Source organism: Theobroma cacao, chromosome 6 (assembly GCF_053813885.1).
Source record: "Theobroma cacao isolate CCN51 chromosome 6, ASM5381388v1, whole genome shotgun sequence".
In the NCBI taxonomy this organism is placed as follows: domain Eukaryota; kingdom Viridiplantae; phylum Streptophyta; class Magnoliopsida; order Malvales; family Malvaceae; genus Theobroma; species Theobroma cacao.
In genome coordinates, this window is record NC_142644.1 from 10,071,131 (window position 1) to 10,143,219 (window position 72,089).

Below are 72,089 nucleotides of genomic sequence, written 5' to 3' on the forward strand. Positions count from 1 at the left end.
TTTTGTTGAAATTTGGGAGTTTACATGTGTTACATGTTGCTATTGTTATTTTAGCAGGATGACTTGTTTTAAGGGAAAAAGGAGACTTTTTCCTTGATGTTCTGGTTCTCGCTGCAGCGAGAATGAAGTTCGCTACAGCGAGAAACTTTCTGTCCATTTTGCTAACTTGTGGGTTTTTGCCATATTTCCCATTTCTTTGGTACCATAGTTGAGCATGGATTTTTGTAAATTGATTTACTCATGTGGGGTTTACATGAGGGGTTTAAAAGAGCTAAAACAATTGCATGGTTTTGAGAAAACAAATGCATCATGATTTCGATAAACATTCCTTATGGTATGCTTGTTCCCTTCTTGTTCACTCATTGAGTATTGTACTCACGTTTTATAAAAATTCATGTTTTCAGATCAGGTAACTGTTGGACCCTAGATCGAGGAGTCTCCGTAGTACATCTGCTGGGTATGTGTCTGGCATTCGATAGTAATCCCTTTTATTGTAAATGTCTCCGCTGGAAGTCATGGGTCCTTTTGTATTGTGAATACAATCTAACAATGTGAATATGTGTATGCAATGTAAATTGCTAAATACATGACTGGTATAGTGCATGTATATTATTATCGATAATGCCATTGTGTTTTGGCTATGTTCACACCCGAGAAAAGGTGTGTGTGTATGCATGATATGATAAATTTGTTAAGCAAAGGTAAATAGATAGGCTTGCTTGGGCTTAGTGAGCTATGCTCATTGAGCTCATGCGCCGGTCATGGCCTAGGAAATTGGGTCGTGACACTTATATGATTTTTCTTTATGCTTGACCCTAAGGTTTGAAATCTAAAACTTGACATGAGCTATGCATTTGAATATGAATTTAATTGTCAAGTTTGATCATGGCATATATTGTGAGTTGACATAGTTGAAATTTATTTTGAATGTGCATTTAAATGTTAACTATCTTTTCATTGAGACTTAACGTTTACATGATCTAAAGATTTTGTGTGAATCCAATTTTAGCTTATAGGTCACCATAAACAACTTGACATGTGAAATAAAATATGGCTTATAGCTTTAGTTAGCAATGAATGCCTAATGTGCTTTGATTAAATATCTCTTTCTTGAATCTTGATAATTGGTATTCATTGATGATTGGATGCTCACTTTGAATATATTCATGAGTTGAGTGCTTTACTTTCAATATTCTATAATAATTGATATCACCCATGAATCATGAATTATTGAGATATTGCATGTACCTTGAACTTCAATGGTTGCATATTTTTTTTTCAAGGGGTATATGTCTATATTGAACTCATGCTTGCACTTTGATGAACAAAATTGGAATCATGATTAAGGAAGATTCCATGTTATTTCTTGTAACCATGTTTGTGCTTATTTGATGATAACTCTCATACATGATTGCAATAAATGAAAAATGCCTTAGTCATGCTTCATTAATAATGATATGCCTGTTTTTTTGAAAGTTCTCCTTGCATTGACAATTTCATATATAATTTGGAGAATACATCTTGCAATGCTTGCTTTAAAATGACTTGGATGAATGAACACTTGAAAATAATTTGGAAGAATACTCCCTAAAAATGCTTAATGATGATATTTTTTTTCTCCTTGAGTTGCTATTTTCATATATGAATTAGGGAATTTCTTGGAAATGCTTAAGTGATACTTCTTGGCTGATTGATATTGAGAATAAATAATGAATGTTTGATGATGATTGATAATACTTGATGATAATTGAGAATGATACTTGAAGACTAATGATACCTTAGAAATGCCTAGGAACTACTTTGCAAATACTTCTTGAAAATATGAGTATTTGATGCATATGTTGAACATCCATTCAAATGCTCATACTTTATAGTTCCATGAATGCTTGAGTATTAAGGAAATATTTGAATATCTATTTGAATACTTATTTATTCTAGGCTCATGATTTCTCTCCTAATATTTGATATATTGAGTATCTCTAACATTTTGTGTTGAGCTTATGATTTCTTAAAGGGGAGTCAATCATTGTCATTGATATCATAACGAATTAAGATCTTCAACAACAAGGTTTGGTGAGAATTCAACATTTGGTGTTCTTCGCTACCGGTAACATCTTTCTAAACACCAAAATAGATATTGTGCCTTATATTGCCTATCACTTAAACTTGAATGTTGAAATGCATAATTGGTATCAAGCCTTAAGTTTTCTCAAAAATCGTCTAGCTTTAAAATTAGCATCAAGGTTTATAATTGTCTCTTCTCTCTTGAGCTTTAAAATGATCCTATCTTTATTAAATGTTTTGAGCCTTGAAGTTGATATGCTTCAAATGCTTAGTGATATGGGAAGTCTTTACTAGTGCTTTACCGATTGATATAATGAGCTTTAAAATGATTCCATCTCTCACAATTGATGTTGTGCTTTTACAAAGGAGGAGATTTTACTTACATCTATCAATTGGTTTATTGAGCTTTAACACTTGGTATTGGAGTTGAAATATTGCTTATGTGCTTATTGAACATCTTTATGCTTATCTTTCTTTAACTTCATAAATGTTATTTTTCTTAGTGACATGGTTGAGGATATTAAGTGCATATATTGATGACTTGGTGACTTTGTGGTTACATATCCATGGTCTTAACTGTCAAGCACGGCTCTACAATATGTATATTATGCCATTCTTACATAGAATGCATGTTTGCTTACTTGGGTACCTCAGAAATCGTTAAAGGACGGCAATGTACCAAATGGTACAATTAAGTTGAATTAAGCCTCAAACTAGTCCAAATAGAGATTTAAGATGAAATTGAGAATTTTAAAACCCTAAAATGACTTAAAATGGTGATTCGGAGTTCGAGGACCGATTTGGAGTCAAATTGGAATTTTCATGACCTAGGGGTAAAATGGTCATTTTGCCACTCGAGGTTAAGATGTGAGTGTTGGATGAAATTTTTAAATAAGATTGATCATTTGGAGTATAATTTGAGTTTGAGAGGTGAAAAATTTTAATTCCGGCATTTTTTCGAGCATAAGGAGAAAAATAGTCATTTTGCCACCGAGGGGTAAAATTGGAATTTTTCACCACCCAACACTTGTCCAGCACATGAATTTCACCCATTATTATTATGGATAATTGAGGAATTTTAAATGGTGGAGAGAGATTGCTTAATGGGTAAGTATGACACATGGGCCAATGGAATGGTGACATGTGTCAAACTTTCATCCATTTATAATTGGCTTTAGAAATCAGCACATAAGCCCTCCCAGCTCAGTTCTCTTGGTCGGCCAAAGGAAGAAAAGGGAAGAAAAGAAGAAGAACAAAACCCTAGCTAAGAAATTCAAGAGAAATTCAACAAATTTCAAGGAATCAAGCCATTAAAGGTAAAATTTCTTAATTCTAGCTTGTGATCTACCTTTCCTATGCATTATTTTACATTTTTCATGGTTGAATCACAAGATATCATGAAGGATAGTGTGCTGATCAAACCTTAAGAGAGAGAATTTGATGATGAATTTAGTTAGAAAACATGTTATTCTAGTGTTTTTAGTTGTTTGGTGATGTGTAGTATGAAAAGCAAGCAAGAAATATTTATGTTCTTACATCACCTTCATTGGCCGAATATTCCATGTGGAATATTGATGATGAATTTGATTGAATTTCAAGTGATTTGATTAGGAATGAATAATTTATGGTGTGAGAATCAAGTATAAAAAATTATATTGTTAGTGCACTCACCATGGCCGAATTTTTCAAGAGAAAATGTGAGGATGATTTTGCCACATTTCAAGTTATTTAAATTGTGTTTAATGATTTGGAGTATTGGGAGAGAAATGGAATTGTTTGGAGTTGAATTGGATGTATTGGCCAATTAATCGGGTGATAGATCGAATTAGGCCAATACCATTTTATTTAGGTACATAATTGAATTTATATTGAACACCGTATTTAGATAGTTACCCAAGTATTTCACATCCCATTTCATGCATTAGTATAGAGCCTGAATTGGCTTTACAACGGTTTAGCATAAATGTAGCAAATTGCTTATTGTGCATTATGTCTAGGTGGTGAGCATTTTGGCAAGAGTAAAGACGTAGTATCCGAGGATCAAGAATTAGAGTATCCCGAATTCGATTCCCATTACAGTGAGTAACCTTATTATCATCTTAATTATCTAAAGTATGTTTTTATCCGATTTTGTAATTTTATGAAAAATGTGTTTAAATGAAATGATTTTATAAATCATTTTGAAATTTAATGATGACTTGAAAATGGAGTAATTGGAGACTACTTGTTGTATTGTAAATTATGTTTTGAATTGAATGGCTTATGATAATGTGGGCATGATTGGCTGGGTGGGTATTTGTGTTGAAAATGTATAAACTGCTGTTTGCCTTGATAGGCTGGATAATGATAAAAATGCCATGTCATGCTGTTGAATTTTTATTGAATTGGTGGGTTATAGATTAGTCACTGCAGTGGCGGGTTTCTGTGGACCAACCTATTAGAGGGGCACGGTAAACCCCGTTATATTTTACCTCAATACGGGAGGTACGTAGGGTAACTCCTAAGGTAAAACTTTAGAGCTCACTTCACGCTAAACCACCACGTGAGGGTGAACTCAGCCAACGCCAAGGAACTGCTATGTTTTCAAAATAAAAACATGATTTACGCGTACATGACTTTTTAACAGCCTTGGCGGACTCGGTTGGGATAGCCCCAAGCCAAGGTATCCCTAACAACCAAATATGAGAATGATTTTGGCACGAGCCAAGCTTTTCAGGAAATCATAAGCCTCGTTGTTTATTTAGGTGAAATGAATCTATTTTATCTTATTAAAATGAGTTCGAAATGTTGTGAATCATTTTATACTAATCTATTTTATCTGTCTCCATTTACTCAGCTTTAGATATTTTAAATGATATTTGTTTACTCACTGAGATTATATAATCTCACCACCCTCCTTTCCACCCATTTCAGGGTCAAGATAGTTTGTAGATAGCTGATATTGTCAAAGGCTACAGTTGGCTTTACTTCCTCAAAAATCGTAGGTTCACAGCCTTCGTTCACTTTTGTCATTTGAGGGCCCACGTGTCATTGTAAATTAAATTACATGCCTTGACTATCTGCATTACAGTATGTATGAATTTATTTCACTTTTACGCTACAAAAATTTCTTATAGATAACTCTATAAAAATTGTTTTATAAGAAAATGAAATATTTTATTGAATATTTTTATTATATTCAAATAGTCATAATTTCACCTTAAATGAATGTTTTAGACATCTAAACTTATTTTTTATTATGAAATATTTGTTTTGCACTTGCATACTACATTATTAGCTGGTTTCGAAATTTTCGGAGAAAAATGATCAAAATACCCTCGAGAGACGAAAATCATTTTTTTACTGTTTTGGTTTGGAAATAACTTATAATCTTTTAAAATATGATATTAGCAACTGTTGCTCGCAAGGGAGATGAGAAAATTGATATTAAAGCCTTGCGAGATTTCGGTTGGCATTTCGGGTAATGAATGTCTATCGAGACATCGCGACGGTTGTCACGGGCTCGAGGAGAGTACCGGGTCGTGACATTAACGCTTATATTCTTGATGGATTTTGCTAACCATTATTTCTTAAGCTTAAATGTTTAATGCTCACTCTTCTTAACCTTTTTGATATAATAAAAAGGGGGAGAAGGTTTATGAGCAAATTTAACTTTATTCATATGTTGAGAGGGAGATTTTAAAATCATTTCAAATGCAAATTATGCTCATAGTTTTGTCATATAAAAAAGGGGGAGATTGTTAGCTTTAAAATTATTATAGTTTTGATTATGACAAAATGATGAAATTTGCTTGAATATTATTTGAGTAATCTTTGACAAATTCTTGAAATGATTTAACTCTCATACATTTGTTCTTACACAGACACAAGCTTGACTCTTGAAGTTATTGAACTATATCTATAAGCTTGTATGACTTAGGTGTATGAGTGCTTATGATTCTCATTCATTAAAGTTTGATTTAAAGATGAAAGGAAAATCTTGATGCACTCATTAAGGGGGAGTTTTGAATAACTTGTTTAATGATGACAAAGAAAAAGGAGAGAAGGAAGACTAAATCAAATAAAGTTAAATAAATCTTCACGTTTAATTTATGTGTGTGATGCTTAGTTAGGATTTTATTGAATATTATGTGCTAGTTATTATAGATATTCAATATATCTTGCTTCGCTACTGTGGGCATTATATATCTTGTTTAGCTGTTATGGATATGATAAATAGTTTACTACAAATCTTTAAAGAAAACTAGATGCATTGATTAAGGGAGAGCAACTCATTATGCATAAAGATTTAAAGCATTCATATTGAACATAGGCATTGCACTTTTAATTTAGGAATGTTTTGTCATCATCAAAAATAAGAAAAAGAGAATGTTGACTCTATATGTTTTTTATGATAGCAAAATATTCCCATTCATTTGTGTCTAATACCTTTACTTGAGTTTGCAAGAAATTAATATATGAAATTAATTTATTAACTCTTCAAAAAGTATTTTTGAAAGAAAAAGAAGGATAAAATCAACAAGATGTAACTGTCTAACAAAGAGAAAGCTTATTGGTGAAACAAGGAAAAATGTTGGTTGATCAAAGTTTCAAATTGGAGAAATGGCGGGCTGAAGAGTTTGAGAAACAGAATCAACTTAATCAATCAAGACAGTCGACTAAGTGCTCTCTGCCAAGATCTGCAAACCATAAACAAAATCAACTTAGTCGACCAAGTCAATCGACTAAAAGCTCTCTTCCTGTAATTTGAACCAGAGCACTACAAGACAAATTAACGGCTAGAACTCATCCTTAACTATTTTCAACAGTCATAAACTGTCAAATTGCCATCAGAGTTGTTTTTCCAAGTATAAAAGGGTCTTCCAATGGTTAGAAATAAGTTTTTGAGAGAATTGAAGGCTTCCAAATGATATAGAGCTGAAAAACTAAAAAATCTTCTCTGCACCTTACTGCACTTAAACGCTCATTTTTTGTAATTGTAGCACTTCATCTTGTACCATCTAGATCAAGTAAGTGATCATAGGTACTTCTTTATTTCTTCTTTTCTTGTACACTTAGAGTGAGCGAGTCATTTTAAAGGATTTATTCAAGCTTGGATTGCTTGATTGAGTGTAAAGGTTCCAACTTAGCCTAGAAAAGTTGGTTGTTGGGTTTTGGTTGATCCTGGTAAAAACCATTGTTGTAGGTTATGGTTGAGCCTTTGAAAAACCACTTGGGTTTTGGTTGAGCCCGTGAAAAACCATTGTGAAAGGTTGTGGTTGAGCCTTTGAAAAACCACTTTGGGTTTTAGTTTAGCTCGTGAAAAACTAGTGTAAAAGGTTTTGGCTGAGCCTTGTAAAAGCCATTGTAAAGCTTGGTGAAAGGTTGTGAATTTCACCGGTTATTAGTGGAATTGTTGGAAAAATCCTTGGTTGGATAATCAAGGTAGTGGATGTAGGTCTTGGACCGAACCACTATAAATTATTATGCATTGTCTACTCTTTTTTTATTTTCTTTTTTGCTGGAAATTAGTTCCTCATTTTGTCAAGAGCCGATTTATGCTATCCACCCCCCTCTAACACATATTATTGGGACCAACAAAAGGAAAGGAAAGAAAGAAGAAAAGAGAAAGGCAAGGAAAGAAAGAAAAAAAGAAAAAGAGAGAAATGAATGAAGGTTCGGTTGGAAAAGCTAGAGAAAAATCGAGAGGTTTTTCCTCCCACCCACACGCCATTGTTGAGATTTAAGGAGAGCTTGGTGGTTTGGCTTAAAGATTTCAAGGTAAGGTAGAAATTGTTAGTTTGGTTGAATGCATGCTTTTGAACTGATTATAATGTGTGAAAATGTTTGTGGCAGCAAAAGAATACCATATGGGTGCTAAGAAAACCATGCATGTTGGTGAATCACGAGGAATGTGAGATTTTTGCTACCAAAGAGCTTGAGATTTCTTGGTTTTAGCTCAAGTTGAATTATCGAGGAAGGGTAAGACAAATTGTGGCCTAATCCTTGATTGTTTATGCTATATGATTATGGGTTAGGAAGAATGTTTATAATGGTTGTGAGATTTGATGTTGTGACGATGTAATGTTGAAGAAAATAAAGGATAAGAATTATACATGCAAAGATTTAAGATTTCCTTAGTAAAGTTGTTGCCATGTATGATTTTGTAAACATGAGATTAACTACGAAATTTGGTTGAGAATTTATTAGTTGATTTGCTGCCATGCATGATACAATAAGTGAATTGGGTTTGAATGGTTGCTAGGAAGCATGCAAATGGAGGAAGTGTGCTGTGGTGGCATGCCAGACAAGATAAAGGGTGACTGGCAAGTAGGGTTAGTTATATACGCATATGACTTAATAACGACATAGCATCCCGCTATTGTGAGGTGAATAGGGGGTGTCCATTTTAAAATTACCATAATTATATATATATATATATATATATATATATATATATATATATATACGTGATGATTTATTTTAAATGCAAATTTATAGAAAGCATAAGCTGGTAGAAATCCTAGGTATTTTGTGGATGCTTAAATGTTTGAAATTGTTTTGATTATATATATATATATAAGCTATATATGTAAAGGATTTTTAAACTAGGAAACAAGCGTTTTAATACGATTCCTATCCAAATGTGCCATATAGTTTGTGTGGTGTGCATTCATGAATGAATTTCGTATTCACTATGCTAATTTGACACCCAAACCTCATGTAAAAGGTTTTACGTTGCAAAGTTTTACGAAAAAGGGTTTTAGTACGCTACTTGGTCGGTATTTTGAAATGATTTGAAATGATCATTTGAAAATGCAATTTGGCTTTTAAATGGTTTTATCAAACCGGGAGATTCGAGAGTAGGTCGGATGTCACATCGAAAAAGTGTGACCCTTGTGTACAAGTGAGCTCTAACTAGAAAACTTTTGGGTCACCAACGAGCTGTTAGACATGGTTGAGGCCATGGTCTGTGATATACGTGGCAAGGCCACGGTTTGTTATATGTGGCTAAGCCATAAGTGATATTCGCGGTTGCGATCACTTGATTTCTCCGATGCTGGCCAACATCGTCGAGACTACCATGGCATGTGGGAATCCGGTGGAAGCGATGCTCCCGGATTGTTATTACGTGGAAGTGGGTCCACATGTTGATATTACGCTTTCCTACTCAAGAGTGGCATCTCTTTGGGTTTTTAAACTTGTACGCTTTCGCATGGTGAAAACTATAAGATTTTTTGCAACTCTCTTTTTTATACTAAGATGTTGGATTTAACTCTTTGCGTATGAGGTGATTTACGAAATTGACTTATGAGCTTGTGTAAAAGCGTTGATAATGTTTGATTTTTACGAGAGCGTGCATGCTTACGTTGAATTGCCTTGAGCAAGTTGTTAAACGATTTCGATGATAGCAATCTCTTACTCACACTGGTTTCGACACAATGATGGTTAAATGATTTCTTGCATAGAAATCCTTGGTTTTATATGTAAGGCACAATGTCCCATTTTCTTTTAAATAGTTTACATGTTCTTATGTTTTATATATTCAAATCTTGTACATTTAGCTTGTTTCCCATCTACGCCCTACTCACGAAGTTGATGATCACTAAGTCTGTGAGACTCACCACCCTTATTTCCTTTTGCAGATAAGTAATCAATTCAAGTGCATCGCTCAGCGCATTGAGACTTGATGCAACATAGATAAAGGCATCTCATAGCATTCTATTCGGAGTCGCTCCACTGTTAAAGGTCAGGTCATTTATAGTATATTTTGTTTCGAAAGTAAACAATGGTGTACACTGTAAACTTATGTTTATATGATGATGAAATACAATGCATAGAGAACATTTGCTATTAATAAGATTGTGATGATTATGAGATTTTCTAATAAATGTGTGATAGTTTGATAAATGACAATTGTGTAGGCTTGTTTGGGATTCGGAGGGTTCTCCTGTAAATCTCAGAAGCCGGTAGCGATCGAGGAGCAGTCGTTACATAAGAGATATTACCTACTCCATGTTAGGAATATATTTAATTCTTCTCTCTTAGTGAATTGTACTAAATTCACCACCACATCAATGATTAGAATTCTCAACCAATTTGGATTACCATTTATTCTTCAAGAATCTTTCAATCTCGAACCTAGAGTGGGCTAGGTGTGGAATACTTTTCAAGATGGTAATTAATTATTTTCTCTCATTTTCTTCTATAGCAAATTTTCTTTTGTGTGAGGCTTCTAGAAATTGCTAATGGGAGCAAAAAGAAGACTAGAGAGATGGAGGAATGAAAGGTTCAGCTATGGCTTCTTTTTTCTTGATGGTGGCTAGGGTTTGCCAAATTACATATATTGATATATGTAATTTTTGGCCTTTATTTAATTTTTAAGGGAGAGAGTTATTTCACTCTTAAAACTACCTTTTCTTAATTTAATTAATTAAACTTAAATTAATATTTTCCATTTATAATTATAATTAATAAAAAAATTATTTAATTATAATTGCTAGTCAATGTCAAATTAGGATTATTCCATTCTATTTTTGTCCATCTTTAATTAAAAAAATTAATAATAAAATAATGAAATCCTAATCACACTTGGAGTAATATAATTATCTCATAATTATAATTAATTATAAATAAAGAATTAACAATTTTAATTCTTATATTTATAATTAAATTTCCACCGATAATATTTTTAATTATAAGTAAATAATTTTCTTGATAAATATTTTCTATTTAAGACAACTCTTGTCTTAAAAAATATTTCTATATTAAGACAATTTTGACTTACCAAAAATAATGTAATTAAGACAACTCTTGTCTCAACCAACTCACATATATACATGTCTATAATTAAGACATTATATGCACCTTGTCTAAATTAAGACAACTCTTATCTTAACTAAGACAACACTTAGTTATCAAATTTGAACATTGATTTGCATAAATAATCAAACACGCATTCCATCTGAAATGAGTTGAATTCCACAAAGTTAAGTGGGAAATCTTATTGGATGTAGATATTTCAAGCTCCCATAAATATAGAATTATCTCTTAATCTCATTAAAATAATTCTAGTATATTAACCATGGAATAACTCCACCATAGATTCATGGTTGCACTCTTGAATTATCTATAATTATGATCAATATCCAATATGTAAAATTTAATATTGGTTTGTCCAATTGAAAACCTTATGTTGTGAACCCTCATAAACATCCAATGACAAAAAGTGAATTTACTATTTTATCCTTTATGTCAATTTTATCCCATAGTCTTAGATTTTATCCAATTGGGGATCCAATACTCAAGATATAATCTTTTGAGTATTAAGATGTGATGAGCAGCTAATTCATCAATCTATTAGGACTAGATTAATCATCAATCTTCTTGAAATCACTAGAAGTGATGTTAATGTTATGAACTCCACTTTTTACATATTTGTTCTTGTATGCTCACCTCAATTATAATCCCAGTATACAAAGTCTAGATTAAGGGATTAAGATGATAATGCTAATAGTATATTAAAGATTATAAGGAGATAAATCATGAGTCCACTATCTATCAGGATTTCAATTCTACCATAAGTGAATGTACAGGTGCAAGAAGATTTAAGGAAATGACCTAACTTAAACTTAAGTTTCAAGCGATTCCATTTCACTTTATAGTGCCATTACTCGAAATCAACTACTTCAATGATTTGAGACTCATCATTCCCTTGAATTAAATCACATTCCTTACATTGGAAGTAATCTGAACACTATAGTCTTAACGTAATAAAGTAACCAACTTTATTATTCAACTACTATGAAACCCTACCTTAATGTGGGATTTGCTAAGTTAGAAATACTTAGATGAGCAAGTTAAATTGTGTTTTGAAAACTTGAAATTTAGTTTTATGAATGGAAAATTTCATGGTGTAATGTTTTGAGATGATTTTTGTGTTTGGAATGTTCAAAAGTAAGTTTTGATCTCAGTAAAATTGATGTTTTGATCCATTAAGATGATTTACAAAGTTTGGTGCTAAAAGGAGTTCAATTGGACATGTTTCTAAGGTTTATTTTTGCTTTTTGGACCAATCTATTGATAAATGTTCTTCATCTATTGATAGATACAATCTAGAAAGGGTTTATCAAAGCTGCCATGAAGAAAATCTATGGATAGGTGAGCAAATCTATCCATATATAGCCAGATCTATCGATGGATGGCTCCCATCTATTGATAAATGGCAATCAAAAAGCTTTCAAAAAGGGTTATAAAGCTCATCTATCGATAAATAGCCTCGATCTATCTATAAATGATTCCGTTTTCACAAAAATAAAAAAGGATAAAAGCATATTTTCACTTCCCAAACTATAAATATGACACAATAACTAAGAGTTTCTCAACCTTTAGTCATTTTTTGAAAGGTAAAACCTCTCTAAAACCTTTTCAACCCATTTTTAATGAAAAGTAATTGTTTTTGATGATTTTATCTTAGTTTTGAAGTTTAAAGCTAAATATGACATTTTTATGCTATCAAGCCTCTAAAGCTCATACTTTTAACACTATAAATTTATTATTTTTGCCCAGAAATTTCAATTGAGGATTAATGCTAAGGTTTATGTGATTTCCTTCAACATCTAACCTCATCTAAGGTAAGTTTAAAGGATTTATGCATATCTAGCTTAGTCTAGATAGAGAAAGTAGCTATAATTAAAAGTGAATAGATTTCGAAAGTTGTTAGATTAATTATTCCAAGATTATTAGTTTAAAAATTGGTTGTTATGAATATTGTGAGATAGGAAAGCTTGAAAACACATTGGATTTCATGGAATCGGAGTTGTAATCGAGCTTCCTATAATGTGAGTGGATACACGACTTTCAAAACTATTTTGATATGTAAAGTTGAAGCATGATTTGAGGATTATTGGTAAATATGATTTTTTGCAAATATTTATGAACTGAAAGTTTATTTATGAATGAGCAAATATTTTAAAATCCATTTACAACCTACTATGTATGTAAATATGATATTATGTATTAGTTTTCAACATTGGGGGATAAGCACCTTGTGCTTGAGTCCACTTGATTACTTTGGAAGGAGGCTATGGAGTTATTAGCTCAAAAGATACTAGATCAGAGCAGACAGAAAGAGGGTTACCCTACTGTATAGGCCTTCCCCAGAGTACAGAGTAATGAGGACCATCAAGAGTTTGGGATGGCTAGGGTTGCATCTAAAGTTCCACTATCAGAGTTTATGAGGTTGAGACCTCCATGATTTTCGAGATCTAATACGATTAAGGATGCTCAGGAGTTCTTAGATGAAATATCAGTGATATGTAATTGTGAGACCTTGACCTCTATAGACTCGTAGTTAGAAGTAGATGTGATATCACTGATCAGGAGTAATTTCGTCATTTCCTTAGTGAGCCTTTAAAGGTAAGTTTTTAAACAATATTATGGCCTAAGTAGGCCTAAGGCATAAATGAATGATGAAATACGGGTAAAATGGGGAAGAAAATAAAAATAATAATGATTCTCGAGGTAGGGGCAAAATGGTCATTTTTCATCTCGGGTCAAAATTTTTAAGTTTCATGGACTCAAGTACTTCTAGACTATTATGGACCTTGTCTTGGTATTAAAAGAGTAAATTGATTACACCAAGGATTAAAGGAGAACAAGTTAACTATCTAAGGGCATTTTCGTAAATCCAAGTGGAATAGATAAGTTTGAGCTATAAATATCTTTTTCTTCCAGCAGCTTCTTCTCCTTCTTCTTCCTTCCATCTCACGTTACTTTCATCCTTCATAGAAGCTTGATATGAAGCCTCCATGACTCTCTCTCTCTCTCTCTCTCTCTCTAGCTCCAATTTTCATGCTTTTGTCCACCCTTTCATTGAACCTGTGTGCTCTTTCACTCTCTCACTTTAAAACCTTTGAAAAATCCTACTTCCATACTTTCTCTCACTAGCTAGGTGTTTAGAGAGAGAAAGAGAGAACTCTCTTAATAGCTTGGAAAATATTTGGAAAGAATTTCAAAGTTACAAAGCTATCAAGGTAAGTAGTAAATTGGAGTTGAGTTTGAAGTGTTGAGAATGTCTAGCAATCAGATTTGTGAGAGTTTATTTGTTGGGATTGTTATTCATTTAAGTGTGATTAGAGTATTACAAACAATAGCCATTTAATGGCAGTTGGAAACTAGTTAAGAATGACTAGTAGAACCCAATTTAGAAAATAGCTTTGGAATAGTATTAATGCCAAGTTGGGTAGATGGTGATGTTGTTGTGCATGATAGGTCCCAACGAAGTCCCACAACCTCAATTAGACCATTAGGGAAGTTAAAGTCGGCTAAAGGCTTAACAAAATACCGGTGAGTGAACGTGCATCTCAAAACTGTTTTGAGAATGTGAATCTATTTGCACAAAACATTGATTGATTTTATCCAACTTTTCTTAAAAACATGTGCCTTGGGAACAAGCCTTTGATAAAATATTTTAAGGTTGTGAAAATGTGAAATGTGTAAAAAGGACGGACCTATGTGCTTCTATACTATGTTGATATATATATATATACGAATAATGTTGTGTAATGATATTGACCCGGCTATGTGCTAGTGGGAGTGCTCATAAGCCGATGTTGACCTAGCTATGTGCGAGTGGGAGTGCGCATAAGCCGATGCTGACCAGGCTATGTGCGAGTAGGAGTGCGCATAAGCCGATGTTGACCTAGCCATGTGCTAGCGGGGAGTGCATATGAGCTGATGACGATGGGAGGGTGTGCATGGTGATGGATATATATATATATATATATATATATATATATATACATATATACATATATAGATATGTGTATTATAGAAAGTTCATGAGTATGGTATATGGTTTTGCACATGTGAATCTTGCATGTTGAACTTTGGGAATTTTTATGCGTTTCATGTTGATTTTTGTCATTTTAGCAGGATGGCTTTTTTCTTGAAAGAAAGGAAACTTTTTTTCTTACTGCTCTATTTCTCGCTGCAGCGAGATTCAAGAAACTCTTGGATTTGGAGGGGTAATGTTGGCCGAAATCTCACTGCAGTGAAAAAGCTACTGTAGCTTCTCGCTGAAGCGAGATTCATTCTCGCTGTAGCGAGAAACTTTCTGTTTTATGGCAAAAATTTCGCTGCAGTGAGAATAGATTCTCACTGCAGCAAAAAACTTTATGTTTTGTTCCTTATTTTGTTCGATTGCTGTCCTATTTTCCACTTCTTTGGTACCATAGTTGAGCATGGACTTCTAACATTAAGGAATTAATTAGTTAAGTTTAAAATGAGGAGGTTTGGTGAGAAACCCTCGTTCGGCTAATAACTTGAATCCAAACTTCGCTGCAGTGAGGACCCGTCATTTACTTGACTTAATTTGCATAAAGGCTATTAAGGTTTTCACTCTTCAAATCATTTGTTGAGCATGGACCCTTTTATCAAGTGATTTACTCATTTGGGGTTTACATGAGGGGTTTTGATAAGAGCTAAACTAAATGGCATTGTTTTAAAGATAAATGCATCATGATTTCTTTAAATTTTCCTTGTTGTGGCTTGTTCCCTTCTTTGTTCCCTCACTGGGTTTATACTCATCGTTTTCAACTTCATGTTTTCAGATCAAGAGGCAGCTGGTAACTAGGTCGAGGTGTCTTCGTAGATTCGACTCTTAGTAGGTGTTTCAGCATTTAGTAGCTGTACTTTCGTCTGTGTCTCTCTGCTGGAAGTCGAGTACTCTTTTGTTGTGTATAGACAAACCCCATGTAAATTATTAAGATGTATGTTTAGACAATACATGTATCTTTGATTGGTAATGCCACTACGAGTTGGCAATGCTTAGTATTATTTTGATTCGAAGTTATGAAATGTGATTTAGCAACTTTGATGGAATGATGAACAGGTCATATTGATAAGCTTGCTTGGGCTTAGTGGACTATGTCCATTGGGCCCATGCACTTGTCTTGGCCCGAAATTTGGGTCGTGACAGTAATGCTCTTAGTTGCATTAGCACCAGATCAGTTTGGTTTGCTATTTTCAAGTTAAGGAAGGTAGCCCGATAGTGGTATGAGATGAGACGTAGTAATAGAGTTGTTGATGCTACTTTGATGACTTTGGAGGAGTTCAGCATAGCATTCTTAAAGCATTTTCTACTAGATAGCATGCGAGAGGCTAAAGCACGCGAGTTTGAGACTTTAGTGCAAACACTAGGCATGTCAGTGGAGAAGTACAGTGTGAGATTCACTGAGTTGGCTAGGTATGCCCCATACTTGACCGTTACGAAGAAGATGCGGACCTAGAGGCTCATGAATGGATTATTACACCCACTATAGAGAGTTGTAGCATCATATGAGTTCACTAGTTATTCTAAAGTAGTGAATTGTGCTCAAAGGTTGGAACTTAAAGATGTGGAGGGTCGATCAGATGAACCTAAGCACAAGAGGGCCAAGATAAGAAGTCGCTAGGGCCATAGAGATTCTTTAGGCTGACAGGGCCAGCATGGAAGTTCATAGGGATCCCATCAGGGAAGAGATACTAAGAGAGATAGAAAGATCATAGAGTGACTTCACCTCAAGGTCAGTTGGGTGCTAGGTAGAGTCATCCTCCTCTTTCTCCATGTTCCACTTGCGGTAAAAAGCATAGAGGACTATGCATGCAAGGTTCCACTTCATGTTATACTTGTGGACAATTGGGGCATTTTGCCAAAGAGTGCCCTGCTAGTTATTCCTCTCAGGGAGATACACAAGGGCATACATAAACAGCTTGACTACCCCTACATGTTGCTGCACAACTTATCAAAGGCATTAAAAGAGGTAGAGGCAGAGGCATTAATACAACTACTCAAGGTGGCGCTTTAGGATTTGGATCTAGAGCATAGGGTGCTACTAGTCATGGATAGATTAGAGTTTATGCTTTGATTCAGCAAGATACACAAGCATTCAATGCAGTGTTTACAAGTATATTACCCGTTTGCTGTATTGATGCACATGTATGGTATGACCACATTTTTTTGTATCTCCATACTTTGTATATAGATTTGGTATTGAATGTTTTAAGAGGGAGCAAGACTTGGTAGTTTCCACCCCCTTGAGAAAGGTGTTTATGGCAAAACATAAGTATAACGATTGCATGGTTTGAGGTAAGGAGAAGGACACCCAGGCAAATCTAGTGCTGATGGACATGATGGAGTTTGATGTTATTCTTAGGATGGATTGGTTATCTCCCAACTACGCTAGTGTGGATTGTCAACACAAAAGGGTTAGGTTCAACTATCTTGGAGAGACATCTTTTTATATACAAGGAGATTGCAGCATGGCCTCAAGTAGCATGATATTGACTATGACTGCTAGTTACTTGATGAGACATGGATGTCGAGAATTCTTGGCTATGGTGATAGATACCCAAGTGGAGGAAGTTAATGTGGCAGATATGCCTATTGTAATGGAGTTCTTAAATGTATTTCCAAAAGAATAACTCAAATTATTACTAGAGCGGAAGACAAAATTTTGCATAAACTTGGCGCAAAACACGAGTTTGATTTCTATACCACCATACCAGATGGCACTGACTGAGCTTAAGGAGCTCAAGGATCAGTTAGAGGACTTATTGGACAAGGGCTTCATTAGCCCTAGTGTCACACCTTGGGATGCACTAATATTGTTTATAAAAAAGAAAGATGGTTTAATGAGGCTTTATATCGATTACAGGCAGTTAAATAAAATGACCATCAAGAACAAGTATCCCCTCCCACATATTGATGATTTGTTTGATCCATTGCAAGGGGTCAAGTGTTTTTCTAAGATTGACTTGAGATCAGGGTACCATCAGTTAAGGATTAGAAGTGGTGGCATACCCAAGATTGTTTTTCACACGAGGTATGATCACTATGAGTTTTTGGTTATGTCATTTGGATTGCCTAATGCTCCTGTAGCTTTTATGGATATAATGAATAAGGTATTTAGACCATACTTGGATAAGTTTATGGTCATGTTCATTGATGACATTTTAGTGAATTTGAGGAGTCAGGAGGAACATGAGCAACCTTTAAGGATTGTACTACATACTTTAAGCGAACACCATTTATATGCCAAGTTCTTCTAGTGTGAGTTTTAGCTTGACAGTGTTAGCTTCTTGGACCACATAATGTCTAAAGATGGAGTGATGGTGGATTCAAAGAAGAGCGAGGCAGTAGCGAAATGGCCAAGGCCTACTTCAGTGATTGAGATACAAAGTTTTTTAGGATTAGTCAAATATTATAAAAGATTTGTTAAGGATTTCTCCAAGATTGTTGCTCTTATGACTAAGTTGACACAAAATGACATCAAGTTTTTATAGACAGATGCATGTGAGGAAAGCTTTGAGAAGCTCAAGACTTTACTTACCACAACTCTAGTGTTAAGTGTACCATGTGGTTTAGGGGGTTAGGCAGTCTATTGTGACGCATCACTTATGGACTTGGATGTGTGTTGATACAACACGGTAAGGTGATAGCATATGCATCTAGACAGCTCGAGAGACACGAGCAAAATTACCCCACACATGATTTAGAGATGGCTGCCATAATCTTTGCCTTAAAAATTTGGAGGCATTATCTGTATAGTGAGACTTGTGAGGTTTATACAAGTCATAAGAGTCTCAAGTATATTTTTTAGCAAAAAGATCTCAACCTTAGGCAACATCAATGGATGGAGTTGCTTAAGAATTATGATTGCTCGACATTGTATCATCTAGGTAAAGCCAACATGGTGGCAAATGCCTTAAGCGGGAAATCTATGGGGAGTCTAACCCACATCTCAGTCAAGAGAAGATCATTGGTGCAATGTATGCATAAGTTAAGGGATATGGGCATTTGATTTGAGGTTAATGATATTAAGGCATTATTAGCCCATTTTTGAGTTAAACTGATGTTGATGGATCGAATCAAGAAAGCTCAAGATAAGCATGATTTTGTAGCTAGAGTTTTAGATGATCTTTAAAGGAAGAAAAGGCGGATGTTTACCAAAGGCACCGATAGACTACTCAGATATGGGTTTAATGTGAATGTGCTAGATATTGATGATTTAAGACAAGAGATTCTAGAAGAGGCACACATGGCTACATATGTTGTTTATCCAGGAACCACTAAGATGTACCATGACTTGAGGGAGATGTACTCGTGGGAAGGCCTTAAGAAATATGTGGCTAAATTTGTAGCTAAATGTCTTGTGCACCAATAGGTTAAGGCAGAGCATCAGAGACCTATCGAATTGTTACAACCTTTGCTTATTCTTGAGTGAAAGTGGGAGTATATTTCTGTGGACTTTATGGCTGGACTACCCCATACAAGTAATGGGTATGATTTTATTTGGGTGATTATGGATAGATGAACTAAGTCTGCTTATTTCCTACTGTTGAGGACCACTTATGGAGTTGCACAGTATGTGAGGCTATATATGGATGAGGTAGTGCAATTGCACGGAGTTCAATCACTCTAGTATTGGATAGAGGCACACAGTTCACTAGTCCATTTTAGGGAAAAGTGTAAGGGGATTTGGGGATAAAATTGAATTTTAGCACTACTATTCACCCACAGACAAATGGACAGTATAAGAGGACCATTCAGACACTAGAGGATATGTTGAGGGCATGTGTCATAGATTTTGGAGTCGTTTAGGACTGACACTTGCCATAGATTGAATTTACTTATAATAATAATTTTCAGGCTAGCATTGAGATGGCACCTTATGAAGCTTTATACTGGCGGAGATGTAGGTCATTTATATGTTGGATTGAGGTTAGTGAGAGAAAGTTACTTGGACCAAAATTAGTTTAAGAAACCACTAATAAGATACAGTTGATTAGGGAGAGGATGTTGGCAACATAAAGTCGTCAAAAGTCATATGTTGACCATAGACGTCGAGAGTTGGAGTTTGAGGTTGGTGACCATGTGTTCTTATGAGTCTCTCCAACCAAAGGCATTATAAGGTTTAGTAAGAAGGGCAAGTTGAGTTTGAGGTTTATTGGACCATTTGAGATTTTGGAGATGGTTAGCGTAGTAGTATATCGGTTAGCACTGCTATTGGATTTTGCTAATGTTCATCCAATGTTTCATGTTTTGGTACTACAAAAGTACCAACAAAATCCTTATTACATGATTCAACATGAGTCATTGCAAATAGAGGATGATTTAAGCTATGAGTAGGTGCCAATAACCATTTCGGATAGGCAAGTGAAGAAGTTACGCTCCAAGAAGGTAGCCTTAGTTAAGGTGCAATGGCGCAATCATGCAAGCGAATACGTCACTTGGGGAGCCAAGCATGACATGCGAGTTTGATACTCGTCATTGACTTCGGGGATGAATTTTCAGTAAGAGAGGGGGGGAAGAATGTAAGATTTGCTGAGTTAAAAATTCTTAGATGAGCAAGTTAAATTATGTTTTGAAAACTTGAAATTTAGTTTTGTGAATGGAAGATTTCATGGTGTAATGTTTTGAGATGATTTTTGTGTTTGGAATGTTTGAAAGTAAGTTTTGATCTTGGAAAAATTTATGATTTGATGCATTAAGATAATTTTCAAAGTTTGGTGTTAAAAGGAGTTCAATTGAACATGTTTCTAAGGCTTATTTTTGCTTTTTGGACCCAATATATCGATAGATACAATTCAAAAAGGGTTTATCAAAGCTGCCATGAAGAACATCTATGGATAGATGAGCAGATCTATTCATAGGTAGCCAAATCTATTGATAGATGGCTCCCATCTATCCCTCTATCGATAGATGGCAATCAGAAAGCTTCCAAAAAGGGTTCTGAAGCTCATCTTTCTATAGATAGACTCGATTTATCGATAAATGACGTTGTTTTTATAGAAATAAAAAGGGCAAAAGCATATTTTCACTTCTTAAACTATAAATATGACACAATAATCGAGAGTTTCTCAACCCTTAGCCATTTTTTGAAAGGCAAAACCTCTCTAAAACCCTTTCAACCCATTTTTAATGAAAAATCATTGCTTTTGATGATTTTGATCTTTGTTTTGAAGTTTAAAGCTAAAAATGACATTTTTATGCTATAAAACCTTTAAAGCTCACACTTTTAATCGATAAATTTATTATTTGTGCCTAGATATTTCTATTGAGGATTAAAGCTAAGGTTTTTGTGATTTCCTCAACATCTAAGCTCATCTAAAATAAGTTTAGAGGATTTATGCATTTTTAGTTTAGTCTAGATAGAGAAAGTAGTTATAGTCAAAAGCGAATAGACTTTGAAAGTTGCAAGATTAATTATTTCAAGATTATTAGTTTAAAAATTGGTTGTTATCAATATTGTGAGATAAGAACGCTTGAAAACACACTGGATTTCACGAAATCGAGGTTGTAATCAAGCCTCCTATATGGTGAGTGGATACACTACTTTGAAAAACTATTTTGATATGCAAAGTTGAAGCATGTTTTGAGGATTATTGGCAAATACAATTTTCTGCAAATATTTATGAACTAAAAGTTTATTTGTGGATGAGAAAATATTTTAAAATCCGTTTTCAACCTATTATGTATGTAAATATGATATGTATTAGATTTCAACAAGGGGGGACAAGCACCTTATGTTTGAGTCCACATGATTACTCCGATCTTCGAACTAGTGTGGATACGAGATATGATTTGCGATTAATGCATGAATGTCTGAGGTGTATGCTAGATATGTTGAGGCATGAAATGTGTGATGGCTTGTATGATGATTTTCATGTAAGATATTATGTTTATGCATATGATGTGTTTTTGATATACTATATGAGATGTTTGAGGAAACATGATGAATGCTATGAGATTATGTATGTAATGCATGTTTTACATACGATATGATGAAAGAGTAGGCATGAGGAAATGCCATGAGATGTGTATATGATGTGAAATTCCATATACCTTATGAGATAAGTAAGCATGTATGTGATGGACATTCCACATACTAAATGTTATGAGTATAAAAGCTTAACGAGTGTGATTGATTCCACTCACATGGGGTGTAGTGATGACTTCACTCCTATGATGCATCATAAATGCCAAAGATGCAATGGGGCTATACATGGCCTACCCAAGGTTGATGGGATTGTACCATTGCAATGTGTGAGTTGAATGTTAATGGAATGATTATGATTGTTATCTTTATGATACGTTGTATGTTAAATCCATCTTGAATAATGTTATTGAGTTATACTCTATGTTGGCATGAGAATGTGTTTAAAGAAATGAAATGAACCCTAGAAATAGTCATGTTGCTTGCTAATTTATCAAGACAATTTGCTTTAAAACTTTTATCAAATTAGCATAATATTAGGTAAGTGCACATGGTCAACAAGTAATATAGTAGTGAATGAGTTATTGTCTCCATGGGGAATTGTATCTAAATTCTTGCTAATTACTAAAATTGGACAATTTAATATTATCCAAGGAAATCTAGTTTGGAAATTAATTGAAAATGAAAGTTAAAGTAGCAAGGCTAAACTAGTGAACTAAACTAAAACAAATGCAAGTAATTTGAGTGGGAAAATAGTGGGGAAATACCTAGAATTATGGTTTTAATTAATTCTTCGTTTGGACTTAAGATTGACTAATTACTATTTTTATGGAAAACTCATGGTAGCCAAAAATCCTTAAGCATGTATGATTCTCTGTCAAGATATCATACAATGGCCTATCTTAATTTAATTCTTTATATGTCTATAGCTAATTAATTAAGCTAAGTTCCTTAAGTATAGGTCTTATAAATTGACTGTATATGGTTAATAGGTGTATATCTACCCTATTAACAAATCACCCAATTAATTTCTAATTGAAATGATCATATACTACCTAAACCATGGTCTTTTTAGAATAACTTTATCAAGTATTATTAAAAAGCCATACACTTCCTATTGGTGATCAGTGAATAAAATGGGAAATAAGGGCATATTTTAATAAACATTAAATATTCCATAGAAACAAGTAATAGTCAATCAAGCATCCAAACTATACATTAATATCCACCATAATCCTAGAAAAGAAAGTTTAGCTTAACATTTCAACAACCCCCAATAAAATTTTAGCAAAACTAAGCATTTATACAAGGAGATTTAGAGTGAGAGAACTCTTTTGGTGCAGCTTTGTCAAGCTTTTTTTCAAGATTTTTCCTCTTCTTTTCTCCTTGTGGAAAGCTTCTTTTTGCCACTGAAGTTGCTCCTCAAGATGCTCCTCTTTAGCCCTAAAAAATGATTGTATTTATACCCCTTTTGATGGTCATATGATGTAAAATCGAATGGCCAAAAATGTGCAGAATTATGTGTCGGCACCTAGGCACCCAAGGGTTAGAGCCTAGGTACCCAAGGTTCTGTTTGGTGGCTTGTTTTAACATGTTGGACAATGCATTCGACACCTAGGCGCCCAAGCTTTTGTCAACACTGACTGCATCCTACTACAGTTAATCAAATTATTCTGCACTTTTTACCAGGATTACTTTTGAAGTGAGTGAAGTAATAAACATAAAGGTTGTAACTCTTCCTCTTAGCTTTCCGTAGGTCCAAGAATCATGTCAATTAGAGTTCTATAGCTCAAGTTATGCTCAAAACATTGCAACATGTTTAGAGGAGTTTCTTAAGCTACTTGCACCATCCTTTGCCATTTGTGTTCCAAGTCATTGCACATCCTTCAATATCAGAAAATAAATTAATTAGAAGCTGAAATGAGGGACTTTAACAAGAAATTCATTGAAATTTCATAAATGATAAATGCCATGATGTAAATTAAATTACTACTACTAAGCATAAAATTACCTATGGATTACTTAAAACTAGAAGACTTAGCTCAATTTTAGGTTTGAAAAATGCATAAGATAACTCTATATAATAAAGTTATCAAGTCCCAAGAGGTAAAGGAAACCTAAGGAATGGCAAGAATACATAAATTTGCTTAGAAAATAGAGTTTCAAATACAACGTATCAATTGCTCATTGTATTGTCAAGAATAAGGACATTGACAATCCTCAAAGGCTAGTACGTGCTAAGCCTTCTTACTTCGAAAGTAAGCAATTGATCTCTGTTGTTTAATTTTCTACCCATGCAAGTGTACGTATCACAAAAATAATATAGTAATGAGTAGAGTGTCGATTCCACAAGAAATTGAATTAATTCTTATTGTTAACTACTAAAATTGTAACACTTTAATCTTATCCAAACAATTAAATTTAAAATTATTAAAAAGAAAAATTAAAACTAATAAACTGAAGCTAAAATTAAATAGTAAATTTGTTTTATAAAACTCACTTACCTACCAGACCTACGATTATGATGTCCCTCAATACTTCATCTGATTATTGTCTCTTTCTCTTAACTTAGTTTAATGGATTAAGTTGCTAACTTAGAGTCCTAAATTATTTACAAGCCTCTATTGAGTTTATCATAAAAATACCTCTCTCAATTAATTTACTATATGTCTATGCAAATTAAATTGAAGAAAGATTCATTAAGTTCGTGCTGTAATTTTGGCTACGTATGGCTTATAGGTGTATGTCTACCTTATATGCAAACTAGACCACCTAATCAACTAAGTGTATTCGATTATACGTTCTTCTATTTAATGTCTACCTAAATCTCATTCGTCAAGGTTTAACCTAGGTTTCCAATTCAATCTAATTGGTGATCAAGCAATTAGAAGCATTAAGAACAGAATAAAATAAACAACTTAAATCCATCAACATAAGCAAAAGAGAGATAAATAAATCAGACTACATATTGAGTTTAATCATAATCTTAGATAAACAATTTAGTTCCCCATCAAGTCACACAATATCATTAAATAAAATTTAAACATTAAAAACAAAACCAAGAGAATAAGAGAATAAAAAAGATGGAAAAAATCAAGAATTGTATTCTTGATATCCAAATCTCCTTGAACCTTTTAAATTCTTCTCAACTTCAATGACTTTGTGGCTTGACTCTCAGCTATCAATTTGGTGTTTTGTTCTCTTTTTAAAAGTCTTCCAAAAGGTTATTTTTATAGTGCTTTAAAGTTACGCCAAGTTGGGTGAAGAAAGAAATCAATTCCAATCAAGATTTCCTCATCAGTACATGGGTCACAGCCTACTACCTCCAAAGCTGCGACCTGGACCATTTAAATAGCAGAAATTGTAATTGTTATAGGACTGCTATAGTGTGTCAACTTCGAAAAGATTTTTGACCATTCTTTAGGCAAAACTAGGTGAATTGGTAAACATGAAAGTTGTAGCATTTTTTCTTAAATTTACAATGGTTCAAGAATCACTTCATTTTCAGCTTTGTAGAGAGAGTTATGGCCAAAATACAAAAACATGTGCAATAAAGGTCTGCACCTTGAAATTGCTCTTCTTCTTCCACTAAAATTCTTCTTTCATTAAACACCTACAAAAGCACAACTAAATCAATAACAACCTATCTTAATCACATTAACACAAAATTTAAATATAAAATTAACTAAGATTAGATTGACTCACCTAAATTAACTAATTTAATATAATTAAATAAAATTTACTAATTTCTATGCATTACTACAAAAACTAAGCTAAATTACTATCAAAATTAAGCCCAAATAACTCTATATCATAGAGTTATCAATCTCATAAGTTAAAGTATGCGAGATACTTGGGGTAGTATGTGGGTGCTTATAAAGGAACAAGTTCACTGAACATGACCCACTATGAGAGTTTCATTTGGTATTTCACTCTAGTGTTTATGAATATACTCTCATGTGTCAGTAGTGTAAGTAATCGTTAGACTTGAGATACCAGGTCATCTTGTATATGAATTGTCATGCTTTGATTTCACCTCTATGGGTCTGGAGGCGACTAGATGCCTAAACAGGGTGCTTTTGGGTATGGCATGAAGCATGCAAAAATGAATGAGTAATTCATAGAGGATTTATCACCCCAAGTGATTTGAAGGGGACATATCTCATTTGCTCCTACCTTATATTGACTAAAAGTCCTTGACCAAGGCAATTTTGATAGGTCAATATGGAAGCTGCAAAACTAATATGGATAAGTTAGAAAGTAGGCACCGATCCAGGCCTTTTATCTATCTAGGATATATGATGAAAGGATTGAATTACACTGGGATACACTAAAAGGTTAGTCAAACTATATTGACTCTCTTAACATTTGGGTGGTCATGATGTATTACTAGATGTTACTCATGATCTATAAATATAAATATAAATTCTTAGTTGATTTAATTTATATTTATTACCAATATGCTAGGTACCTAATGGGTCATACATGTAAGAAGAATTGTCAAAATTAATTTGAGTTCAATTGGATATGATCTAATTGATTTTATAGAGGCTTAATCCAATTAGGTGTTAGGCTAAATCAAATATGATTTGATGGAGTATTAAACAAAGGCCGCACAATTAGCCCAAGACATTTTCTAATTTTTGTTGGATATGAGTAGGTCAATTCACTCTATAAAAGAATCTTGTAGCCACCTCTTGAATGCACAGACGAGTCCTATTTTATTTTTTCATGTGTTGAGATATGATCACAACCAAAGAGAAAGAAACACAAGAAAGCTCAAAGTTGAGAGTTTGCTAGCAAAAATTTTGGCTTAGGGATTCACACACTCTTAGTGAAGAGATTTCAGCAAATCACTGTGTGGATCACCATTAAAGGCAAGAAAATTGTGCTCTTATGGTTTGATAAGTCTTAGTTGGTGTCCTAAAGTCAAAAACGAAAAGCCAAGGAAGACTCCACTAAAAAAAGCAGACATTAAACTTTCAGATATGTCGAAATCTTTCTCTCTTGATTTTTGCTGGATTAGTTTCAATTAACGTGATCCATGGCTTAGGAGATTAAAATTTTAATAATATTCCACTGCGTATGATCACCTTAGCATGATTTGAATCCCTTTCATCTGTCTCTAAAACTCAAAATCCTAACCCCCAAAATTGATTTTTAGAGCCATTTGAGGCTATTTGAAGCTTAGGAAACCATCCTGGAGGTAATATTTAATGTTTTTATTGATAATTTTTCAATTTAATCGATTAATAACTTCAAAATCTGATTTTTCTCCAAATTTGATAATTTTCCCTTTTTGGCTTGGATTGGAGAATTTTGAGCTAACACTCACGCAATCCAGCTTCTAAGGTATGGGTTTAGCTCGTTAATGAAGGATTTGAGCTTAAATAGTTGGATTGCTAAGATTTGGCTAATTGTGGAAAAGTTGACATTTTTCGAAAGCTTTGATTTAATTAACAATTGGATGTTTTGATGAGGAGGAAACGGAGTAATTAGACGTGTAGGTGAGCTAGAGGGCGATTAGAGACTAAAGTTGAGTTTGACGATAAGATTACCTCCGATTTGTCACTATAAATGGGTTTGAATTAAAATGCATGTGATGCATAACGCCTTGATAAAGGCATTGCCATGGTATTAGAATATGTGTATGTATATATATGTATACATGTGATTGCCTAGATGTAAGTGCCTAGGCTAGAGAATCAAATTGTGGAATGGGTGTTTGTGTGTTGTGATGTGAGCCACATGGGTGGCCTATGCTATTTGAACCTAGACTAGGATGTCTAGAGGCTATAATAAACCCTAAGAGTAGATTTCCCTAGACGAAGGATGTGTTAAGTGAAATGCCTTAGAGATTTAAAGGTACTTAGAACCTAACCAAGCTTAAAGACGATTGAAGCTCGATAAATGTGAATTGAGGTTCGATAAGAAAAATGTGAATAATAAAGGCATGATGACTTTATTTCTGGATTTGTGTTTCCATCTAAGGGATGAATTTCGAACGTTGATCTAATTTGTTTATGAGTGGAGTTCCGATCCCCTGTGACTATGTGTGTGCCTGCAAGGATGTTGTAAGTAGGACCAGTGGTATTAGTCTCACTTGTGATTCTTGTTGGTATATGGCCATAAGCTAATTGGATTGGTCAAGGAATATATATTGTCATTTAATGATTATTTAATCGCATAACTAGATGTGATAAAGGTTTTCCTTCATGTTAGTGCAATAATAAGGAGTTATTAAGTACTAATTAGATCAAACCCAAGGAACATAAAGGCCTTGCAAGAAAATTGTAAAGTTGTTATAGTTATAAGATCACTATACATCAAAGTCGTGTGTTCCAAAAAATTTTCTTGGTCATTGTATTGTCAAGACAGAGCATTGACATTACTCAAAGACTGGTACATGTTAAGCCTCCTTACTTAGGAAGTAAGCAATCAATATCATAGATTGAAGTAGATAGGATACTTAAGGATAACATGCGAGTGCTTGTTAAAGAACAAGCTCAATAAACATGACCTACTATGAGAACTCTCTTTGATATTTCACTCAAGTGTCTATGGAATATGTTATCACGTGATAGTCATGCAACTAGTCCTCAGACTTGAGACACTAGGTCATCTTGTATGGGGAATGACATACTTTGATTTCACCCTTACGGGTTTAGAGGCGACCAGATGCCTAAACAGGGTGTTTTTAGGTATGCCATAAAGTCTTTGGGCAAAGCATGATGAATTTGAGGAAAAGGTAGTTTCTTAAATTCATAAGGTTAGTCATGAATTATGAGAACTAATACGGAATGTTATAAATAGACACTAAGCCATGCTTTATGATGTTGGTCCCAAGTAAATGTGCTAGAGGGGGGGTGAATAGCACTTTTTGGCTCTTGGCAAGATGAGGAATTAATTTGAAAAGCAATGAAAATAAAAACATAGTAGACAATGCGCAGAAATTTAGAGTGGATCAATCCAAGACCTACATCCACTACCTTGATTATTCAACCAAGGATTTACCGGGATCAACTAAAACCCAACACCTAACTTTTCAAGGCTAAGTTGGAACCTATACCAAATCAAGCAATCCTAGCTTGAATCAATCCCTTAAAGTGACTCGTTCACTCTAAGAATACAAGGAAAAAAGTGAAAATAGTGTACCTATGATCACATGGTTGATCTAAGTGGTACAAACTAAAGTACAGATCACAATTACAAAGATAGGAGTTGAGTGCAGTAAATGAGCAGAGAATATTTGCAAGTTTTTCAGCTCTTCTGTGTTCTTGAAAGGCTTGATTACATTTTTAGCCGTTAGAACCCTCTTTTATACTTGAAAAATTAACTTTGAAATGAGTTACATAGTTTTTGACCGTTGAAAACAGTTTTGTTGCAGTTCTAACTATTAATCTGTCTTCTAGTGCACAATTCAAATTTTCTGGCAGAATGCTCTTAGTCGACTAACTTATGTCTTAGTCGACTAAGTTTTCTCTGTTTTCTATTTCCAGTTTCTAGTAGTAAGCACTTAGTTGACTAACTTATTCCTTGGTCCACCAAGTCTTTTCTATCTCTCAATACTCTTCAGCCCATCAACTTCTAGTTTAAATCTTAGTTGACTAACTCTTCATTAATCGACTAAAAGGCTTCTGTCTTGTTGATCAATTGTGACTTCCTTATTCTTATGCTCTTTGATATGTGCATTTGAATGATTGATTAATTATTTGCATACAATTTTTATCTTGCACACTCAAGTAGAGATATTAGACATAAATGACTGAGAATATTTTATTATCATCAAAAACTAATAGAGCTAACAATCTCTCCCTTTTTGATGATGAGAAAATATTCCTTGGTTAACAGCACAGTGTCCTTTTATTCTTTTCAGTTCTGCACAAAATGGAGGTTTTCCTCCCCCTAAGTGTGTGCTCCCCCTTAGTGTGTGCATAGTTTTATTATTCATTTCAGCATGTTTTTATTCTTATCATACAAAAAATGACATGTAAGGGTTCAAATTGATAACAGAATATATTTACACAGGCTTATGGAATAATAAGTAGTAAGTGACAAAATGACAGAACATTATTATTGTTACAGCTTGCTGTCTGTCATATTATTTCTAGACTTAATTCATTCCAAAGCTAAATGCCATAAATCATCTAGTCAAAAATATCAGCATTCATATTTATTTTCATCCAAATTTTACTCACAATATTATATCAGTAATTAATTGTCAGCATAACAACTCAATATCAACACCAAAACAGCAGCAGAAACTCAATGGCAGATTCTTCAATAATAGATTTAAATATTCCACCATCAACTTGTAAACATAAACAGCAATAAACCATAATAGTATGTCTTTCAGCATTCAAAAACATCTAACAGCAAAGTTAAATTTAATTGTTCAACTGTAAAAGCAAAAACAACACAAAAATAGTAGGAAGATAAAAAACAATAGTCAATATTCCTAAATTACCCCTAGTTCTTTTCTACCCTCTTTCTATCTCCCCAGCTTCCTATCTCTTAATTCTCCCCCTTTTTGTCATCATCAAATCTAACGGGGGTTTCAATCCTCTGAAAAGGCTGAAGGAGTAGATTCATCAGTGCCATAAAAAATATTTAGAGGTTTGGGAAAGGGTTCTGGTGGTGATTTTTGTGGTGATTGTTCAGGGGATGATTTGTCAAAAATTTCGAGGGGGTCTTGAAGAGAGGAAATAGTTGCTGGTCTAGCCTTTTCAGCAATTCTGGAGGATTTTCTTCTTTTGAGGAATTTGGTCTTGGTTGCCATTCTCTTAATGCCTTTACCAAGTGGTTTAGATTTGGCCTATGGAGCTGCAGTAGCTTTCTCTTTTTCTTTCTCAATCTGCTTCTCTGTTGTGTGTGTTGGTTCAGTAGATGCTAACTTTTGAACTTATGCTTTGGCTACTTCCTTTTCTACCTGCTCTTCCCTGATCATCTGATGGAAGACATCCATAATTGAAACTTCTTCTAAGTTAGGAGTAGAAGGCTACTCTTTCTCAAGTACTGGAAGGGATGAGGGATTTTCATCAAGTGAACCAATCACTTCAGTCCCTTGTTCTGACTCAACTTCCTTTTAAGGCTTAAGTGAGGGGGTTTTTCTTGGTTGATCCACTTCAGGTTCATGACCTTCCCCTAAAAAATATAACCTTCAGCACCTTACCTTCCTACAAGACTTGAAGTTGCAGAGGTGTCTACAGCAGCAAGTTTATAAGTCATTTTTCCTTTTGCCTTTAGCTTTTTTTCCAGCTCTGCTAATCTTCCTTCAATTTCTCTATCCTCACAGCTTGGTTAGTCAGCTTCTCATCTATCCTCATAAGCAAATTCAAGAACATCTCATTTGATAATTAAGAGGAAGTTGGTTCAAATTGTGCTGAGAGTGAAGACTCTTTTTTAGAAGTGGCCTTGGGGGTTTTAACATAGGTTTCTCCATATAGTTTATACCCCATTTTAGGCAGACTCCCAAGATAAATGGCTTGGTCTCTACTCTTCACCTTGTCTATTTCATACTAGAGCACCAAATACCTTTCTTCTGTACCAATAAACTAATGATATTTCCATATGGTAGATTTATCTTATCCCCTGTACAGGCTTTTCTCATCCTTTCAACCATAAATCGACCTAGGTTCAAGGGAGTACCATTAAATGCATGCTCCATTAGCCATAAATCTTGAAGGCTAATGTAGCTAAAACTGCCACTTCTGCCATGAATGTTTACTGTTATAAAGTAATGTAAAATTCTAATTTGAGGACTTGTAATTAAACTAGCATTACTTTTGGATAAGCATTTTTCCTTCTTGCTTGTGATTATTTCCCACAGAGATGAGGGGTCATAATTTTCAAGGAATTCAAACTCACCCTCCTCACATTTGATTTTGAGTAAACTCCCTAAATCAGCAACAGTAATAGTAAATTCCTTTCCATTCAAAAAGACATTTGGGCCATCCTCAATATAATCATCAAGCTCCTCTAGTTCATCCTTGTCTAGTGCTATACTTGCATAAAATTCTTTAACTAAACTAGCATTGTAGGATCGATTCTTAAATGTACTGAACTCCTTCAGTTTTAATTCCTCAAAATAATCTGATAAACTTGTTTGAATTTTTGGAATTTCATTAAAATTGTCTCAGTCAATGATTTTACCACAAGTGATAAAGGCATTCTCTAATTTCCTGTATCTATCTTCATGGGCTCTGATTCTAAATTTGGAGGATGGGATATTGCCTTTCTTAGATGATTTTCCCTTCTCTTTCTTCTTCTTTGACTTCTATTCCTTTTCTTTCTGCGATTTTCCAAATTTTTCACTCACAAATGCAGACACAATTTTTGTTTCTTCTTTTGCATTTTCACTTGCATGCCTTCCTCCAGTGGTCGTTTACCTTTCTTCTTATCAATAATTTCTTTGGCTAGAGAGGATTTTGCCATTTTGTTTTGAGAGATTTCTAACTGAGGGTTTTCGAGAATTTGAGTGGGTAGGTTTCAGTTTCAGGTGGGTCGATTTCATAGGAGAGAAAATGAAGAGGAAATGAGTTAATGGCAGTTTAATCTCTCCAAAAATCGTCTATCTCCCCCTTATATATTGTCAGTTTTTCTTTTGTTCAAAATTTGAAAATTACCTCTAATTTTTATTTTTCAGCTGGGCGGTATTTTGTGCCCATTTCCTTCACCTAGTATACTATTTCTTTTTACTATTTTGTTCATTCTCTTTTAACTAACTGAGTCTTATTATTTAAAGAGACAGAATGCTCTTAGTTGACCAAGTTCCTCTCTTAGTTGACTAAGTGCCTACTGTCTTTTGAGAAAATTTCAAAATTTTTCCTAAAACTCCTGCATACTAACCATTCCTAAATTTCTTCTAATCTCATAGAATCTATCCTCATTTAAGGGTTGTGAAGATGTTAGCTAATTGATGTAAAGTATTTACAAACTCAATTTTAATGTCACCTTTCACTATGTGATATCTAACAAAATGGTGTCTAATCTCAATATGCTTAGTCCTAGAATGCTGCACAAAATTTTTGAAATGTTGATTGCACTTGTATTATTACAATATATTGGTATGTTATGCATTGAAATTCCATAGTCTTTTAGTTGTTGTTTAATCCATAAGATTTGAGCACAACAACTACCTGAAGATACATATTCGGCTTCAGCTATAAAAAGAGTTACTGAATTATGCTTTTGCTTAACCATGACACAAGCATACTTCCTAGCAACTAGCAGGTTCCACTAGTGCTCTTTCTATCTATTTTGCTACCAGCAAAATCTGCACCAAAATATCCAACAAAACTAAAGGATGATTCCCTATGATACTATATCCCTAAAGTTTGTGTATCTAAGAGGTATCTAAAAATACTTTTAACAGCAGTCAAATGTGATTCCTTTGGTTGGGACTGAAAACGAGCACACAAACACACAGAGAATTGGATATCAGGCTTGCTAGCTATTAAATAGAGTAATGATCCGATCATACCTCTATAAAGCTTTTGATCAACATCTTTTTCTTTTTCATCTACATCTAGTCTAATGGATGGACTCATTGGTGTGCAAATTTATTTTAGCTTTAGCATATCAAATCTTTTGAGCATGTCTTGAATGTATCTTTCTTGGTTGATGAAGATTCCTTTCTCACTTTGTTTGATATGGAGGCCAAGAAAGTACTTCAACTCACCCATCATGCTCATCTCAAATTCCCCCTACATCTCTTTAGCAAAGTTCTTGCATAAAGCCTCATTAGTTGCACGAAACACAATGCCATCCACATAAATTTGAACAACAATTAAATCATTTAAGTATCTTTTGATAAACAATGTTGTATCAATACTACCTCTAACATAACCTTTTTTAACTAAAAATTGTGAAAGCCTCTAATGCCAAGCTCTAGGAACTTGTTTCAATCCATACAAGGCTTTGTGAAGTTTGAAAACATGATCTGGTTTTTCAAAATCCTCAAAACTTGGTGGTTGTTCAGCATATACTTCCTCTTGAATGAATCTATTTAAGAATGCACTCTTTACATCCATTTGAAATAATTTAAAATTCATAAAACATGCAAAAGCAAGCAACAATCTTATAGCTTCTATCCTAGCCACTAGTGCAAAGGTTTCATCATAGTCAATTCCTTCCTCTTGGTTGTATCCTTAGGCTACCAACCTAGCTTCATTTCTAACTACATTCCCTTACTCATCTATCTCATTTCTAAACATCCATTTTTTCCCAATAATAGGGTGGTTTATAGGCCTAGAGACTAATGACCGTACATGGTTTCTTTTGAATTGATCAAGTTTCTCTTGCATGGCCAATATCCAACTTTCTTCTTTTTCTGCTTCTTTAAATGTTTTAAGCTTAATTTGAGATATGAAAGCTGAAAACTCACAAGTCTCTCTTATTGCTCTCCTAGTTTTAACACCTTGTGAAATATCACCTATAATTAGTTCTTATGGGTGATCTTTTGCATATCTCCAACTCCTTGGAATGTCATTATGCTGATTTTTAGTTCTTTGCAGGGTTTTTATGGGTGGAGCCTCTGTTTCTCTACCTAGAGTATTTACTTCAGTATTTTTCTTATCATCTAAACTCATATCTTCCATTTGTCTTTCAAGTATATCCGTATCATTTTCATCATCAGAAATTTCCTTTTGTAAGGTATTGGATTCATCAAAAACTACATGGATTGATTCTTCAACCGTTAAAGATCTTTTGTTGCAGACTCTATTGGATTTTGAGCTTAATGCATATCCTAGAAATATAGCTTCATCACTCTTTGCATCAAACTTTCCTAAAGGTTGTTTACCAATGTTCAATACAAAACACCTACAACCAAAGCTCCTAAGGTGAGAGATATTTGGTTTCCTACCCTTGTAAAGTTCATATGGAGTTTTTGATATCATGGCTCTTATAAACACTCTATTTAGAATATAAGTTGTTGTATTAACAGCTTCTGCCCAAAAGTACTTACGTAGACTATTCTCACGTAGCATAGTTCGAGCCATTTCTTTCAAGGTTTAGTTTTTCCTTTCTACAACTCCATTTTGCTTGGGTGTTCTAGGTGCAGAAAAATTATGATCCAACCCCTTTTCATTACAAAAATTCTCAAATTCATCTCCTTCAAACTCACTTCCATGATCACTCCTAATGCTAATTATAGCTAGTCTTTTTCCATTTTCAACCTTCCTACAATGACTTATGAATGCTAGTAGAGCATCATTTTTATGAGCAAAGAAATATACCCAAGTGTACCTAGAGTAGTCATCAATATTACAAAGCCACAAAATTTTCCTCCTAAACTAGTTATACTTATTGGACCAAAAAGATCAATGTGCAGGAATTCAAGAGGTCTAGATGTGGAGACAACTTTCTTGGTCTTAAAGGATGTTCTAACTTGTTTTCCTAGTTGGCAAGCATCACATATCTTATCATTTTCAAACTTAAGATCCGGTAGTCCAACAACTAAATTTTTTCTAATCAACTTTGACATGGTATGCATGCTCACATGTCCTAATCTCCTATGCCATAACCAACTATCATTTTCAACATTTGCTACAAGACATATTTCACAATCCATTTCAAGATCCTCAAGAAATACAACATACATATTCTTTAATCTTCTTCCTATAAATGAGACTTTATTAGTGCTTATGTCTATCACTTCACATTTGGTTTAGTCAAAACATACCTTAAATCCTTTATCACACAATAGACTAATGCTCAATAAATTATGTTTCAAACCTTTAACCAACAACACATGACTAATTTGAGTTTGAAAGTTCTTACCAACCGTTTTTATGCCATGAATTCTACCTTTTGAATCATCACCAAAGGATACGGTTCCTCCCTTTTTCTTATCTAGCTATGCAAGTAGCATTTCATTTCCTGTCATGTGCCTTAAGCAGCCACTGTCCATATACCAAGGTTGCTTCTTCTTGAGTTGAGCTCTTGAACATGTATCTTTTGAGTGCAGCTCAACCTACAAAACAAATATTCAGTTTTTCTTTATAGGTACCCATACCTTGATGGGTCCTTAATTGTTAGCAGCAACATAGGATCCTTTTATAACCCATAGTTTTCTTATTTTTTGCACATTTTCTTTTTTATTACAATCATAGGATAAATGGCCAATTTTATCACAAATATAAAACCTAGATGATGCATTAGCAGAATTTTTCTTGTGGTAAGCATTTCTTTTTGGAGTTTCATTTTTCATACTTTTGACTGCAACATTTTCTTCACTTACCTTTTTTAAAGCTTCTGTTTTTCTTTCCAATTCCAATTTTAGAGGTTCAAAATCTGTTTTTGAATGTTCCAATTCAATTTGCAGAAAATTTCTTTGTTCAAAAACAGAGTCAAAGTCAAGTTTAATCTTTTCCAAATCTGATTCTAGATATGCAGATTTTTTCTTTAAAGTATTGTATTTCAAAACAAGTTTCTCAAATTCATCATATAAACATTCATATTCTTCCTGAAGTTCATCAACAGAAATATTGCAAGGAGAAGAGGATACCTCAGATTCATCATCTTGTGCCATCAAACACAAGTTTGCTCTTTCTTCAGCTTTTTCTTCCTCAGCTTCAAAACTTGAAGTATCACTATCTGACCAAGTAGCTGCCACCATTGCCTTCTTTGATTTCTTGTTTCTCTTTGGAGTTTCTCCTTTCAATAAAGGGCATTTGGACTTGAAATGTCCAGGCTTCTTGCATTCGAAGCATGTAAGCTCTTCCTTTTTGTTGGAGTCGTTTTTGTTTCTGGTTCTCCATGAAGAACCTTGATCTTTTCTAAACCCTCTTCTAGCTAGTCTCTGATTTCTTTTGCCCATCATTTTTTTGAATCTCCTAGCAATCAATGCTAGTTCTTCATCATTATCATAGGATAGCTCGTCCAATTCTTCTTCAAGAACGCTAACTTTGAGGGCGATGCTCTTCTTCTTTTCTTTAGCTTCTCTCCTATCTTTTTTTTCCTCTTCCTTGAGTTCTAGCTCATGAGTAAGGAGAGAACCACAAATTTCATCCAAAGCTATAACATTTAAGTCCTTGGCTTCTTGGATGGCTGTCACCTTAGGCTTCCAATTTTTTGGTAGGCTTCTAAGAAGTCTTTTAATAATTTCATGCTCGAGGATTGGTTTACCTAGCTGACTAAGTTTGTTTGTGATGTTTGTGAATCTATCTAGCATGCTAGTGATATCTTCACCAGGCTCCATCTTAAACATTTCATAATTATGGGTCAAGAGGGCTATCTTGAACTCCTTGACTTGAGAAGTCCTTTCATGGATAATCCAAAGTTTATCTTACACCTGTTTTGCTACAGTACAGCTTGAAACTTTATTGAATTCGATGGGAGTTAAAGTACAATGCAATGTATTAATTGCCTTAAAATTGGTTTGGACCTTTTTGGTTTCAGCCTTGGTCCATTCAGACCTTAGCTTAGGTATCATCTCATTGGTCACTGCATTTAAGGTTAAGGGAATGAATCGTCCATTAGTTATAACATCCCACATCTCATAATCAATTGCTCTAATATATATTGACATCCTAGTACTCCAATAAAGATTGTTAGAGCCATCAAACAGAGGTGGTCTGTTTGTTGATTGTCCCTCAACTACTATGAATTTTTGAAAAGCCATTTGGATCTTCCCAAGGGTGTTAGACCTTAATAACAGGGGTTAGACTCTAATACCACTTGTTAGTCCTAAGTAAATATGCTAGAAGGGGGTGAATAGCACTTTTTGGCTCTTGGCAAGATGAGGAATTAATTTGAAAAGCAATGAAAATAAAAATAGAGTAGACAATGCACAAAAATTTAGAGTGGTTCGATCCAAGACCTACATCTACTACGTTGATTATTCAACCAAGGATTTTCCAAACTAATCCGCTATGAATGGTGAAATTTACAAGCTTTCACCAAGCTTTACAATGGCTTTTACCAAGCTTTACAATGGCTTTTACCAAGCTTAGCCAAAACCTTTCACAATAGTTTTTATCGGGATCAACTAAAACCCAACACCTAACTTTTCAAGGCTAAGTTAGAACCTATACCCAATCAAGCAATCCTAGCTTGAATCAATCCCTTAGAGTGACTCGCTCACTCTAAGAATACAAGGAGAAAAGCGAAAAGAGTGTACCTATGATCACACGATTGATCTAAGTGGTACAAACTGAAGTGCAGATCACAATTACAAAGATAGGAGTTGAGTGCAGTAAATGAGCAGAGAGCATTTACAGGTTTTTCAGCTCTTTTGTGTTCTTGAAAGGCTTGATTACATTTCTAGCCGTTGGAACCCTCTTTTATACTTGAAAAATCAGCTCTGAAGTGAGTTAGACAGTTTTTGACCGTTGGAAACAGTTTTGTTGCAGTTCTGGCCGTTAATCTGTCATCTAGTGCACAATTCAAATTTTCTGGTAGAATGCTCTTAGTCGACTAACTTATGTCCTATCGACTAAGTTGTCTGTGTTTTCTGTTTTCAGTTTCTGGCAGTAAGCACTTAGTCGACTAACTTATTCCTTAGTCGACTAAGTCTTTTCTGTCTCTCAATACTCTTCAGCCTGCCAACTTCTGGTTTAAATCTTAGCTGACTAACTCTTCATTAATCAACTAAGGGGCTTCTGTCTTGTTGATCAGTTGTGACTTCCTTATTCTTATGCTCTTTGATATGTGCATTTGAACGATTGATTAATTATTTGCATACAATTTTTGTCCTACACACTCAAGTAGAGATATTAGATACAAATGAATGGGAATGTTTTATTATCATCAAAAACTAATGGAGCCAACATATGACATATCCGAGATATTTGATCAAATGACCGTATTGCACAGAAAGGCTTATCACTGAAACGCTTTGTCAAATTCTTTAATTGGCTCTCTAACATTTGGGTGGTCATGATGTATTGCTAGAGGCCCCTCATGAACTATAAATATAAATCAATTATTAAATTGATATTTGATTAGGACTTATATTTATTTCCAACATGTTAGAAGCCTAGTGGGTCACACACATTAAGTGACATGATTGAGATTAAACAAGGATAATCAATTAAGTTGGACTTAATTGGAATAGACCAAAATAAAGTGGGAAATTAATTAAGCTCACAAGGACTTAATTGACTTAAAATACAACTGTTGTATCTAAGGTTGCAACTAGTATGGCTATATAAATATGTTATGTTAGCAAACTAAAACTCCAAGCCCTCAGCCACTTCTCAGCCATTTCATAAAATAAGAAAAGAAAAATAGTTTTCTTTGTCTGACAAAAATAAGATTTAGCAAGAATTTGTGGTCTTTTTGTTTTAGAAACAAAACTTGCTAACACAAGTAAAATCCTACCTTTAAAAAGGTCTTGTTCAGTCACTATGTGGATTACTATTACAGGCCAAATACTTGGGTGGCTGAAGATTTGACAAATCCTAAAGGTGAAGACGCAAAGATTTGGTTGTAGGATTTTAGATTGTCTTATTCTCTTTACGGGTTTCTTGCTTCATCACAAGCATTTTTTATTTAATTGGCTTTTGATTACAATATCTAGAGCAAGATATGTAACTCTTAAATGAATGAATGTTTATAATTAATTTGAAAATTACAAGAAAAACTCATACATTAATCTTGTAGGATTTGGCAGTTTCTCTAATTAAATGCTAGTTTATTTTTCCGCTACGTTATATTTTTAATTTCTTGATTATTTTCACGTTTGAGCATGAGGTCGAATCCCAACAATTTCGGCCAGCAGTGCTTTGATGTCACCTGTTTTAGAATACTCTGAGTGATGCCGACCGTCGAGAGGTTACTTCAGTCGGTGATTTGATCTTCCACTAGGTGCTTCGGTGCTATGCGTGATTTGTTTGCCACCAACGGCTTTGGCATGAGCATGATTTGATTCTTCGCCAATTGGCCACAGAGCATGATTTGATTATGTCCAAGGAAGGACCACTCGTTGACTTGATCGTATATGACGTGAGATAGCCATGAGAGGCTTAGATAAAAAAGATATGATTTTGATGTGATACTTCGACAATTTGAGTGTGTTGTGGAGAATGGTTCGAATAACTTTGATCGACTTCAAGGGTAAGCCTAATGATATGTATGATGACCTTTAGAGACATTAAGGATGATCATATGCCCTCATATTGGAGACTTAGGGATAATGATATGCCCTATGTTTAAAGATATTTGTTGGATTATGTGGTTGCACCGAGAGTGCAATATTATTATTTGTTTATATATTTATATATGTGTGTGATTATGCTTATCTGCACCACTCACTAAGTATTGTAGTACTCACCCATTTGTGTACCATGTGCAGATACATCGAACACGGACGTATGTGGTAAGGGTTATCTATAGACAGACCAGATTTGGAATCCAGTAGGTTCCAGTTACATGTTGGTCACTTCGCTGAGTCAGTTGAAGTCTTCCGCTGTGGTTACGTATGTAGGCACAATGTGCCATATGAACTTATGTTAAGGTTGTTATGTACGAACCCATCTTGGATGGCCAACATATGGCCCTATAAACATTTGAAAGAATTATTTGCCAAGGATAACGCATTATACTTGGTTTTATTGTGAATATTTGATTATTGTATCCCTCGATTTTGTGTTTTATGATTTTGGATTCTAAAGCTTGCTCCAGTCTAGTGGGCATACCTACTGGGCTCGTGCACCGATCATGGACCCCCGAGTTAGGTCGTGATAGTTATCATGCCTTTGAAATCACATATGTTTACCATTCACATCAAAGATCACACTTAATGAGCTTCATATTCTACTTAGCTCAATATCATTTCTAAATGCCCTTAATTCTCCCAAGCATTAAACATTCATAATCCTCTAAGAGGTTACTTGTCTAAAGTCAACTACTCTTAGATGCTCATTAGTCTCGCTAGACCTCCTAGTCTAGGTTCAAGCATAAGGCATTGTATGGCTCGCACTAAGGCACATATACACATCACATATAACATATATAATTTACTAGCCGACATATCCATCTAGGCATTTACATACATATATATCATTCACGTACCATGGTAGTGCATTATTCAATGCGTGATGCATTACATGCATTTTATCCAAACAAATAAACCCACTCACAATGACAGTCGAAGGCACTCCCATAACCAAGCTCAACTTCCTAGCCTCCAACTGGTCTCTAGCTCACAAATGTGTTACTAACTCTATTTTCCCCTTGAGCAAATCAAAAAAATAATTATTTCTTAGCATTGAAAGTTTCAAGCATTTCAAACTAGGCTTTATTCCAACTACCCAAAGTTATAAAACTTAAGTTCCAAATCTTAAGTTCAAAGGATTAAATCCTTACTTTAGAAGCTAGGTTGCCCAAATCTCAACTTCAAATCTCAACATACTCAAGGGAGGAATTTCATCAAAGTTAGAGCAAATAGATTTCTAAATTATTAACTGATTAAATCAAAAATCAATTGGTAAAAAGGTGTAATGTTACTTCAATAACAGTTTCCCAAGCTTTAATCCACTTCAAACGAGCTTCAAATCCCGTTTGGGGTTTAGGGTTTCAAAAAATGGAGAGTGGAGAGAGTTTCTCTTTTTATTTTAAAATGGGCAATGACCCAAACTCCCTTTATTTTTGCATTTTTGAGTTGATCTATCGATAGATGGGAGGCATCTATCAATACATCCCATAAAAATTTTTGAGCATTGACCTTCATCTATTAATAGATTTATCACGTATATCGATAGATGGTGTAGCAGACCTTTTCATATTTTCCCCGTTTAGCCATCTATCGATAGATTCGCAAAATTTATCGATAAATACTTCTCAATCTGGTTTCCATAAAATTCGTATAGCTATCTATTGATAGATTCCACGGATTTATCAATAGATTCTATCTAAATCACTTCATTTGGTTCCCAGGTGGACATCTATCAATAGTTAAGGTGAATCTATCAATAAATGTTTGTCCAATTTACCTTCCTAAGCCTTTTATCTTGTATCTATAGATAAATGTTGAACATCTGATAGATCATGTTCAAAACTTAGATTTTTCACTTCTCAAGTCTCCAAATTCACTTATTTAAGCATCTGATTCATTTCCATCCAATATCCACATTTCAAACATTCATATAACTTAAAATTCCTTAAACATATTCTCAAATATATAATCAAATCTCTATCTAACCTTCAAAATTCAAGATTTATCAATCATTTGTCTAACCATTTGCCTAAATGTCATGAGGCATTGTTTCCACATACTTAACGTATTCAATATATCAGCAAAAGTCCTCAAATACACAATAAATTTCAAGGTCATTCTCAATACACATGGGCATATTCTCAAACCTCTAAGCATATACATCAAAATTCAAGTCAACTCTTCAAATAACTTAATCAATATACTTCCATAATCCATAATCAAAGCAAGGAAGTGAAAAGGATTAAAGAAAGAGAAAGAACACAAGTCTGTGAATGATTTGTACAAGTATAGTTCTTCAGTACTTATAAGCCTTTCATAGAGTTAAGAGACTTCAGAACATGTTAAATCATAAGAAAAACATGCAAATTAAAAAATTATGAAATATTTTACTTTAGTTAACCTTGTTGTTGGTCCCGTTGGAGTGCAAAATAGGGGTGAATAGTACTAAAAATTTTAAGGTCAACCTTTTTTAAATTATAAAACTTTGAAACAATTGGAAGAATAAGGATTTAAAGCTTGTAGTAGTTGAAAGACACCTAGTAAGGAAGGGTAGAGAGAAATGGACAATGCAAGAGTATTTATAATGGTTCGGTCCATTTGACCTACATCCACTTCCTTGATCTTCCAATCAAGGATTTTCAAGCCAACTTCACTATACCAGTGGAATTAACAGCTTCGACCAAGCTTTTACAAGGTAAGCTTCAAACCTAATCTCTTATCCCTTACAACAAGCTTTAGAATGCTTCCCGCACTATAATTTCCCAAGAAAGAAAAGAAAAAGAAGTACAACTAGAACTTTTTACAAATCTGGAAAGATTTACAATCAAGTTTAAACACTTTTTCTAGAATTAGAATGAAGGACAAGTGTTTTTGTTGAAGAATATTTGGCTTTTTGCTTAAAATGGCTCTTTTCTTATTCAATATACTTTCTTCAACCGTTGGAGCTTCAATTTATACCTAGGGAGTTAGATTTTTCTATTAGGGCAGTTTCTAGCCATTGGAGACAACTCTGATGCCATTCTAGTCGTTATTATTATCCTCTAGTGCTTAAATTCAAATGGGCAGACAAAGTTCGGCTAACTAGCTACAGGCAAATCTAACTGATTATAGCTTCTCTGCCTTACACTACTTGCTGTTAACTTCTTAGCATTAACCAATTATAGAAGGCTCTAATCAATTAAAAGATCTTTATCTTTAGGTTTCTCTACTTCCGTAGACTTCCTTTAACTGGTTAAGTCTCCCCTTAATTGATTGAAGCTTCACTTCTTATAGCCTTAACCGATTTACACAAGCTCTAATCAATTAAAAATTCTTCAAATTTGCACCTCTTTATTTTGGTTCCATTCAACAGTTAGCTTCACTTTGAATTTGAATTTTGGTGCTTGAAGATTCTTCAAGTCTTGTGGTCTAACCGATTAACCCCACGCCTTAACCGATTAGCACACCTTTATTTTACTTTGTCCAGCACCTCCTTTATCAATTAAGCCTAATGCCAATTGATTAACATTTTTCTGTTTTGTTTTAACTTATAGCTCAGTCATTCCTTAACTAATTGAAGTCTTTTGATAATCAATTACAAAAGCCATATGTTCACTCACTCTTTCAATCTTTCCCACTTTAATTGATTAACCTATCTATTATATAATCTTGCTTTTAAACATTCATTTCATTGAGAGAATTCACTTTATCCTACACACTTAACTAAATAAGTTAGACATCAATGAATGAAGAATGTTTTGTTATCATAAAAAACATATGGAGTCAACATTTTTACCCCCTTTTTTGATGATGATAAAGCACTCTGAGATTAAGAATGCAATGTCTATAACAAAGAATTTATGTGCAATTTGGGGATTGCTCCCCCTGAGTATGTGCTTCCCCTAAATATGGGCCCTAATAGAATTATCCAATATAAAGCCATGAAAAATAAATGTATTCAACCATAAGAACGTGTATATATATATATATATATAAATATATATATAGCCAACATAATTCCATCACAATTCCATCATAAAGACATAAACTTCAACCAATGTTCATAGCACAGCATAAAAAATTGTTTCATAAAGCACGCTAAAATAAGGACAATAAAGACATAGCTTAAAGACTAAGTTTGTCTTTTCTACCAGTTTACTTCCTACTCCTATTTTTCCTATTGTCCTACTTTTCTTCCCCTTTTTGTCATCATGCAAAAGATGGGCCTAAAGCTGAAACTCATCTAATCAGAGTTGAAAGATGACTCATTCAAGGAGGATTCACCAGTCCTTAGATGAACATTAAAGGGTTCAATGTCAACGGAATGAAGTGATTCAGGTTTAAAAGATAAGGAAAATCTAGAGGAGATAAATTGAGGTGATGTAGAATTTTAAGCTGGTTTGAAGGTGGACTCAACTATTCTGGCAAATTTTCTTCTTCTGAAGATCTTGGTTTTAGTGGCCATTATTTTGTTCCCCATCCTGCAATTTTCTTTGCAACAAGAGCAGTATCAACTGCTTTACCCTTGTCTTGATCTACTTCCCCTATAACTTGTTCTTTCACTTTTTGAGCTGATTGAACTTCTTGTTCTATTTCTACTTATTCTTTTGCCTGATCAGCTTTAGCTTCCTTGAGAATGTCTCTGATAAAGTTAGAAACTAGGATCCCTTCAGATTCTATAAAGGGATTTTTATCACCTTTTCCAACAACTAATGTTCTTTTTCACTTTGAGTTTCCTTCTCCGCTTCTTTTTCTTGTTTAATTTCCTATTCAACTTCTTCATCTTCCTTTTCTTTTTCAATTTCTTGACCTTGTTCTGTTTCAGGAGGTATTGTAGCATCTTGTTCCTTTTCATTGTCTGCTTGTTATTTCCTAATTTCTTCTCCATGTTTAAATGTGTATGGATCAAACTGCTTAATAGTAGTTCTTTCACTGGACATACTTTGTCAAGCCCGACTTTATAAGTATTAGTCATGTTATTCATGTGATTGACAAAATGCTTGCATACTTGGAAAGCCCCGAAAAAAAATCGTTAAAAGTCAATAGTGTACCTAGTGGTGCAACTAAGTTAAATTAAGCCTCGAACTAGTCCAAATAGAGATTTTAAGATGAAATTGAAAATTTTAAAACCCCAGAATGATTTAAAATAGTGATTCGGAGTTCGAGGACCGATTTGGAGTCAAATTGGAATTTTCACGATCTAGGGGCAAAATGGTTATTTTGTCACCTAAGGTTAAGATGTGAGTGTTGGATGAAAGTTTTGACTAAGATTGATCATTTGGAGTATAATTTGAGTTTGAGAAGTGAAGAATTTTAATTTCGGCATTTTTTCAAGCATAAGGGTAAAATAGTCATTTTGCCACCCCAAGGGCAAAATTGTAATTTTACACCACCCAACACTTGTCCAGCACATGGATTTTACCCAATATTATTATGGATAATTGAAGGATTTTATGTGGTGGAGAAAGAAAGCTTAATAGTTAAGAATTTAAAAATGAACCAATGGTAAGGTGACAAGTGTCAAGCTTTTATTTCTTTATTATTTTTCTTATAAATTAGCACAAAATCTACCCATTTCTCTTCATATGGCTGGCCAAAGCAAGAACAAAGGAAGAAAAGAAAGAACAAAAACCCTAGAGTGAAAATTCAAGAGAAAATCGGTGGATTTCAAGTAATCAAGCAATAAAAGGTAAAATTTCTTGATTTTGACTTGTGATCTACCTTTCCCATACATTCTTTTGCATTTTCCATGGTTGAATCACATGATTTCATGATGAATCCCTTGCTGGCCGAACACTTAGAGGGAGGTTTTGATGCTTGATTTGGTTAGATTTCAATGTATTTTAGTGTTTTAAGTTGATTGGTGATGTGTAGCATGAAAATTAAGCAAGAAAAATTCATGTTCTCCCATCACCCATCATTGGCCAAATTTTCCATGTAAAGTGTGGATGGTGGATTTGATTTTATTTCAAGTGAATTGGTTAGGAAATGATGAATTATGGTGAGAAAATCAAGTAGGAAAAATCATAGTGTTGATGCACCCATCATGGCCGAAATTCCCAAGAGAAAATGTGAAGATGATTTTGCTAAACTTTATGCTATTTGACTTGTGTTTGATGGTTTGGAGAATTGGAAGAAAAATTGAGTTAATTGGAGTTGAATTGGACATATTGGCCAATTAATCGAGTGATAGATCGAATTAGGCCAATACCGTTTTATTTAGGTACATAATTGAATTTGTGTAGAACACCGTGTTTAGACGATAATCCGTACAATTTGCATTCCATTTCATGTATCCATATAGTTTTATAACGGTTTAGCACCAATGTGGTAAATTGCTTGATTGTGCATTATGTCGAGGTGGTGAATCCTCCAATAAAGGCAAAAAAATTATACCCGAGGATCGATAGTCGGAGTACTCTAAAAATTCGACTCCCCGAAATAGTGAGTAACCTTATCATCCTTTTAATTATCTAAAGTGGTCTTTTTATTCGATTTTGTGAATTTTATGGAAAATGAGTTAAATGGTAAATTTTTAGGTTTTATAAACAAAATGTGTTTAAATGAAATGATTTTATAAATTGTCTTGAAATTGAATGATGGCTTTGAAAATAGAGTAATTGGAGACCATTTGATGTATTGTGAATTTATGGTTCTAATTGATTGGCTTATGGCAATGTTGGCATGAATGGCTGAATTGGTAAATGTGCTTAAAATGTTTGAACTATTGATTTGCCTTGAAAGGCAGTAAAATAAAATAATTGTCATGTCATGCTATCACAATTTTATTGTATGGTGGGTTTAGCTTGCTGCAGTGGGTAGGTTTTGTGGACCAGCCTATTAGAGGGGCACGAAATCCGGTTATATATGTACCTCGGTCGGAGAGGCACGTAGGGTATCTCTTGAGATATGGTTAGAGTTCACGTCACGCCGAACCACCTCGTGATGATGAACTCCGCTAACGCCAATGAACGGCTGTGTTTTTCAAACTAAAAATATGTTAATGTGTATACGAAACTTTTTAACAGTCTTGGCGGACTCGATTAAATGCCTCGGCCAAGGTATTCCTGAGAATGATTTTGGCAGGAGCCAAGCTTTTAAAATACTCATAAGCCATGTTGATTATTTAAATGAAATGAATATTTATGTTATGAAATACATATTGAGATGGAATATTTTAATCATCTCCATTTACTCGACTTTAGATATTTTGGATGATGTTTATTTACTCACTGAGATTATATAATCTCACCACCATCCTTTCCACCCATTTCAAGCTCAGAATAGGCTATAGGTAGCTGGTTTCATCGAAGCTACCATTGGATTTGCATCTTCCAAACTGTAGGTTCACAGTCTTCTTTACTTTTGGTTATTCGGGGGCCCACTAATTATTGTAAATTAAATTAAATACTCTGGATTACTGTATTACAGTATGTATGAATTTATTTTGCTTTTACGCTGCAAAAATTATTTACGTATAACTCTAAAAATATTGTTTTATAAGAAAATAAAATATTTTATTAAATATTTCTTTTTTTTATTATTTTATATCCAAATAATCATAATTTCATTTTAAATGAAGGTTTTAGACGTTTAAACTTATTTTTGATTATGAATTATGTGTATTGTACTCGCATACTACATTTTTAGCTGGTTTCAAAATTTTTAGAGAAAAATGACCAAATTGCCCCTATCAGACAGAAATCATTTTTTTATTGTTTTAAGTTGAAAGTAGCGTAAATCCTTTTAGAACATGATATTTGACAACGGTTACTCACAAGGGAAATGAGAAACTGATATTAAAGCCTTACGGGGTTCCGATTAGCATTACGGATAATGAGTGTCTATCAAGACACCGAGGCAGTTGTCACGAGCTCGATGAGAGTACCGGGTCGTGACATACTTGTAGCAATGGCTGAAGCTTCAAAAGTAGGGGATTTGGCTTTTTTGGCTTGATGTAGAAGGATTTCAAACTGCTAAAGTTTCTCTTCAATCTTTGTTATCTTCACAGCTTGTTCAATTAACTTCCTATCAATCTTTATGAGGAGATTAAAAATCAATTCACCTTGAGAAAAAGGTTGACTGACTCTAGTGAAAGGTGTGGAAGGACTTCCAATACTGAGGGGAAATGGTGTATTTTTTGTGGTTTTGATGCATTCATTCCTCTCTAGTTTGTAGCCCATTTTCAACACACTCCCTAAAAAGATTTCTTAATCTTTATTTTTAGTTAGGTTTACTTGGAATCTTATACTCTAGATCCCCCTCTTTTTCTCCAGAACTAAAATGATGTTACCATATGGCAAGTTAGCTTTGTCCCCTAGGTATGTCTTTCTGATTCTCTCAATCATAAACTTGGCTACATTTAATGAAATTTCATTAAAAGTAAATTCCATACGCCAAAGGTCTTGATTACTTACATAACTAAACTTGCTGCTTCTTCCATGAAGTGTGGTAGCAGTGAATAGTGAAAGATTCTTAGCTAAGCATTCTTGATGTCAATAGCATAGCTTTTAGATGGAAACTTCTATTGTTTCCCAGTCATAATCTCCCAAATAAGGCTAGCATCATACTTTTCTGGTATTTTAAATTCACCTACTTCAAATCCTGTTTTAAAAAATTCTCCTAAGTCTTTGGCAGTAATTTGAAACTCTCTACCACTTAGAAAAACATTCAGCCCATCTTCTATAAATTCCTCTTGATTGACAACTTTATTCTTGTTTAAGATTATTCTAGAGTAAAACTCTTTAACCAATGTGGGACTAAACATCCTATCCCCAAAAGTGCTTAGATATGTCAATTTAATTCATCAAAATATTTCACCAAATCATTCTTCACAGTAGACACTTCATAGAAGCTTGGCTAGTCAAAAAATTTACCACAGGAGATTGTTGCATTTTCTATTTTCTTAAATCTAGCAACGTGAATCTTACTTCTAAACTAAGAATTAGAGGTGTTACCATTTTCGGTGGAGGCCCCTACAATGACTGTCCCTTTCTCTTTCTTTAGCCTTCTTTTCTCACTTTCTCCCTTTTTTTTTTTTGGTTGAAAGGCCTTAAGTTTTGCTCTTTTTCTTTGGATGAAGAGATGGAGAATCATCACCCATTATTTTCTCCTTTCCTTTATCAGTAACCTTATGTGTGTGAGAGGTTTTCGCCAAAGGATTTATTTACTTAGGGTTTCTCAGGTTTCAAAGGAAGAAGGAGAGAGGAAAATCTCAAAGTTCTTAGGTCTTTGATTTCTTGGGGTATGGTTCTCTTAGTGGTTGAAAGGTCTTTTAAGAGGAGTTATTAATCAGTTACCCATGTTTTGAGTGGGTGGTTTCCCATACCACTTGCCCAATATTTTTTTTATTTGAATTTTTCCAACGCGATAGTCCCTTTTTGCTAATAGATGTGTTCTAATTAATTAGCCTATGTCTTAACCAATTACTGTATTTCTGACTTAAGGCTTTCATAGTATTTGACTTTCATTAACTGATTAGAGACACCTTTAACTAATTAAGGATTCACTAACTTAGCTTAGCTAACTTAAGATAGAAATGTTTTAATTGATTAATGATGGTCCTAACTGATTAAAGTGTGTTTTATTTCCCTTTTAGCATTCCTACAACTAATCAAAATTCTTCCTAATCAATTACATCAAGAAATGAACACAATCATCATGCCATATATCATCAAAAACATGATTATTTCAATACAATTTAGACTTCGTTAGCATCAATCATTCCTAGATTTCTCTTAATTCTGCAAAATTGTTCTTTCATTCAATGTTTTTCTAAAAATGTCAGCCAATGATGTAAAGTATCTACAAAATCTATTTCAATATCTTCTTTAAGCACATGATCTCTAATAAAATTATGTCTAATCTCTATGTGCTTTGTTCTAGAATGTTGAACAAGATTTTTGAAGATATTTGTGGCACTTATATTATCATAATATTTGAGAACTTTACACATAGTCATTCCAAAATCATTTAGTTGCTGCCTAATCCATAGTATTTGTGCACAACAACTACCTAGTGATATATACTCAACTTTAGCAATTGATAAAGCAATAGAATTTTGTTTTTTGCAAGACCAAGACACAAGCATGTTTCTAAGGAATTAACAAGTACCACTAGTGCTTTTTCGATCAGTTTTGCTACCAGCAAAATCAGTATCAGAATAGCCAAAAAGATTAAAAAATGAACCTTTTGGATACCATAGGCCTAAGCTTTGAGTATCCAAGAGCTATCTAAAAATCCCTTTCACTGCAATCAAATGTGATTCCTCGAAACATGATTGGAATCTTGCACATAGGCAAACACGAAATAAAATATCAAGTCTACTTGCAATTAGATAAAGAATTGAACCAATCATACCTCTATAAAGCTTTTGTTCCACAAACTTTTTCTTTATCATCTTCGTCAAGCTTTGTAAAAGGGTTCATAGAAGTTCTAATTGATTTCATACTCATCCCACTAAATTTCTTCAGCATTTCTTTGGTATATTTTTCTTGGTCGATGAATATTTCATCCTCACATTACTTGAATTGTAGACCAAGGAAGAATTTTAACTCTCCCATCATGCTTATTTCAAATCCTCCCTACATTTTCTTAGCAAAATTCTCACACATCTTTTCATTAATAGCACTAAATACTATATCATCAACAAAAAATTGAACTATAATCCAATCAGTCTCATTTTTTTAATAAATAGTGTATTATCTGCACTCCTCCTATAATATCTTTTTTCAATTAAAAATTTAGAAAGTCTTTCATACCAAGCTCTTAGAGCTTGTTTCAATCCATATAGAGCTTTATACAATTTATATACATGATCAATTTTATCAAACACTTCAAAAGCAGGGGGCTATTCAACATATACCTTTTCTTGTATAAAGCCATTAAGAAATGCACTTTTAACATCCATTTGAAACAATTTAAAGTTAATAAAGCATGCATAGGCAAGTAAGAGTCTAATAGCTTTAAATCTTGCTACTGGGCCAAAGGTTTCATCATAATCAATACCTGCTTCTTGATTGTAGCCTTGAGCAACTAACCTTACCTTGTTCTTTACCACATTTCCCAATTCATCCATTTTGTTCTTGAACACCCATTTTGTACCAACAATTGGGTGGTTGGCTAGAGTCCAAACTTTTTTTCTTTCAAATTAGCCTAGCTCTTCTTGCATGGCTATCATCCAACATTCTTCCTTTTTAGCTTCTTGAAAGTTCTTAGGTTCCACTTATGATATGAAAGCAAGATACTTATAAACTTCTCTTAATCCCCTTATAGTTTTGACACATTCCGATGGATCATCAATGATTAGTTCTTAAGGATGATTTCTTAGAAATCTCCAACTTTTAGAAAGATCATTGTGTTGTTCTTCAGTTCTTTACAAGTCTTCCAATGGTGGATCTTCATCATCTTTCTCCTTTGAGCTTTCTCTATCATTTTTTTTGCTATGCAAGCTTATTTTCTCGATTTTCTTCTCAATGTCATCTACATCATCATCGTCAAATACTACCGTCCTTTATGCAGCATTAGTCTCATAAAAAACAATATGAATTAACTCTTTTATAACTAGAGTTCTTTTGTTAAACACTTTATGTGCTTTAAAGTTCAATGCATAGCCTACGAAAATTGCCTCATCACTTCTAGCATCAAACTTTCCCAAAGTGTGTTTTCCATTGTTTAAAACAAAGCATTTGCATCCAAACTTCTTAGATGAAAAATATTTGGTTTTCTTACTTTGTAAAGCTCATAATGGGTTTTAAAAATCATGGCTCTAATGGAAACTCTGTTCAAAATGTAAGTTGCAGTATTAACAGCTTAAGCCCAAAAAATACTTTGGCAAGTTATTTTCACAAAGCATTATTCTTGTCATTTCTTTTAAAGTCCTATTCTTTATTTCAACAACTCCATTTTGTTGTGGAGCTAAAAGCAGAAAAATTGTGATCAAAACTATTTTCATTACAAAAAATTTCAAAATTATCACTTTCAAATTCACTACCATGATCACTGCTAACACTAACAATGGTTAGGCCTTTTCCATTTTGAACTCTCTTATAATGCTTAACAAAAGTTGGCAATGCATCATCTTTATGAGCAAGAAAATATACCTATTTATATCTAGAATAGTCATCTACAATAATAAAGCCATGTGACTTGCCTCCTAGACTAGCAACAGTGAATGGTCCGAACAAGTCAATAAGTAGTAATTCAAATGGCTTAGAAGTTTATATGATTTCCCTTGATTTAAATGGACTTTTAACTTGTTTCCCAAATTGACATGCATCACAAACCTTGTCATTTTCAAATGATATCTTTGGAAGTCCAATGACTAAGCCTTTTCTCAAAAGCTTTGAAATTTTGTGCATACTAGCATGTCCTAGTCTTCTATGCCACAACCAACTATCACATACATCATTAGGCAATAAAACAAGATTTACTAGACTTAATTTCATCAAGAAAAATAACATACATATTATTAATTATTTTGCCAATGAATGCTACTTTGTTAGTGTTAACATCAATCACTTGCATCCATGGGAATCAAAACATACTCTAAAACCTCTATCACAAAGCTGACTAATGCTTAACAAATTATGTTTTAACCTTTAACATATAAAACATGCTTAATTTGAGTTTAAAATGTGTTACCAATGGTTCTAATTCCTTAGATAATACCATTGGAGTCATCACCAAAGGAAACACTATCACTTTTCTTTCTATCAAGCTTGATAAACAAGTTTTCATTGTCTGGTCATGTGTCTTAAGCAGCCACTGGCCAAGTACCAAGGCTATCTTTTTTTTGGTTGAGCTTCAAAACATTGATCCTTTTGTCCTTGCTCAACCTACAAATTAGATTTTCAATTTTTTAATAAAGTTACCCATACTTTGATGGGTCTTTGAAGGTGAACAATCACATGGGATCCTTTAGGAACACAAACCAATTTGGTTTTAGGAACATTTCTATTAATACGATAGCATTCATAAGACATATGACCTTATTTACCACATACAAAACATTGACATGAGACTGCATTAATTTTCCTTATAAGACTTTTTTTTTAAGCTCTTCTTCATCTTTTGATTTTAGTTTTGATCTTTTTTCTCTTTCAACTTAAATGCAACATTTTCATCAACAACTCTTTGTAATTCTAATTTTTTGCTTTCCAATTCAAGCTTCAAGAATTCAAAATTAGTTTGGGACTGTTCAAGTTCAATTTGAAGCATATTTGCTTGATATAAAACAAAGTCATACTTATATTTAATTTTTTCTAATTCTTCATTTAAAGCAAGTTTTCAAATTCAACATATAGGCAATCATATTCATCTTGCAAATCATCATAGGAAATACCACAGGAATTAGATGTTACCTCAACTTCTTCTTCTCTAGCCATCAAGTAGATATTTACTCTTTTTTCCAATTTTTTTCTTTTTTCGAGCTTGAGGAATCACTATCGGACTATGTTGCTACTACCATTGCTTTCTTTGGTTTCTTCAGTCTTTTTGAAGATTCTGCTTTTAGCATTGGACATTTTGATTTGAAATGTCCTAGTTTCTTACATTCAAAGCAAATCATCTCATATTTATTTTTGAGATCACCCTTGTATTTATTTTTCCAAGAGAAACCTTGATCTATCTTGTAATTTTTCTTTCCAAATCTTCTGCCTTTTTGTCCCTTTAGCTTTCTAAACCTTCTGGCCATCATTGCTAATTCATCATCATCATCACTTGACAATTCTTCAAGTTCTTCCTTAAATGTACTAATCTTGAGTGTAAGACTTTTTTTTCTTTTCTCTTTTGCTTTTTTCTTTTCTTCTTCTTCTTCTTCCTTCATTTCAAGTTCATGTGTGAAAAGTGAGCAACAAATTTCATCAAGTGTGACTACATTGAGATCCTTGGCCTCTTAAATGGCAATGACCTTAGGTTTTCAGCTTTTTAAGAGGCATCTAAGTAGTCTTTTTACTAATTTATGTTCAAGGATGGTTTTTCCATGTTGATTAAGCTTGTTTGTAATATTGGTAAATTTATTGAACATGGTAGAGATATTTCACTTGATTCCATTTTAAACATTTCATAATTTTAGGTGAGTAAGGCAATTTTGGACTCCTTTACTTGTGAAGTCCCTTCATGAATGACTTTGAGTTTATCCCAAATCTCTTTGGTTGTTATACGGTTAAAGGTTTTGTTGAATTTAATAAGGCTCAGTGCACAATGAAAAATGTTGATTGCTTTAAAATTTGTTTGGACCTTATTTAACTTCAGCTTCAGTCCACTCAATTCTTGGCTTAAGCATTCTCTCACCTGTGACAAAACTAGGTGAAGTGTGAACATACGGTCCTCTTGTGATTACATCCCACATTTCATAATCAAGGGCTCTAATGTATATAGACATCCTAGAGCTCCAATAAGTATAATTTGATCCATCAAATAGAGGATGCCTATTTGTGGATTAACCTTCAGCAACAACTAACTTTTGCAAAGTCATGTGAATCTCCTCTAAGGATGTTAAGCCTTAAATTTAAGGGTATGGCTTTATTACTACTTGTTGGTCCCATTGGAGTGCCAAATGGGGGTGAATAGCACTAAAAATTTTAAGGTCGGCCCTTTTTAAATTATAAAACTTTGAACTAGTTGGAAGAAAATGGATTTAAAGCTTATAGTAGTTGAAAGAGAAGAAAAAGAAGTACAACTAGAACTCTTTACAAATCTAGAAAGATTTACAATCAATCTCAAACACATTTTCTGGAATTAGAATGAAAGACAAGTGTTTTTGGTGAAGGATATTTGGCTTTTTACTCAAAATGGCTCTTCTCTCATTCAATCTACTTTCTTTGACTATTGGAGCTTCAATTTATATTTGAGGAGTCAGATTTTTCTATTGGGGATAGTTTTTAGCCGTTGGAGACAACTCTGATGCCATTCTAGCTGTTACTTTGTCCTTTAGTGCTTAAATTCAAATGGGTAGACAAAGTTCGACTAATTGATTACAAGCAACTCCAATCAATTACAACTTCTCTGCCTTATACTGTCTTGCTGCTAAGTACTCTACGTTAACCGAGGCTCTAATCGGTTAAGAGATCTTTATCTTCAGGCTTCTCTACTACAGCAAACTTCCTCTAACTGGTTAACTCTCCCCTTAATTCATTAGAGCTTCACTTCCTTTAGTCTTAATTGATTAACACAAACTTTAATCAATTAAAAATTCTTCGAATTTGCACTTCTTCATTTTGGCTCCATTCAACGATCAACTTCACTTTGAATTTGAATTTTAGCACTTGGAGATTCTTTAAGTCTTGTGGTCTAATCGAGTAACCCCACACCTTAGCCGATTGGCACACCTCTGTTTTACTTTGTCCAGCACCTCCTTAATCAGTTAAGCCTAATGCTAACTGATTAACAGATTTCTGTTTTGTTTTAACTTATAGCGTAGCCATTCCTTAACTAATTAAAGTCTTTTGATAATTAGTTACAAAGGCCAAGTCTTCACTCACTTTTTCCATCTTTCCCACTTTAACTGATTAGCCTATCTATTATATAATCTTGCTTTTAATCATTCATTTCATTCAAGGAATTCACTTTATCCTGCACAATTCACTAAATAAGTTAGACATCAATGAAGAAGGAATATTTTGCTATCATTAAAAACATATGGATTAAAAACATATAAAGTCAACACTTTTACTAGTCTTGTATCTTTTGAAAACTAATGCGGAGTGACTCTAGGATCTTAATTCTTGGATGTATTACAAACCTATAAATCCCAAAAATCCATGATGAGAAATTGCTACAAAATCAAATAGTAACCACACTTTTCACAATACAAGAACCTTAACAAAATTGAATAGTAACCACACTTTTCATAATATAAGAACCTTAACGTAACAATAAAGAGAGTGTGGTTTTCTTTAAGAAGTGGAGAGTTTTTTCCTATTGTAATTTTCAAAACACTCTTAGTGAATTATTAGTGTGATATTTGGTGGAACATCCAAGTCTATTTATAATCTCTTAAAGATCAATCTATAACTTTTATCAAGATAATCTTGATAATATTGTATCACATGTTATTAATATCTATTATTCTTAATAATTTCAGTTTATCAAAATAATAGGGTTAAACATTATTTTAGATAGTCTAATCCAAATAAGATGACCATCATGGGTGTTATCCCAAAAAGTCCACCTTCTCACGCTCACACTTGATGGTGAACCATCCTACCATGCTCTTAAATTATCTAATTACTAAGTTCATATTGATTAATGGACTGTGCAACTATTAAGTACGCTTGAATTTTGGGAGCTTTATACTAGGAACTCATTAGAGCTAGCATAGAGACATCAACCCTCTGAAAAATATAATGTCTCGTGTGCCCTAAACTTATTTGATCACATCGGATTGAGTATATCAAAATCCCTTAATGAGCATATTTCGAATTCTTTTAATATTGAAACTTATATTCACATTTATGTCATAGCTCTCAAAAGGGACATAATGGGTTGACCTTGAATATAGTGCATTGATGTAATATTAATTAGTTTTCCCTTTGCCCTTACACCACTTAATTGAGAAAAGATATTTTTCCAGTAATGTCTCGATTAACCAAATCATCCATGGTCTTAGGTAACATACCAAAGTAAAAGACAACAACTCCTTACTTTATGACATAGTCAAAAGTCACAAACGGCATAATGTATGTTTTAACATCCTTAGGACTTACACAGTGAAGAAGCAAGGATCCATTCTTTCACCTCATATATCGATCATAAACCACAAGTAGTATGAAGTACATGTTACAATAAAAGGTCTTTTTCCAAAAGCATATGTCAGACTCCAAAACACCATCCAAATCTTAGTTTAATTTCTCTTCAAAAAAGCTTAACTTGAGTTGCTAATTTGCTAGCTGTTTTAGATGTCAAATTAGGCCTTACATCTAGCTTTCTCTACAGACTTCATGGATTGTGGCCTAGTCCATTATCAATCCCTTAATAATTAATTATTGTATGGACCTTATTTTAGTTCCAACCAAGACAACATTTCAACCTTTATTTGTAATCTAAAAGTGTCAATAGTTCGTGTCTCATGCCTTCACAAGCGCCAAAGGCGATTACTCGTGTGAGTGAGTCAATTTTAAACTTGTTGACATACCTTTTGTATCTTGTGTACTAATTAATATATAAACATAAACACATCTATTATAGAATAAAAATAAATAAATGTTAGCGTAAAATACACTAGCACCCTCAACGTTTTATTGTAATTATACACGAATTCATTGGTTTTCAAAATGGACAGTCCACCCTAAAAAATATCTTTTGCTAGACACATAAGTCCTATCATTAGTTAACCGTCAATGTTTCTGTTAGTTTGATAACGTGACAATATTTTTAAGATAATTTTGGCTTTCATTAATTTTAAAAATTACCACTATATAAATTATAATTTTTTATGTTTAAATATTTTTCTCTTATTCAGAAAAAAATCTCTCTAACTTACCATTCACCTGCTGGCCACCTTGCAACTAACACCGGTCGGCACTTCCCAAGGGAGCATCAATCTAGTGCTCCCTTGGGGAAACCCAATCGGATTTGGCATTCTACGACCAGATTCGACCGCGGGATGTTGGCTCCATTAGTTTTTGACGATAATAAAACATTCTCATTCATTTGTATCTAATATTTCTACTTGAGTGTGCAGAACAAAAATTGTATGTAAATAATTAATCAATCATTCAAATGCACATATCAAAGAGTATAAGAATAAAGAAGTCACAATTGATCAACAAGACAGAAGCCCCTTAGTCGATTAATGAAGAGTTAGTCAGCTAAGATTTAAATCGAAAGTTGGCGGGCTGAAGAGTATTGAGAAATAGAACCAACTTAGTCGACCAAGGAATGAGTTAATCGTCTAATTGCACACTGCCAGAAACTAGGATCAAAGGACAGAGACAACTTAGTTGACTAAGATATCGGTTAGTCGACTAAGAGCATTCTGATAGAAATTTTGAATTGTGCACTAGAAGACAGATTAACGGCCAGAATTGCTACCAAACGGTTTCCAACAATCAAAAACTATCTAACTCACATCAGAGCTAATTTTTCAAGTATAAAATAGGGTTCCAACGGCTAGAAATGCATTAAAGGCTTCCAAGAACACAAAAAAGAACTAGAAAACCTGCAAATACTTGCTGCTTATTTACTGCACTCAACTCACATCTTTATAATTGTGATCTACACTTCATTTGTACCATTTAGATCAACCTTGTGATCATAGGTACACTCTCTTCATTTCTCTCTTTGTATTCTTAAAGTAAGCGAGTCACTTTAAGGGATTGATTCAAGCTAGGATTGCTTGATTAGGTATAAGTTCTAACTTAGCCTTGAAAAGTTAAGTGTTGGGTTTTAGTTGATCCCAGTAAAAACTATTGTGAAAGGTTTTGGCTAAGCTTGATAAAAGCCATTGTAAAAGCTTAGTGAAAGCTTGTGAATTGCACCGTTCATAGTGGATTAGTTTGGAAAATTCTTGGTTGAATAATCAAGGTAGTGGATGTAGGTCTTGGACAGAACCACTCTAAATTCCTACGCATTGTCTACTCTGTTTTTATTTTCCTTGCTTTTTAAATTAGTTTCTCATCTTGTCAAGAGCCAAAAAGTGCTATCCACCACCCTCTAAAACATTTATTTAGGACCAATAAGTGGTATCAAAGTAACTTCCCTATTATTAAGGTCTAATACCCTTTGGGAGGATCCTAATGGCTCTAAAAGAATCAGTAGTTGCTAAGGGACAATCAATAAACAGACCACCTCTGTTTGATGGCTTTGACTATCCTTATTGGAGCACTAGGATGTCAATATATATTAGGGCAATTGATTATGAGATGTGGGACGTCATAACTAATGGACCATTCATTCTCTCAACTCTAAATATAGTAACAAATGAGATGAATGGACCAAGGCTGAAACTAAAAAAGTCCAAACTAATTTTAAGGCAATCAACACATTGCATTGTGCCTTAACTCCCACCGAATTCAATAAAATATCAAGCTGTACAACAGCAAAATAAGTGTGAGATAAACTTAGAATTATCCATGAAGGGACTTCTCAAGTCAAGGAGTCCAAGATAGCCCTCTTGACACACAATTATGAAATGTTTAAGATGGAGCCTGGTGAAGATATCACCAACATGTTAGATAGATTCACAAACATCACAAATAAATTAAGTCAACTAGGCAAACCAATTCTTGAGCATGAAGTTGTTAAAAGACTTCTTAGAAGCCTGCCCAAGAATTGGAAGCCTAAGGAGACAGCAATCCGAGAAGCAAAGGACCTAAATGTCATACTTTGGATGAAATTTGTGGTTCTCTCCTTACTCATGAGCTAGAACTCAAGGAAGAGGAAGAGGAAGATATGAGGGAAGTAAAAGAAAAAAAGAAGAGCATCACCCTAAAAGCCAGTATCCTTGAAGAAGAATTGGATGAGCTATCCTGTGATGATGATGAAGAACTAGCACTAGTTGCTAGAAGATTCAAAAAACTGATAGGCAAAAGAAACCAAAGACTAGCTAGAAGAGGGTTTAGAGAAAATCAAGGCTCTTTATGGAGAATCAGAAACAAAAATGACTCCAACAAGAAGAAAGACCTTACATGCTTCGAATGCAAGAAGTTTGGACACTTTAAGTCCAAATGCCCCTTGCTAAAAGAAAAAACTTCAAAGAGAAACAAGAAATCAAATAAGGCAATGGTGGTAACTACTTGGTCAAACAGTGATACTTCAAGTTCTGAAGATGAGGAAGAAAAAATTGAAGAAAGAGCAAACCTATGTTTGATGGCATGGGATGATGAATCTGAGGTATTATCATCACCTTGCAATATTTCTGTTGATGAACTTCAGGAAGAATATGAATGTTTATATGATGAATTTGATAAACTTGTTTTGAAATACAAGACTTTAAAGAAAAAATTTGCATCTCTAGAATCAGATTTGGAAAAGATCAAACTTGACTTTGATGTTGTTTTTGAACAAAAAAACTTTTTGCAAATTGAATTGAAATATTCAAAAACAGATTTTGAAACTCTAAAATTGGAGTTGGAAAGAAAACAGAAGCCTTACAAAAGGTAAGTGAAGAAAATGCTGCACTCAAAAGTTTGAAAAATGAAACTCCAAAAAGAAATTTTTACTACAAGAAAAATTCTGCCAGTGCATCATCTAGGTGTTATATTTGTGATAAAATTGGACATTTATCCTATGATTGCAATAGAAAAAGAAATGTACAGAAAATAAGAAAAATATGGGTTCCAAAAGGATCCTATGTTGCTACTAACAATCAAGGACCCATTAAGGTATGGGTACCGATAAAGAAAAACTGAATATTTGTTTTGTAGGTTGAGCTACACTCAAAAGATACATGTTCAAGAGCTCAACTCAAGAAGTAGCAGCCTTGGTATATGGACAATGGTTGCTCAAGGCAAATGACAGGAAATGAAATGCTATTTGCACAGCTAGACAAGAAAAATGGAGGAACCGTATCCTTTGGTGATGATTCAAAAGGTAAAATTTATGGCATATGAACAGTTGGTAAGAACTTTCAAAATCAAATTAGTCATGTGTTGTTGGTTCAAGGTTTGAAACATAATTTATTGAGCATTAGTTAATTGTGTGATAAAGGATTTAAAGTATGTTTTGACTCAACCAAATGTGAAGTGATAGACATAAGCACTAATAAAGCCTCATTTATAGGAAAAGATTAAAGAATATGTATGTTGTATTTCTTAAGGATCTTGAAATGGATTGTGAAATATGTCTTGTAGCAAATGCTGAAAATGATAGTTGGTTATGGCATAGAAGATTAGGACATGTTAGCATGCATACCATGTCAAAGTTGATTAGAAAAAATTTAGTTGTTGGACTGCCGAATCTTAAGTTTGAAAATAATAAGATATGTGATGCTTGCCAACTAGGAAAGCAAGTTAGAACATCCTTTAAGACTAAGAAAGTTGTTTCCACATCTAGACCTCTTGAATTGATGCATATTGATCTACTTAGTCCAATAAGTACAACTAGTCTAGGAGGAAAATCTTATGGCTTTGTAATAGTCAATGACTACTCTAGATACACTTTGGTGTATTTCCTTGCTCATAAAAATGATGCTTTACCAGCATTCATAAGTCATTATAGAAAGGTTGAAAATGAAAAAGGACTAGCTATAGTTAGCATTAGGAGTGATTATGGAGGTGAGTTTGAAATAGATGAATTTGAGAATTTTTGTAATGAAAAGGGGTTAGATCATAATTTTTTTGCACCTAGAACACCTTAACAAAATGGAGTTGTAGAGAGGAAAAATCGAACCTTGAAGGAAGTGCCTCGAACTATGCTATGTGAAAATAATCTACCTAAATACTTTTAGGCAGAAGCTGTTAACACAACAGCTTATATTCATAATAGAGTGTCTATAAAAGCCATGATATCAAAGACTCCATATGAACTTTACAAGGGTAGGAAACCAAATATCTCTCATCTTAGGAGCTTTGGCTGTAAGTGTTTTGTTTTGAACAATGGTAAACAGCCATTAGGAAAGTTTGATGCAAAGAATGATGAAGCTATATTTTTAGGATATGCATTAAACTCAAAAACCTATAGAGTCTTCAACAAAAGATCTTTAACGGTTGAAAAATCCATCCATGTAATTTTTGATGAATCCAATACCTTACAAAAGGAAATTTCTAATGATGAAAATGATAAGGATGAGCTTGGAAAACAAATGGAAGAGATGAGTTTAGATGATAAGAAAAATGATGAAGAAAATTCTCTAGGAAGAGAAACAGAACCTCCACCCATAGAAACCCTGTAAAGAACTGAAAATCAGCATAATGACCTATCAAAGAGTTGGAGATTTCAAAAGACCACCCACAAGAACTAATCATAGGTGATATTTCACAAGGTGTTAAAACTAGGAGAGCAACAAGAGAAACTTGTGTGTTTTCAGCTTTCATATCTCAAATTGAGCCTAAAACATTTGAGGAAGCAAAAAACGAGGAAAACTGGATATTGGCCATGCAAGAGGAACTTAATCAATTCAAAAGAAATCATGTGTGGTCATTAGTCTCTAGGCTTATAAACCACCGTATTGTTGGAACAAAATGGGTGTTTAGAAATAAGGTAGATGAGCAAGGGAATGTAATTAGAAATAAAGCTAGGTTGGTAGCCCAAGGATATAACCAAGAGGAAGGAATAGACTATGATGAAACCTTTGCACCGGTTGTTAGGATAAAAGCTATAAGATTACTACTTGCATTTGCTTGCTTTATGAACTTTAAGTTATTTCAAATGGATGTAAAGAGTGCATTCTTAAATGGTTTCATCCAAGAAGAAGTTTATGTTGAGCAACCCTCAGAGTTTAAGGACTATGAAAAACCAGATCATGTTTTCAAATTTCACAAAGCCTTGTATGGATTGAAACAAGCTCCTAGAGCTTGGTATGAGAGGCTTTCAAAATTTTTGGTTGAAAAAGGTTATGTTAGAGGTAGTATTGATACAACATTATTTATCAAAAGATATTTAAAAGATTTTAATTATTGTTCAAATTTATGAGGATGACATTATGTTTGGTGCAACTAATGAGGCTTTATGCAAGAATTTTGCTAAAGAAATGTAGGGGGAATTTGAGATGAGCATGATGGGTGAGCTGAAGTATTTTCTTGGGCTTCAAATCAAACAAAGTGAGAAAGGAATCTTCATCAATCAAGAAAGATACACTCAAGACATACTCAAAAGGTTTGATATGCTAAAGCTAAAATCAATTTGTACACCAATGAGTCCATCCACCAAACTTGATTTAGATGAAAAAGGAAAGGATGTTGATCAAAAGCTCTACAGAGGTATGATCAGATCACTTCTTTATTTAACAGCCAGCAGGCCTGATATACAATTCAGTGTGTGTTTGTGTGCTCGTTTTCAATCTCAACCCAAAGAATCACACATGACTGCTGTTAAAAGAATTTTTAGATACCTCATTGACACACAAACTTTAGGCATATGGTACTCTAGAGAATCATCCTTTAGTTTAGTTGGATATTCAGATGCTGATTTTGCTGATAGCAAAACAGATAGAAAGAACACTAGTGGAACTTGTCAGTTTCTAAGTAGTATGCTTGTGTCATGGTCTAGCAAAAACCAAAATTTAGTTGCTTAGTCTACAGCAGAAGCAGAATATATATCTCTAGGCAATTGTTGTGCTCAAATCTTATGGATTAAACAACAACTAAAAGACTATGGAATGTCAATAAATAACATACCAATATATTATGATAATACAAGTGCAATCAATATTTCAAAAAATCTTGTGCAACATTCTAGGACTAAGCATATTGAGATTAGGCACCACTTTGTTGGAGATCATGTAGTTAAAGGTGATATTAAAATTAAGTTTGTAAATACTTTACATCAGTTAACTAACATCTTTACAAAACCCTTAAATGAGGATAGATTCTGTGAGAGTAGAAGAAATTTAGGAATGGTTAGTATGCAAGAGCTTTAAGAAAAATTTTGAAATTTTCTCAAAGGATAGTAGGCATTTAGTCGACTAAGAACCCACTTAGTCAACTAAGAGCATTATGTCTCTTTAAATAATAAGACTCATTTAGTTAGAAGAGAAAAAGAATAAAAAAGTGAACATGAGCAGTATATCGAGTGAAGAGAATGGGTAGAAAATACTGTCTAATGAAAAATAAAATAAGAGGCAAAATTTGAATTTTGAACAGGAGAAAAACTAACAATATGTAAGGGGGAGATAGACGGTTTTTGGAGAAATTAAACTGCTCATTAACTCATCTCCTCTACATTTTCTTCCATTTGAAACCCACCCACCCAAAACTGAAACCCTCTCCACTCATATTCTCAAAACCCTCGATAAGAATTCTCTCAAGTCCAAAATGGCAAAAACCTCTTTGACCAAAGAAATTGCTAAGAAGAATAAAGGAAAACAGCCACTAGAAGAAGGCATGCAAGCATAAATACAGAAAAAGAAACAGAAAATTAGGTCTACATCGAAGAGTGAAAAATCTGGAAAATCGTAGAAGAAAAAGGAACAGAAAACAGAGAAGAAGAAAGATAAGGGAAAATCATCTGAGAAAGGTAGCACCTCATCTTCTAAGTTTAGGAATAATGCACATGAAGATAGATACAAGAAATTAGAGAATGCCCTCATTACTTGTGGAAAATACATCGACTGGGATAGTTTCAATGAAACCCTAGAAATTCAGACAAGTTTATCTGATTATTTTGAGGAGTTAAAACTGAAGCAGTATAGTACCTTTAAGAATCGATCCTACAGTGCCAATTTGGTTAAAGAGTTTTATGCAAGTATTGTATTAGGAAATGAGGAACTTGAAGATTTTGATGATTATCTTGATGATGGCCTGAATGTGTTTTTAAATGGAAAGGAGTTTACTATAACTGCTGTTGATTTAAGGAGTTTACTTAAATCGAATGTGAGGAAGGAGAGTTTGAATTCCCTAAAAATTATGACCCATCCTCCTTGTGGGAAATAATTACAGGGAGAAAAGAAAAATACTCCTCAAAAGTAATGCTGGCCTAATTACTAGTCCTCAAATTAGGATTTTGCATTACTTTATAGCAGCAAACATTCAAGGCAGAAGTGGCAGTTTTAGCTACATTAGCCTTCAGGACTTATGCCTAATGGAGCATGCATTCAATGCTACTCCCCTGAATCTAGGTCGATTTATGGTTGAAAGGATGAGAAGAGCCTGTGCAGGAGACAAGATAAATTTACCATATGGGAATGTCATCACTTCTCTAGTACAAAAGAAAGGAATTTGGACTAGAAGATATAAAATGAACCTGGTAAAGAGTAGAGATCAGGCTATCTATTTAGGTAGTCTACCAAAGATGGGTTACAAGTTAGATGGAGAAACTTTTGTTAAATCACTCAAGGTCTCTGTAATACCAACACAGACAGAGACAACACCCTCACCATTTTCTAGTGAAATGATTTTCAATCTGTTGATGAGAATGGATGGGAAGCTTACAGAGCAATCTACAAAAATTGTGAAAATGGAAGAAAGACATGTAGAGATTGAAAATATGATAAAGGAAAAAAGGAAATCCACTGCTGAGCCTGCAGTTAAGGACACTTCAGCAACTCTAAGCCCAGCACCAGCAAGGGAAGCTGATGAAGCCCTACCTTCCTAGCTAAGAGTTTTGAAAGCCCTGTTCCTCAAGATAAATATGCTGAACCAATGATTGATCTTGAAGCTAAGCTTCAGAAGGGAGAAAGATCAAATAAGGGGACTAAAGTTCTTAGATCTCTTGATGGTACCTCTCCACCTATTCAAGATCCACAACCAGAACCTCAACCATCTCCTCCACATTCTGAAAAGGTTTCAATCATGGGTCTTTTTCATCAAATGGTTCATGAGGAGAAAGTTGAGAAAGAAGCAGCTCAAGCAAAAACACAGCAAGCCACATCTGCACCAGCACACACAGTAGAGAAATAGATTGGGAAAGAAAAGCAGAAAGCTACTACAGCTCCACAAGCCAAATCAAAACCATCTGGTAAGGGCATCAAGAGACTGGCAACCAAGACCAAATTCCTTAAAAAAAGAAAATCCTCCATAATTGTTGAAAAAGCTAGACCAGCACCTGTCTCTTCTCTTCAAGAACCCTTGGAAGTTTCTAACAAATCATCACCTAAACCTTAACCACAAAAATTACCACCAGAACCTTCTCCTAAACCCCTCAATGTCAAATATTTCACTAATGATGAATCCTCTCCCTCATGCTCTTCACAAGATGATTAAGCATCCTTGAGATTTGATGATGACAAAAAGGGGGAGAAGTGGAAAGCTAAGAGAAAGGGAAAATAAATTAAAAAAAATGTTAGGGTAGAGGTACTAGAAATCTAGGAGAAATTTAGGGTGTTGAATATGGCTAGGCTGTCTATGGTAGATGGTCTGTGGTAGCTTGAAATTGGATACTGATCATTTATGCTGAGATACTGTTTATTTATTTTGTTTTGTTGCTGATGACTGATGCTGAAAGTCTGTTGAGAACTTATTCTGATAATGCATTGAAAACTTATTCTCATGATATTTTGGTTTGATTATGAATGGATGCAATGCTAATAAGCTGATGATTGAATACTTAAAGCTGTTATTGAGTTTCTACTGATGCTTTGATGCTGACATTGAGCTGATATGTTGATAATTAATTGTTGATATGATATTGTGAGTGAAATTTGGATGAAAATAAATACGAATATTAATATTTTGATTGGATGGTTTATGGCATTTGCCTTTGGAATGAATTAAGTTTGGAAATAATATGACAGACAGCAAGCTGAAGTAGTAATAATGTTCTGTCATCCTGTCACTTGCTGCTTATTGTTCCATAAGCTTGTGTATATATATTCTGTCAAAAAATTTAAACCCTTACATTGCGTTTTCTATATGAAAAGAACAAAAACATGCTGAGATGAATAATAAAACTATGCACACACTAAGGGGGAGCACACACTTAGGGGGAGGAAAATCTCCATTTTGTGCAAAACTAAAAAGAATAAAAGAACACTGTGTTGTTAACCAATGAATGTTTTGTCATCATCAAAAAGGGGGAGATTGTTGGCTCCATTAGTTTTTTATGATAATAAAACATTTCCATTCATTTGTGTCTAATATTTCTACTTGAGTGTGCAAGACAAAAATTGTATGTAAATAATTAATCAATCATTTAAATGCACATATCAAAAAGCATAAGAATAAGGAAGTCACAATTAATCAACAAGACAGAAGCCCTTTAGTCAATTAATGAAGAGTTAGTCAACTAAGATTTAAATCGAAAGTTGGCGGGCTGAAGAGTATTGAGAAACAGAACCAACTTAGTCAACCAAGGAATGAGTTAGTCAACTAAGTGCACACTGCCAGAAACTGGGATCAGAAAACAGAGATGACTTAGTCGACTAAGATATCGGTTAGTCGACTAAAAGCATTCTGCTAGAAATTTTGAATTATGCACTAGAAGACAGATTAACGGCCAAAATTGCTACCAAACTGTTTTCAACGGTCAAAAACTGTCTAACTCACATCAGAGCTAATTTTTCAAGTATAAAAGAGGGTTCCAACGGCTAGAAATGCATTAAAGGCTTCCAAAAACACAAAAAAAAGCTGAAAAACCTGTAAATACTTGTTGCTTATTTACTACACTCAACTCTCATATTTGTAATTGTGATCTACACTTCATTGGTACCACTTAGATCAACCTTGTGATCATGCGTACACTCTCTTCACTTCTTTCCTTGTATTCTTAGAGTGAGCGAGTCATTCTAAAGGATTGATTCAAGTTAGGATTGCTTGATTAGGTATAGGTTCTAACTTAGCCTTGAAAAGTTAGGTTTGGGGTTTTAGTTGATCCCGATAAAAACTATTGTGAAAGGTTTTGGCTAAGCCTGGTAAAAACCATTGTAAAAACTTGGTGAAAGCTTGTGAATTTCACTGTTCATAGTGGATTAGTTTGGAAAATCCTTGGTTGAATAATCAAGGTAGTGGATGTAGGTCTTGGACCGAACCACTCTAAATTCCTGCGCATTGTCTACTCTATTTTTATTTTCCTTACTTTTTAAATTAGTTTCTCATCTTTTCAAGAACCAAAAAGTGCTATTCACCCCCTTCTAGCACATTTATTTGGGACCAACACGGGATGGCCTATTAGTGTAAGGGAGTGTCGCCGACCATTTGAAAGAAAAAAAAAAAGTATTTTAGACATTTCACATTTAGGCATTAATCTGTTTACACAATTGGGGTGAAATGTACATTTATGAAAGTAATAGACCTGTCACATTTAGGAATTATGGTCAAACGTTGAAAGTATCAGTGTATTTTACCCTATATATTATTAACATCCGAAAGGTCTAATACAAATAATCAAACAAAGTAATCACCATTTATGAAGTCCCAAAGACTTAACATAAGTCACATAGTCCTAGAGAATAGGCCTAAATTGGAAAAATGTCCACATAATTGGAGATGTGGTATGGGTAAAAAACAAAAAACCCCTTTCATTACACCTCTAAATTATACTTGGTCCCTTTTGATTTCAAAATGCATTGTTGGCCCCATTGAATTTTCATTACCATTACTTAACAATTATTTACAAATATTAAAAGTTATAATTACCCTCAGATAATTAAAAAATAAAAAAATACAAAGAATATCATAATCTAACTTAATTATATAATAATGAAAGTCTTTTTATTCAACGTTTCTCAACTTTTAAAAAAAAGACACATAATAATGGAAAAAATAAAAATTAAAAGAAAGAAAAAAAAGAAATTATTTAAGATTATTTTATTATCAATTCAAAAAAGCTCATAATTTTGAAGTAAAAAAATCTAAAAAATTTAAATAATAATTTTCTAATTAAACTAGGTAATTAAGCTTTTATCCTTTTATTATATTCAGTTGAGTCTTTATATTTTTATTTTGAAGTAAATAAATCTCTAATACATTGATTAACTGGCGTAAGTTAAAGTGACAGTTGGCATTTTAATACTACGTCATTTACCACGTGGCATGTGGATGTATCATTTTGACTTCCACGTGATATGTTGATATATCATTTTGGATTATTACACTGTCATGTGGCAAATGAAGTGGCAAAAACATTGTTGATTGGGACTTGGCTTTTTCCTTTATTGTTCAATCATATATCTTAAAATTATTGGTTTAAAAATTTAAAACATAAAAAAATAATCTAATTGGTTTAGCAATCTAATCGGTTCCTTGCTAAATCAATTTAGGGTTCAAAGTTGATGAAAAAGGTTATTAAATTTAATTGCTATTAAAATATTAATTATGAAAAGTGCTAATAATATGCATTCACTTTAATTTGAATCAAATGTAAAAAAAAAAATGCAAAACCCATTTCATCAACAAGAACTCATACCCAAACATCCAAAATCAACGCAACTTCAACAAAAGCACACAACAACCAATCTAATCAATCAAGAAGCTGTACTATGATTGTGACCGGTATAATGAAATTTGACATGGTGTTTTCATTTCTCTGGGTTGCATGCTGGATTGAGAGAATGAAGGCATGGGGGAAGGAAGGTAAAAACAAGAGAAGAACCAAATTAAAGTAAAAGGTCAAGAGGGAATATATCTTATATTTCTTTCTTTGCCAAAGAAATTGATTCGATTAAACATGAAGGAAAGACAAGATTGAGGCGCGAGAAGAGAAATATGGAAACAATCAAATGTTTCCAATTAATTTGGGAAAGAATAGGTTAGATTGCCAAACCAATTAGGTTATTTCAATTTTTTATTTTAAATTCCTAAGTCAATGATTTTAAGACACATGATTGGACAAAAAGGGAAAAAGCCAAGTCTTAAGTAATAACATTCTGCCATGTAATTTGCCATGCAACAATATAATAATTCAAAATGATATGTTAATATGTCACGTGGTAACTATTATTGTTACTAACGACAAGTAGTTAACAGTCAATGATAGGGGTTTATTTAACTTAAAATAAAAATACAATGTTTGAATTATTTTTTTTGAAATTGAGGGAAGGGGATTCAAACTAATAAGCTAAATGCTCGGTGTATTTGAATGCAATAAACAGTAACGGCTTAATTAACTTTTTTTTTTGTACATCAAGGGTTTATTTAGGTATTTAGTCTATTTTTTATTTTTCGATCATTTGGGGTAATTATAACTTTTTATATTTATAAATAATATTGAAAAGTCAAGGGACTAACAATACTTTTGAAATAAGAGGGATCAAAGTGTAGTCTAAATGTTGAAGGAGACATTTATTAGGTTCCATTTTTTTAGTTGCTGGTATAAACAGTCAAAACTGACAAAATTATATTTTTAAAACGAAGAGAATCAAAGTGTCCTTTTAACATGATTTGAGAGAAATTTTTTAGATTTTACGCAATATTTGAAGAAGGCCGAGATGCAATTCAAGAAGCCAAGGAAGTGGCACAGGGTATGAATCTTGCCACGTCATTCTCTTGCAATTTAGGAGTCATTTTAATTGTGTGTTAGTAATATTTTATTGTGTGCTTTTCTTTAAGAGGAATTCCTGGGGATTATTCATTAAATTGTACAGAAAGGCATTACAGTCGTTGATGGTTGGAATTTATAGGCCATTGATATTTAATGCACAATAATATTTATTAGAAAAGTAAAACAGAGTAGTAATGAAGTTTCAAGGTAAGAAGTAAATGCATATGGAGCTGAAGCAGTTGTGCTCTTAATGTTATCCTGTGTTATAAGAAACCGTTATTGATTATTCCATCTTTTCTATTCAGATAACTTGGGCGGCTCTATCAGTCGGAAATTATTTCACTGTTGTACAGTCCTCAAAGTTGAATGTCCTTCACTTTGTCATTCGCAACATACTGATTATTTGATGGAAATGCAGTACGATAATGTTTCGAAAGGGAACTTCGTTTTCAATTTAATAAATTAAATAATTTGATCTAATATATACGTGATATATGAATTTATTTTTTGTTAAATAAATGTGTATGGATCTTTTGGTCTAATAAAAACAAACACAAAGAAAGATGATGCCAACATATAAAGAAACAAAGGAAAAATAAAAAAATAGAAAATAAAAAATTATTAATTTTCCTTTTTTATTTCTTTTTTTAATGATTTATAAGAAAAATGTAATTTAAAGTAATTTAACAAAAATGAATAGAAGAAAGTTTAATCCTTTAAGATATACATACATATATACACTATACTATATTATAGTATACTATACATATATATACATATATGCATAATACTTTAAAAACTTTTGAATCATTAAAAAAATTCAAATAATTCATTATATTTTTTACATTCAATTAAGTTTTTATATTGTTATTTTAAATCAAATAAATCTTATAATTAATAGTTAGTTAACTATTATTAATCAAAAAGTCATTAGATATTTTTATATTATTCGACGTTGGCAAGATATTGATGTAAAAGATAAAAATATCGTGTAATTATGTCATCATATCACATCAGAATGTTATGTCATTATCAACTATATTAAAATAATTACACAAATTATCTAATTAGAGGTATTATACATTAATATTACCTAATTAATAGTTATATTACAATATTGTTATTTAGTTAGGATTAAAATAGGAACAAAATTAGCTTTATATATATATATATATATCTAACTAACCAATAATATTGTAGTATAATTATAACTAGATATTATAATATAGTTATTAATATCGTACTATACACGATACTTACAGAAAAATATGATACCATAAGATATTAGTAAAAAATGATACATATCTATAACCGTATCACATTTGATTAAACATCAAAAGCATATCTATGATATGCAATATGTATCTTACGATACGGAATATATTGTACAATATAGTCGATCTACTTTTAATAAACTTAAATCTAATTAATTATTAAAAATTTTAATTTTTTATTTTTTTTGAGTAGAAACATGAAAAACTATTTTTTATGAGTTTCAATCTTTAGATTTTAAACAAAAATAATACTAAAAAAATGATTTAATTAATAAATTAATATAATAGGTATATATTTTATTTAAAAATATATATTATTGAGAAATATGTTGACACTTTAAATTAAGAAAAATAATAATCTTTTTAATTTATACCCTATAATCTTCGATTTCGATAACAAATATTATTTTTTTAAAATTTTTTTCTTAATTTTACTTGTATAAATGTTATTTAAATTAATTTTAATATGTTTTATCGTATCTTACAGCACGATATGATATTCAATATTAAATAATAAGATTTCGATACACTATCTCAATTTGACAACTATAATTGTAGTCTAAGTAGATAATAGTATTGTATAATAATTTTAACTAAATAATTTATATAATTATGTTAATATATTATAATATGTTAATATATCACATTAGCACCACTTGATATGAGATGATAAATAATATTTTAATTAAAATTTATTTGAATTTTTTTAATTAGTTCAAAAATTTTTTTAAATATTATACCTATGTATATATAAAAAGCTTATGATACAAGCGAGACTGAGGCGTGACTCCCGCCTCCAAATTTCTGCTAAAGCAAGTTGACATCTCTAGACATAAGCGGACGAAACACAGCTTTTTTTTT